Source organism: Silurus aristotelis (genome assembly GCF_946808225.1).
Source record: "Silurus aristotelis genome assembly, chromosome: 15".
In the NCBI taxonomy this organism is placed as follows: Eukaryota; Metazoa; Chordata; class Actinopteri; order Siluriformes; family Siluridae; genus Silurus; species Silurus aristotelis.
Genome location: NC_139588.1, coordinates 4937995 through 4993746, shown reverse-complemented (window position 1 = coordinate 4993746; position 55752 = coordinate 4937995). Strand labels below are relative to the sequence as shown.

Below are 55752 nucleotides of genomic sequence, written 5' to 3'. Positions count from 1 at the left end.
ATTCCAGCCTCACAATTCTCCTAAAAATATGTAATTGAAACTATAAAGTAAAGGTGGATTTATTTTAAATGATAAATATTTTTTTTTAACTGGAAATAGAGCTCCAATTGGGCTAACATGCCCATGTTTCCCAGCTTGTTTTACTGACCACTGTAGATCACACCGATTTGAAGACATTTTAAAAAGTTCATTTAATACATGAGCATATAAACCTGGCTTTTCTATAGTAGTATACCATATTGTGGTTTAGTTTAAATTGTGTTGGAAAGCTCTTCACTGTAAGCACCAGGGTCATTGTTAATCTCATTGTTGATCATTGTTGATCTCATTGTTGATCATTGTCGATCATTGTCGAATCAGACTTGAGCATGGTTTCTAAAAGAAATGACTAAACTATGTAACATAATGTACCGCTGCAGTATGGCATGTACAGAACCTCACAGAAACATGGTAGGGCATTGTCTCCTTAGAGACTAATACAAAACAATATCCGTTTTATAGTCGCATGAGAGGGTACCTAGCACCCTGCTGTTGCTTTACCCTGAGTACAGTCATGTGATACCACAAAGTGCCTCCAGTCCCACACTCCCAACCCTGTCCTAAGTCCACTAATGTTCATACAAACAGATCAATCCAATGGCAAAATGACTGGGTGTAAAAAGGTAGTAACTGTCACGTTGTTTTATGGACCTTATGTTCAATGTAGAAATCCAGATTAGAGAATGGCCATGGGATGGCAAAAACCTGAACAAATCTAATCTACCTTAAATTTGAGGCAGACTTTTTGGAAGTGTCCTGGCACCCTGAGAAAGCGAAGTGAAAATAAAAAGAGACAGTTTAGAAGGAGAAGTGATATTAGCCCTCCCTCCTCTACATGTGGAGGGCTACTAAGAACTCTGTGCTCTGGGTAAATACATTTTGGATCTAGCTCAATAGCTCCAGCCAGAATTACTAGCCAGATGTTGAGTAACAAACTACTCCTGCACTCCACTTCCTCCAACCCCATCAAGTGGAATCATCTGTGTAGCCCATCCTGGGACAAACCGGTCTGCATGAGCGCAGCTCTTCAGACAGCTAGATGATTCGATCTGCCTTTTTCTTGGGTCATCAAAAGCTTGGATCCAGAGCCACAGCTCACACATACATGTCCAAGTTTGTCTTAGCATCATTCGGGGTGCCATCCTGGTGTCATGCAAGCTCACTGGTGAAGGAGTGGGGGAGGAGGAAGGAATCACAAGACTCTTTATAATGACATTATCAGTAGCCCAGTCATAGTCCATGTTCAGCAGTGATAGGCACCATCTGGTGGACAAGAGCACAAAGAGCCAGGAGAAAACCCTCGCATGAAGCTTCTGCTGAGGGAAATCCTTATACAGTAAATAGGTTAGTGTCTCAGTGGTGTACAGTGGCATTTATTTAACTGTTGCCCTGGTGTTTCTGTCACTGGTTAAGAGAATGAACTTTTAAATATTTTTTCAATCTAATAATTGCAGCAGGTTGTTGAAAAAGTTGAGGTTTGAAATTGCCAAATCTGCATGCTAGTGTATTCTATAACTAAATGATTACATCTATTAGCAGGTAGGAGCAGATATAGCTCAAAAATTTATCATAATTATTTAGTAATCAACTCTTCATTAAAGTAAAGAGAAATTCATAGACATTACATTCTAATTCTGTAGTACCATGAGCCATTGTTCTCTAGTCATATTACATCAATATCCTGTGGCTGTACTGTGTTATTATTTGTATGAGGAAGTAGTAGCTATTAATGTTGGACTTCTGACAAGATAAGATAAGATAAGATAAGATAAGATAAGATAAGATAAGATAAGATAAGATAAGATAAGATAAGAAATACCTTTATTTATCCCACAGTGGGGAAATTTCTATGTTACAGCAGCAAAAAAAAAATGTGCAGAAATGTAAAGTAGAGACATAATAGAAATATACATCACAGTGTATAAGAATAAGAAAACGAGACGAACAGTACAGTACAGTAGCACAGTTTATATGCACAGTTTAAAAAGGTGTTATTGCACAGTTGTTATTGCACAAAACTTTAAGTTATTATTTTTGCACAGTTAAAAACACAATAACAGTGTATATTTTGGTGACTGGTTCACTGGGAACAGCTCTGACTGTACAGTCTAATAGCAGCAGACCGAAAATACCTTCGTTATTGCTCTTTTAGACACTTAGGATGTAACAGTCTGTCAATAAAGGAGCTGCTCAGGAGTCGTTCTCCAGTTATAATGATAGTTTAGCTACCATCCTCCTTTCTCCCACCTCCTGTACAGTGTCCAGGGAAATCCCCAGAACTAAGCTGGCCTTCCTGATCAAGGCCAAGGCCTGTAAATGCTCAGTTGTATAATTGTCGCTCTGAATAAGACCATCTTCCAAATGTTATTAATCCAAATGCATTTTTTGTAGTGAAAAATAAGGTTTATTCACGTGACAATAAAATACTTTAAATTAAATACAGACAAGAAGATACAGTGACCTCTGCTGGAAAGTTCTCTTATCTTAATGATCCGCTATTACCATTTCTATTGTAAAAAAATATATATATATATATATATATGTGTGTGTGTGACATTCTTCCTTCGTGAGTGAGCCGGTGGCGACTGTGGCAAAGAAAAACTCCCCGAGATGGCATAAGGAAGAAACCTTGAGAGGAACCAGACTCAAGAGGGAACCTCATCCTCATCTGGGTTGCACCGAATGTCCATTTATTGCCGATATACGATGTTTGCTGGGTACAGTGATGGTGATCAGAAGCAAACTGTAGTTCTGAGGCAGTGTAGCAGACTGTTGACATTAACTACATTTCAAATCCATCCTCAAAGCTCCTGTTCTTACTCCGGAATTTCATGGAACCACACAAGGCGTTAATGAGAAACCGTCCCAAGCTGCACAGAGTGGCCTCCATTCGAAGAGAACACTATCCAGAGGCTGGCCTGGACGTGGGAAGATCCACGGAGGGGAGAGGGGCGGGAACAGTGGTCACTGGAACCTCAAGGGCAGGTTTAACTCGACCGAGAGAGAGAGAGCGAGAGAGAGAGAGAGAGAGAGAGAGAGAGAGAGAGAGAGAGAGAGAGAGAGAGAGAGAGAGAGAAAAAGAAGGTGACAGGAAGAGAAGGATATGGATTATTATGTGTCCTTATTGTTGTATAAAAGTTAAGGACACTGTGCAGTTGGGATACCAGCAAGACTCGCTATGGCAGCATAACTAATAAGGACAACCAGAAGGTAACACAGACATGAGGGATCTCTTGGGATAAGAGACGACCCACCACACCACCGTCAACAAACCTGAGTGAACATGTGAGAGTGAGGGGACGACAGCATACAAGTATCCCAGTTCACCAAACACTCTATATCCATTATCCTCCAGATCTTTTCCTTTACCTAAGAAAAATCTACTGATTAAAAACTTGACTTGAACACTGAGACTGTGTCTGAGTCCCGAACACTGATTGAAAGGCTGTTTCATAACTGTGGGGCTTTATAAGAGAAAGATCTGCCCCCTGCTGTAGTCGTCATTATTTGAGGTACCAACAAATAGCCTGCACCTTTTGATCTAAGTAGGCATGGAGGATCATACTGGTACAAAGGTTCACTCAGACACTGCGGCGTGAGACCGTTAAGTGCTTTATACATCAGTAGTAGTATTTTATAATCAATGCGAGATTTAATTGCCAGCCAGTGTCTTTTTCTTCTTCTTTCGGCTTCTCCCATTAGGGGTCGCCACAGCAGATCACCTGTCTTCATACCCCATGTTCTCTACATCTGCCTCTTTCAACCAAACTACCTGCATGTCTTCCCTTACCACATCCATAAACCTCCTCCCTGGTCTTCCTCTTTTCCTCCTTCCTGGCGGCTCCATCCTGAGCATTCTTCTACCGATATACCCCATGTCTGAACATGTCCAAACCATCTCAATCTCGCCTCCCTCGCTTTGTCTCCAAAATGTCCTACATGCGCTGTCCCTCTAATAAACTTGTTTCTAATCCTGTCCATCATCGTCACTCCAAACGAAAACCTCAACATCTTCAGCTCTGCTACCTCCAGCTCCACTTCCTGTCTTTTACTCAATGCCACTGTCTCTAAACCATACAACATAGCAGGTCTCACCACAGTCCTATAAACTTTCCCTTTTACTCTTGCAGATACTCTTCTATCACATATCACTCCTGCCACTGTTCTCCACCCACTCCACCCTGCCTGCACACTTTTCTTCACTTCTCTAACACACTCTCCATTACTTTGCACTGATGACCCCAGGTACCTGAACTCCTCCACTTTCTCCACCTCTTCTCCCTGCAAATGCACCACTCCACTGCCCTCCCTCTCATTCACACACATGTACTCTGTCTTACTTCTACTGACTTTCATTCCTCTTCTTTCCAGCATGTACCTCCACCTCTCCAGGCTCTTCTCAACCTGGTCCCTACTCTCACCACAAATAACAATATCATCCGCAAACATCATAGTCCATGGAGACTCCTGTCTGACCTCGTCCGTCAACCTGTCCATCACCACTGCAAACAGGAAAGGGCTCAGAGCCGATCCTTGATGTAGTCCAACCTCCACTTTGAACCAGTCTGTCGTTCCTACTGCACACTTCACTGCTGTCACACTGTCCTCATACATGTCCTGCACCACCCTCACATACTTCTCATACAATACCACAACTCCTCTCTTGGCACCCTGTCATACGCTTTCTCTAAATCCACAAACACACAATGCAACTCAGGAAACAGCTATTTTTAGAAAAGGCTACCTGGTGCCCGTGGGCACTACGTTGGTGACCCCTGCTCTAGATGATTTAGCTCCCTTTAAGACCAAAATGATCAGGGAGAAAAAATTAGCACAATGGTATAATGATCATACGCGCACCTTAAAACAGACGACTCGGAAATTAGAACGTAAATGTCGTCAAACAAAATTGACAGTATTTCAAATAGAATGGAAGGAGACCCTCCTAAATTATAGAAAATCTCTTAGTGCTGCTAGGTCAGCATATTTCTCCACCCTCATAGAAAATAAGCATAATCCTAGATTTTTATTGAGCAAAGTTCCAAAATTAACAGGAAATAAAAGCACTGCACCCACATGCACAGCATCAATAGGTACTAATGATTGCATTAACTTTTTTAATAAAAAGTTGAAAACATCAGGCAAGAAATCCAGACGATTAATATAAATTTTTGTAAAAACTATTTTACAAATAATCCTATAGACAGCAGTGTAATTATAAAAGACAATCATTTACAGAGTTTTACTCCTAATAAAGAGAAGGACTTAATTGTATTTATTTCCTCATCAAAATCATCAACCTGCATTCTCAATCCCTCGCCTACAAGTTTCTTCAAACAGATAATTCCAGAGGTAATTGAACCTGTTTTAAAATTGATAAACTCTTCCATTAGCACTGGGTATGTACCTAAATCCTTTAAACTGGCAGTTATTAACCCTCTAATTATGAAACCTGAACCATGTCAGCTGTCCAACTACAGGCCAATATCATCCTCCCCTTTATCTCCAAAATTGTAGAAAAGGTTGTAGCACAGCAGTTCTGCTCACATCTACTTAGAAATAAATTTTTTTAAATGTATCAGTGAGGATTTCAGCCTCATCATAGCACAAAGACGGCACTAGTTAAGGTGGTAATTGACCTGTTATTGGCCTCTGATCAGGGTTTTGTCTCTATACTGCTTGCTAGACTTGAGAACATTGTTGGAATAAAGGGAATAGCTCTCCCCTGGCTTAGATCTTATTTGACTGATCGCTATCAGTTTGTTGATGTAAATGGTTCTACACACTCTCTGAGGTAAAGTTTGGTGTACCGCAAGGATCTGTCTTAGGCCCACTGCTTTTCTCTTTATATATGCTGCCTCTGGGTGAAATTATACATAAACATGGTATTAGCTTCCAGTGCTATGCTGATGATACACAGCTGTATATTTCAGCAAAGCCAGATGAGAGAGATCAGCTTAACAATGTTGAGGAGTGTGTAAAGGACATTAGACAGTAAATGCTTGATAACTTTCTTCAGCGCAACTCAGATAAGACAGAATTACTTTTACTAGGACCACATGCAGCTAGAAGCAAACTTTCCGATTACATAGCATCTTTGGATGGTGTTTCTAGTGACCCTAGTCTTTCCTTTGAGGCTCACGTGAATAATACTACCAGGATTGCCCTCTTTCATCTTAGAAATATTGCTAAAATTAGAAATATGATGGATGTTCAATTAAGTGCATAAATAGGCTTCAGTGAGTTCAGAATGCAGCAGCAAGAGCTCTCGCTAGATCTAGAAAATATTACCACATCACCTAATCAGTCTACACTGCTCCCAATTAAATCTTGCATTGATTATAAAATACTACCACTAACGTATAAAGCACTTAACGGTCTCACAACACAGTGTCTGAGTGAACTTCTGTACCGGTATGATCCTCCATGCCTACTTAGATCAAAAGGTGCAGGCTATTTGTTGGTACCTCAAATAATGAAAACTACAGCAGGGGGCAGATCTTTTTCTTCTAAAGCCCCACAGTTATGGAACAGCCTTCTAATCAGTGTTTGGGACTCAGACACAGTCTCAGTGTTCAAGTTGAGGTTGAAAACGTATTTATTTAGTCAAGTCTTTTATCAGTAGATTTTTCTTAGGTAAAGGAGCAGATCTAGAGGGATCATGGATATTGAGTGTTTGGTGAACTGGGATATTTGTATGCTGTCGTCCCCTCACTCCCACACATTCACTCAGGTTTGATGACGGTCGTGTGGTGGGTCGTCTCTTATCCCAGAGATCCCTCATGTCGGTGTTACCTTCTGGTACTTCCTTCTAGCTATGCTGCCATAGCGAGTCTTGCCGGAGTCCAAACTGCACAGTGACATTAACTTTCATACAACAATAAGTACACATTATAATACATATCCTTCTCTTCCTGTCATCTTCTCTCTCTCTCTCTCTTTCCCTCTCTCTGTCGAGATAATCATGCTCCTGAGGTTCCAGTGACCACTGTTCCTGCCCCTCTTCCCTCCGTGGATCTTCCCACTTCGTCCAGGCCTGCCTCTGGATAGTGTTCTCTTTGATTGGAGGCCACTCTGTGCGGCTGGAGACAGTTTCTCATCAACGCCTTGGGTGGTTCCATGGAATTCCGGAGTAAAAACGGGAGCTTTGAGGATGGATTTAGACTCTAGTTGTCAACAGTCTGCTACATTGACTCAGGACTACAGTTTGCTTTTGATCACCATCACTGTACCCCGCAACATCGTATATCGGAAATAAATGGACATTCAGTGCAACCCAGACGAGGATGGGTTTCCTCTTGAGTCTGGTTCCTCTCAAGGTTTTTTCCTTATGCCATCTCAGGGGAGTTTTTCCTTGCCACAGTCGCCATCAGGGACAAACTTACTTTTAAAAAACATATTAATTTTTTATCACCACATTATCTTTGTAAAGCTGCTTTGAGACAATGTTCATTGTTAAAAGCGCTATACAAATAAAAATTTATTGAATTGAATTGAATTAATTTAGTTTATAATCAGCGCTTTTGACGTGAGAGATCTCATATTTAAAAATCCTATATTGAGATAAGAGGTGCTGGCTGTGCATTCAGTCTTATTTAATTTCATGTTAATTAGGTTACTATATAGACTTTCTGAGAATTACTACATTTTGGTTTCACTCGGGGGACAGACACCCGATTTGGGAGACAGACATTCAGGGGACAGACACAGTCTCAATTTGGTGGATCCTGAGTGACGACTCTGTGCAGCTAGCAGATGGTCGGTTTAGCCGGTCTGTCTGCTCCCTGGCCTTGGCTCTGGAAAGTCACTAGTTAACTAGTGCTGTTCTGAGACTATGACCTAAACTACAAGAAATGAAAGCAGCACCTTACCGAGTGGGATGGATACCGTCCCACCCTAACCGGCCAGCCTTTCCCCTTAAAATTGCTCCAATTATCTATGAAGCCCACATTATTTTTGGAGCACCACTCGGACATCCAGCAGTTCAGTGACCATAACCTGCTGTAGGCTACATCGCATTGGGGTCAGACAGGTTAACATGGGTCAGAGTGAAAGATCTCCTGTTATAGAGCTCTGTCCTCAACCCTAATGTACACCTTCGGGATGAATGTGAACGCTGACTGCACCCCAGGCCTCCTCACCTCACCTACATCAGTACTCAACTTTACTAACACCACTGTAGCTAAAATCTTCCCAAGCACCCTCCAACATCTAGTGGAACATCTTCCCAAAAGAGTGAAGGTTATTATAACAGCGATCTTATCCTCAGGTGTCAACAAACTTTTGTCCATTTAATGTATCTCACCTTCACTGTTGAAGGAGGAAGTCACTCACACCAATCAGATCATGCCCTCTGAATGCCCAAATCAATAAACCGCACAGTTTGTCTATGTAATTAAAGAAAAGCTGTTTTATCACAAAATAAATAAAACAATGTGCTCGAAATATCATTGCAAACTGCTGAAGAATGAGCACAAGTCCTACAACACACTCTGAGTGGAACGATATCGGAATACTGTCCACAGCTTGAAACTCAAATTTCATGCAAAGCAGTTTATCCGCATGAATGGGAGGCGTTTAACATGTCCCTGTGACAATACTGCCATTTCACTCAACACGCTTTATACCGGCTTTAACATGATTACTGATATTCATTCACACAAATACTATCGTCTGTCTGTCTGTCTGTCTGTCTGTCTGTCTGTCTGTCTGTCTGTCTGTCTGTCTGTCTATCTATCTATCTATCTATCTATCTATCTATCTATCTATCTATCTATCTATCTATCTATCTATCTATCTTTCTATGGGCTTGTGTGTGTGTGTGTGTGTGTGTGTGTGTGTGTGTGTGTGTGTGTGTGCGCGTGTGTCTATGACAGTGTCCCTTTATCTCTTTGTCTATCTGTTTGTCTATCTAAGTTATTATTGTAATGTTTTCTACTGTATGATTAACTTGTTAATTAATCATGTTTCAGTGCAAATTTATTACAAATTTATTAATGGGAAATTAGTAAACAATCTTTTAACAATTATTTATATGGTTGCATGCATTTATATAATACCACATATTTTTTTTGTTGTCAATTTTTGTTTTTACAATTCAGCGTGTGTGTGTGTGTGTGTGTGTGTGTGTGTGTGTGTGTCAGTCAGTCTCAGTCTCGCGCGATTCCAAAATATCGCGAAGTTTTCTTGCTGTTGTGGCACACACTCACACTCACACACTCTCTCTCTCAAACACACACACACACACACACACACACACTCACTAGTTTCAGGGAAATCCAAGAAAGGTGGAGACTTCGGGATAACTTCCTGCAACTGTAACACGTAAAGCTGAGAGACGCGGGGACTCGGGCTCGGAAAACCGCCGCCAAGTCGACGTGAAGGCGCACAAACCGAATGGATTTATTGGATGATTAGTACATTATAATAATAGAATAATAAAAATAATTGTAAAAGGTTCACGGCATACAGCTGAGCTAAGACACACAAACCGCTAGCATCCGAGTGACTAGCTAACGTCGGCTAGAGGACGTGAAGGCGCAGTACAGGAGGGCAGCATGGGTGAGTCAGTGAGAGGGGCTCCGAGCTCCAGGCTCGGCCGTGTGTGTGTGTGTGTGTGTGTGTGTGTGTGTGTGTGTGTGTGTGTGTGTGTGTGTGTGTGTGTGTGTGTTACAAGTTTATAGTGACTGAGCTCCTTCACGCTGGATGGAATTTAGATCATTTGTACACGTCACTGTATTTTCCTCCTTTTCCTCCTTTTCCTCCTCTTCCTTTTCCTCCTCAACCTTCTCCTTTTCCTCACCCTCCTTTTCCTCCTCTCCCTTCTTCCTCCTCCTTTTCCATCTCTTCCTTCTTCCTCCAATTTTCTCCTGTTCCTTCTTTACCTCCACCTCTTGCTTTCCCCTCATCTTCCTTATTTCCCTCCTTTTCCACTTTCTTTCCTCCTTTTCTTCCCCCTCCTTTTCTTTATCGTCCCTTTCCTCCTTTTTCTCCTCCTTTTCCCCCTCATTTTTTTATCCTTTCCCCCTCCTATTCCTTCTCCTATACCTCTGCCTCCTTTTCATCCTCCTTTTCCTACACTTCCTCCTCTTCCTGCCTTTCTCCACCTTTTGCTCCTCCTGCGGTTTTTCCTTTTCCTCTGCATCTTTCTCTTCCTCTTTATTTTTTTATTTCTCATCTTCCTGCTCCTACTCTTTCTCTTCTTTTACACATTTAACAAAAAATGATCATTATAATGTTGGACAGTCTCAAAAATATTTCACATCACATGAAGTAGTGACCTCTCTCTCTCTCTCTCTCTCTGGCCACAAATGTCTGTCCTGTGTGTAATTCATGTAGAAATGTAGGCTAGGAGTAAACTGAAAGGCGAGGGGGGAATAAAAACCCTCCTGAGGTGACGTGCGGAGGAGGGCATGACTCACACGGGAACCCACGTGTTTGAATATAAAACTTATCCTAAGTATTTATTTTTTTGCAGTGATTTGTCTTTGTGTCCCTCCGGAAAAGCCAATGTTTGAGTTGATGGCGGTGCTTGGACCCCTAAACGTAACTTTAAATAAAAAAAAATCAAGTGTGGACGTTTTTTATGTTACCTGGTAGACGCCTGTAGTACGCATTGGAGATGATCCTCGGTAGGAAGGGTAAATTTGGGAAGTGCAAATGTTGTGGTGGCTCTGTAGGATGGCAGCGGAGGGAAAGTTTCATGCCGGGACACTGCAGCTTTCTGTTCGGGAAGGTCAGTGTTTGAGATATTAAAAAAAAAAACCCACATAGACAAGAGACCTAAGCTCAAGGTCAAACCAGGAATAGCAATAATGACAAACCAATAAACCGTATTTCTAGATGGGGATGGGTGTTCTGAAGACCCTTAAAGTGCAATTATGGTTCAGTTTTCATTCAGTTCCTGCATCTCGATTCTATACGAGAAGGCTGCCAAATATGCATTAAAACAGCTCAATTCTTTCTTCACGTATCTCAGCTTGTTAGGAAGCTGGAGGACAGGTTTAGCCATGATACATACCTATGGGACAGAGAGGGTTGGCTGTTCTGGGGCTCGAACCTTCCGATCACTAACTCAGAGCTAAAAGCATTGAGTCACCACTATACATGATTGCTTATGCTGTTGCGATAGAACTGCGGTTGATCAAGGATTTGCGTTTCGAAATCCAACTTCAACTCCGCTAGCTAAATTAGATTATGTCTAATATGTAAACTTTTTTTAAGGATGACTTCAAATTGAATTGGTTCTGTGGCTTTTCATTACCAAGAAAGTAGGAAAGGCCCAGTTTTTCTTGTTGCTAAAGTGTTTGCCTCAAATACCTTCTGACTGTACAATGACCAAGCCTGGATCTGAGCCAAACTGTACACGTTAATGGTATCAGTGACGAATACGTGCACATCCTAAAGCTGCTGATCCTAAACAGATCAGGAACCAGGAAGGAGCTGCTGAAGAAACTCAGACATTTGGACATTCCACATTCTCATCAGTTGATCTGCGGGTTGCATGGAAATCCTTTAATTCCCTGACTTGACTTGGTTGTAGGCGAACCTACTTATCTGGTTGAGAGTCAAGAAAAGATCTTCTCTTAATGCCTTCAACCATCACTCAGAGTTTTTACAGTGCGATGTAATTGTGTGAATTTTGTTCTTACGGTCACAGTTGGATAGATCTGTTTTTATTTTCATAGTCAAGGTTGTAGAGCTGCATTTTTTTTTCTCACTGTTGACTGAGAAATGTAAAATGAAGCTCTTTGGAGAAAGGTGTGTACTGCTTGTTGTTTCATTACCATTTCCACCATGCCTCACAAATACCATCCTTTCTTTTCATAGTTAAAAACAAAAGCTTAAACCATCTATCGTGTGCTAAAATTATTACTGCAGTAGCTTTTTTCTTTTTGCGAGAGCCACAAAGTTGTGGAGAAACTTTGAGTGTGGGTATTTTCTGACTTTTCCTCACCATGTGCAAATTATGGCTCATATAAAAAGCCATGCTGATTGGTGTGTGTGTGTGTGTGTGTGTGTGTGTGTTTGTGCACTCACTGAAAAAGGGAGGCCAGGTTTTATGTCTGGTGTAAAATGCTATGATAAGGTGAGGCTCTGAGCGGCCATGTTGATTTGATAGACTTAGACTTGAGGGGGAGGATTTTTTTTTGGTTGGTTTTTCCTCACATGGTCTCATATTAATATTCATCTCTTATACACTATAAGTAAGACCCAAGTATTGGGTCACTTGACCTTTCCTGCTGTATGTGGTTTTTTTCCAAACTGTTGCCACAAATCTGGAGGCACTCAATTCAAAAGCGTCTTTAGATGTGCTTTAATAACATTTTGCATTCACTTAAACTTGGAAACACAAACCTGTTCCAGCATGGCAATGCCCCTGTGCACAAAGTGAGCTGCTTAAAGATCTGGTTTACATGCTTTGGAGAGGAAGATCTTGAGTGGCCTGCTATAGAGCTCTGATCACATCCCTACTGAACACCTTTGGGATGAATTGGAACGCTGACTGCACCCCGGACCTCCTCACCTACATCAGTATCTGCCTTTCATAACACCCTTGTGGCTGATGAACACAAATATCCATAAGCACACTCCAAAATCTCATGGATCATCTTCCCAGAAGAGTGGAGGGAATCATAAGAGCAAATTTGGACAAAATTTGGAATGCAATGCTCACAAATCACATACCGTACTTATGACCAGGTGACCCAATATTTTTGCCAATATAGTGTATTTGTTATGCCTCACTTAAACCACAAACTACCCCTTTACCACCTCATACCACCCCCTCACCTCTACCTCACCTTTACCTTACATTACCACCTCACCTTTACCTTACACTATTCAATTCAAGTCATTTTTATTTGTACATTTATTGCAGATATACCCTGTTGTGGGGTAAAGTGATGGTGATCAGTAGCAAACTGTATTTCTGAGTCAGTGTAGCAGACTGTTGACATTAACTACAGTCCAAATCCATCCTCAAAGCTCCCGTTCTTACTCCGGAATTACATGAAACCACACAAGGCGTTGATGAGAAACCGTCCCAAGCTGCACAGAGTGGCCTTTAAACGAAGAGAACACTATCCAGAGGCTGGCCTGGACGAAGGCCTGGATCCACGGAGGGGAGAGGGGCAGGAACAGTGGTCACTGGAACCTCAGGAGCATGTTTAACAATGTTTAAGAGTTCAATGTTTGAGAGAGAGAGAAAGAGAGAAGAGGGGTGACAGGAAGAGAAGGATATGGATTAATTATGTGTCCTTGTTGTTGTATAAAAGTTAAGGAAACTGTGCAGTTGGTGACTCCGGCAAGACTCGCTATGGCAGCATAACTAAAAGGGAGAACCAGAAGGCAACACAGACATGAGGGATCTCTGGGATAAGAGACGAAACCTGACTGAATGTGTGAGAGTGAGGGGACCACCGCATACAAATTTCCCAGTTCACCAAACACTCTATATCCATGATCCCTCCAGATCTGCACCTTTACCTAAGAAAGAATCTACTGATAAAAGGCTTGACTAAATAAACACATTTTCAGCCTCGACTTGAACACTGAGACTGTGTCTGAGTCCCGAACACTGATTGGAAGGTTGTTCCATAACTGTGGGGTTTATAAGAGAAAGATCTGTCCCCTGCTGTAGTCTTCATTATTTGAGGTACCAACAAATAGCCTGCAACCTTTGATCTAAGTAGGCGTGGAGGATCATACTGGTACAGAAGTTCACTCAGATACTGCGGTGCGAGACCGTTAAGTGCTTTATACGTCAGTAGTAGTATTTTATAATCAATGTGAGATTTGATTGAGAGCAGTGTAGACTGATTAAATCAGGAGTGATTGGTCATATTTCCTAGATCTAGTGAGGACTCTTGCTGCTGCATTCTGAACTAACTGAAGCTTATTTATGCACTTACTCGCACACCCAGACAGTAAAGCGTTACAGTAGTCTAATCCAGATGTAACAAAAGCATGAACTAGAAGTTTTTCTGCATCCTGTAACGACATCGTATTTCCAATTTTAGCAATATTTTTAAGGTAAAAGAAGACGACCCTGGTAATATTATTCATGTGAGCCTCAAAGGAAAGACTAGGGTCTTTCACTACCCCTCACCTCCACCTCACCCCTACTTTACACTACCCCTCACCTCCACCTCACCTCTATCTTACACTACCCCTCACCTCCACCTCACCCCTACTTTACACTACCCCTCACCTCCACCTCACCCCTACTTTACACTACCCTTAACCTCCACCTCACCTCTATCTTACACTACCCCTCACCTCCACCTCACCCCTACTTTACACTACCCTTAACCTCCACCTCACCTCTATCTTACACTACCCCTCACCTCCACTTCACCCCTACTTTACACTACCCCTCACCTCTACTTTACTATACCCCTCACCTCTACCTTACACTACCCCTCACCTCCACATCACCTCTACCTTAAACTACCTCTCACCTTCTTCACCTTCACCTCACCTCTACCTTACACAACCCCTCACCTCCACATCACCTCTACCTTACACTACCCCTCTACCTCAACTCTACCTGACACTACCCCTCACCTCTACCTTACACTCCACCTCACCTCTACCTCACACTACCCCTCTACCTCACACTACCCCTTCACCTCCATTTCAACTTCACCTCATCACCTCCACCTCACGTTCCATTCCTTTTCTCCAAACCACAACCTTACTTTTTTTTGAGTATTCCTTATGTTCTACATCATGTCTGTGACATCATTCAAAAAAGGCAGCATTTTCCGAGGCCTTTGAGCTACTCTGCTCTTAGCTAATTTTCTCTCTCTGTTTTGGTGTTGGTAAAGAAATTCATTCAGGTCCTGCATGTGGTCTTTGCCCTGGCTTGCTTTCTTCATCAGCACTCTCACCTCTGTGTGATCTAATCAGGAGAATTCATCCCCAGAGGAATATTGGCATTAGAGACGTCCGATCACACCTTGTATGCTGGAGTTCAGGAGCACTAGCTAACCTGTAGTTACCCCACTGTTTCCTGCATTAGCTTTAAATATGCTACTCAATACACTCACCTAGGATTTATTTCTAGGAGATGATAATTCTATCATTACAGTGTATTAAAGCTGCTCTGGCAGCTTGTGATGGGCCAAAACCTTAGTAAGACACGTCATGCGACATATAAATCTACAGACATGGCAAAGTAAACCCTCGTAAGCAGAAGCACTCAATTTTAGAAAGGAAAGCAGCCCACATTGAGGCATAATCCACACATAAAGGGGGGGAAAAAACCACTGAAATGTCTGGAAACGTTGGGTTCTCATGTGACGCTAGAATCAGAACGCTACTCAAACCTGCTGTGCGAGATTTCTCACAACAGGTCCCACGAATGAATTGTCTACTGTGGGCCAATCACCTGATCTGAGGAGAAAACTTCTGGTTCCACTTGTACGTTAGGTGGTGACTAAGTTGATACGGTCCCAGTAATTCTCCTTATCTGATTGAACAAATAAAGCCGAGCTCGCCTTCCCCTACACCTGATTTGCATCACAGTAAGCTGTGATCATCTATGAGGCACTTGAATTTGTATTGTTACAGCTGAGGGCAGGAAGTCGACCTATTCAACCCCCCCCTTCTTTACACGTTGATGGAATCTGAAAAATGTTGGCTGCCTCTCCCTGTGTCCTGCGCCTCACCTGTGCATTACCATTGGTAATTTACAGGGCAATTTTGCCACATTCTGTCTCAAACAGCATCCGACTATGCTTCTGGGTTTTTTTTTTTTTTTTTTGGTCTTATTGTCAGGTACTGGTGGTGGTGATAGAATGTCTCCCAGCTGACCACAACAGCGCTCTGGTGGACAAAAAAAGGAGCTTTGCTGCTTAGTGTGTGGCGCAATAGTTTATTTATAGCCAGTCCACAGGTGTGGTTTGGAAGCTACCTTGTGATTAGCCCCACCCTGGGCAGAACTACACTCGACACTTTTTGAATTGCCTCAGACTTTCGACGCTTGTGTGATCATTCCGCGGGATATAGCTGTAGCGCTAACACAGCTCTCTATAGGGTTTTTAGGACGCAGTGACTCGACACTTTTTCCCCAAGTTTCACCCAGTGCTCACTGGTGTGTGTTTCTATGTGTGTGTATATAAACACACACACACACACACACACACACACACACACACACACACACACACACGTGTTGTAGTCATTAGGGGGAACAGGTTTGTGTGTGTGTGTGTGTGTGTGTGTGTGTGTGTGTGTGTGTGTGTGTGTGTGAGACGCCTGTGTGCTCAACCTGCATGCGTATAATACACACAGTATTATGCTGCACCACGTAGTCAGAACTTTCCGGAGGTATGATACAGTGGCGATGAAACTGCACTCGTGTACACTGGATTTGCGCATACATTCTGTACTGTAATGTGAACAAAAAAAGGAATAGCAATATATTTTATCTTCCCAAAAGGTCTCAGTAACACAAATATTTTTGATAATGAATAATAATCCCAAATGACTGCTTCAGGGACAGCAGGACGTACAGTGTATCACCAAGAGTTTGTGGACACCTGGTCATAAGTATGTGCTTTTTGAGCATCCTATTCCACATTTAGTCCCTATTTGCTCTTATAATCCCCTCCACTATTATGGGGAGATGTTCTACTAGATTTTGGTTTTAACCTTAGGTTAGTAAAGTCAGGTACCGATGTAGGTGAGGAGGCCTGTGGTCCGTGTTTACATTCATCCCGAAGGGGTTCAGTATGGTTGAGTTCAGAGCTTCCTAGCAGAACTTCCACTACACCCCATGTAAAGCAGATCTTCATGGAGTTTGCTTTGTGCACAGGGGCATTGTCATTTCGGAACAGGTTTGAGTCTTCTAGTTCAAGTGAAGGAAAAATTTAATGCTACTTCATCCAAAGACACCACAAAGATAAAACTGTGTGCCTTCAGCTTTGCGATAACAGTTTGGGAAAGAACAACATATGGCTGGGAAAGTCAGGTGTCCCAATACTTTTGTCCATATAGTGTAGGTGGTGTTTCTACAGGCCCCTCATTTATATTCGGTTGGCATATTTCTTGCGTCGATATTCTCTCTCTCCCTCCCCCTCTCCCCCCCCCCCCCTCTCTCTCTCTCTCTCTCTCTCTCTCTCTCTACTCAATCTCTCTCTCTCTCTCTACTCAATACGGCTCTCTTTTTCTCTCTCTCTCTTCTCAATACGTCTCTCTCTTCTCAACAATTCTCTCTCTCTTTGTGTGTCTCTCTCCTTATGTCTCTCTCTCTCTCTCTCTCTGATTTGTCTATCTCTGATGTGTCTAACTCTCTCCTCAACACATCTCTCTCTCTGATGTGTCCCTCTTTTCCGGGGTTTTAACTTTCATTAAGTTCCCTCTTTTTGTATTTGTGTGTCTGACACATCTCTCTCTAATAGGTCTCTCCATGATGGTTCCTCTCTGTCTGATCTCTCTCTGCCACCTCTCTCTGAGGCGTCTCTTTGCCCTCCTTTTAATTGCATAAATTTTTTATCCTGTCTCTCTGCCTTCTCTATCTGCTGCTTTTCTCTCCCTTGTATCTCTGTAACATATCTCTCTTTTGTGTCTCTCGACTGTGTCTCTCTGACATGTTTTTCTGCCTCTGCTTTCTGATTCGTCTCTCTGTCAGGCATCAGGTTGCTAGGCTAATCCCAACACTCGTAATAAAAACGCGATAAAAAAGCGGTTTGTGTACTGCAAAAAAAATGCTGGATTGTGAGTGTGTAGAGGAGTGTAAAAGGATTCTGTAGTGTAGTTCCTAATGTTATTTGTTATTTAGTACAAAACTGAGAGCAAAGACACTTTATTCATGGAACAATAAGAGCTAAACTGGGGAAGGACAGCAAGGTAATGTCTGCTAGCAAGCACTCTTCCTCATACATAGAGCTAACTGTAAGATTGCTAGTAAGGTGGCCAACACATTTATATCGCAGTCAGACTGCAGAAATGGTGTAACATGATTCTCTCTCTCTCTCTCTCTCTCTCTCTCTCTCTCTCTCTCTCTCTCTCTCTCTCTCTCTCTCTCTCTCTCTCTGTTATGTGTGAAGAGGGTAAAGATTTGATTGGCTGAAGATGAAGTAGTTTGAATGGCATTTGTGATTCGGAGCTCGAAAGGACAGTCTAACAAACCACACACAAATACAAGGGTCCAGCATATGCAGGCACAGCTGTGTGTGTGTCTGTGTGTCTGCATGCGCGCATATGTGTATTGGTTATTAAATTTTCAGCTGATAACAGCAGTCAGTATTCTGTAAATGCACTAATAAATGTTTAAATGTGAGTTTGAAGCTTGTATGATAATGCAAATAACTGCTCTTTACAACCATGGTGAGCTGAATTTCACACATTAGCCCCTTGAAGTAGTATTATAAAAAAAGAGGGATTGATCTGTATCAAATGAGGAGAGTGATCTGTACGGAGGAGAGTGATCTGTACGGAGGAGAGTGAGCTGTACGGAGGAGAGTGAGCTGTACGGAGGAGAGTGAGCTGTACGGAGGAGAGTGAGCTGTACGGAGGAGAGTGAGCTGTACGGAGGAGAGTGAGCTGTACGGAGGAGAGTGAGCTGTACGGAGGAGAGTGAGCTGTACGGAGGAGAGTGAGCGAGGAGAGTGAGCTGTACGGAGGAAAGTGATCTATATGGAGGAGATTGTTATGGGGGAGAGTGATCTGTACGGAGGAGAGTGATCTGTACGGAGGAGAGTGATCTATATGGAGATAAGTGATCTATATGGAGGAGATTGGTATGGGGGAGAGTGATCTGTATGGAGGAGAGTGATCTATATGGAGGAGATTGGTATGGGGGAGAGTGATCTGTATGGATGAGAGTGATCTATATGGAGATAAGTGATCTATATGGAGGAGATTGGTATGGGGGAGAGTGATCTGTATGGAGGAAAGTGATCTATATGGAGATAAGTGATCTATATGGAGGAGATTGGCATGGGGGAGAGTGATCTGTATGGAGGAAAGTGATCTATATGGAGATAAGTGATCTATATGGAGGAGATTGGCATGGGGGAGAGTGATCTGTATGGAGGAAAGTGATCTATATGGAGATAAGTGATCTATATGGAGGAGATTGGCATGGGGGAGAGTGATCTGTATGGAGGAAAGTGATTTATATGGAGATAAGTGATCTATATGGAGGAGATTGGTATGGGGGAGAGTGATCTGTATGGAGGAAAGTGATCTATATGGAGATAAGTGATCTATATGGAGGAGATTGGCATGGGGGAGAGTGATCTGTATGGAGGAAAGTGATCTATATGGAGATAAGTGATCTATATGGAGGAGATTGGCATGGGGGAGAGTGATCTGTATGGAGGAAAGTGATCTATATGGAGATAAGTGATCTATATGGAGGAGATTGGTATGGGGGAGAGTGATCTGTATGGAGGAAAGTGATCTATATGGAGATAAGTGATCTATATGGAGGAGATTGGTATGGGGAGAGTGATCTGTATGGAGGAAAGTGATCTATATGGAGATAAGTGATCTATATGGAGGAGATTGGTATGGGGGAGAGTGATCTGTATGGAGGAAAGTGATCTATATGGAGATAAGTGATCTATATGGAGGAGATTGGTATGGGGGAGAGTGATCTATATGGAGATAAGTGATCTATATGGAGGAGATTGGCATGGGGGAGAGTGATCTGTATGGAGGAAAGTGATCTATATGGAGGAGATTGGTATGGGGGAGAGTGATCTGTATGGAGGAAAGTGATCTATATGGAGATAAGTGATCTATATGGAGGAGATTGGTATGGGGGAGAGTGATCTGTATGGAGGAAAGTGATCTATATGGAGATAAGTGATCTATATGGAGGAGATTGGCATGGGGGAGAGTGATCTGTATGGAGGAAAGTGATCTATATGGAGATAAGTGATCTATATGGAGGAGATTGGTATGGGGGAGAGTGATCTGTATGGAGGAAAGTGATCTATATGGAGATAAGTGATCTATATGGAGGAGATTGGTATGGGGGAGAGTGATCTGTATGGAGATAAGTGATCTATATGGAGATAAGTGATCTATATGGAGGAGATTGGTATGGGGGAGAGTGATCTGTATGGAGGAAAGTGATCTATATGGAGATAAGTGATCTATATGGAGGAGATTGGCATGGGGGAGAGTGATCTGTATGGAGGAAAGTGATCTATATGGAGATAAGTGATCTATATGGAGGAGATTGGTGTGGGGGAGAGTGATCTGTATAGAGGAAAGTGATCTATATGGAGATAAGTGATCTATATGGAGGAGATTGGTATGGGGGAGAGTGATCTGTATGGAGGAAAGTGATCTATATGGAGATAAGTGATCTATATGGAGGAGATTGGTATGGGGGAGAGTGATCTGTATGGAGGAAAGTGATCTATATGGAGGAGATTGGCATGGGGGAGAGTGATCTGTATGGAGGAAAGTGATCTATATGGAGATAAGTGATCTATATGGAGGAGATTGGTATGGGGGAGAGTGATCTGTATGGAGGAAAGTGATCTATATGGAGATAAGTGATCTATATGGAGGAGATTGGTATGGGGGAGAGTGATCTGTATGGAGGAAAGTGATCTATATGGAGATAAGTGATCTATATGGAGGAGATTGGTGTGGGGGAGAGTGATCTGTATAGAGGAAAGTGATCTATATGGAGATAAGTGATCTATATGGAGGAGATTGGTATGGGGGAGAGTGATCTGTATGGAGGAAAGTGATCTATATGGAGATAAGTGATCTATATGGAGGAGATTGGTATGGGGGAGAGTGATCTGTATGGAGGAAAGTGATCTATATGGAGGAGATTGGCATGGGGGAGAGTGATCTGTATGGAGGAAAGTGATCTATATGGAGATAAGTGATCTATATGGAGGAGATTGGTATGGGGGAGAGTGATCTGTATGGAGGAAAGTGATCTATATGGAGATAAGTGATCTATATGGAGGAGATTGGTATGGGGGAGAGTGATCTGTATGGAGATAAGTGATCTATATGGAGATAAGTGATCTATATGGAGGAGATTGGTATGGGGGAGAGTGATCTGTATGGAGGAAAGTGATCTATATGGAGATAAGTGATCTATATGGAGGAGATTGGCATGGGGGAGAGTGATCTGTATGGAGGAAAGTGATCTATATGGAGATAAGTGATCTATATGGAGGAGATTGGTATGGGGGAGAGTGATCTGTATGGAGGAAAGTGATCTATATGGAGGAGATTGGTATGGGGGAGAGTGATCTGTATGGAGGAAAGTGATCTATATGGAGATAAGTGATCTATATGGAGGAGATTGGTATGGGGGAGAGTGATCTGTATGGAGGAAAGTGATCTATATGGAGATAAGTGATCTATATGGAGGAGATTGGTGTGGGGGAGAGTGATCTGTATGGAGGAAAGTGATCTATATGGAGATAAGTGATCTATATGGAGGAGATTGGTATGGGGGAGAGTGATCTGTATGGAGGAAAGTGATCTATATGGAGATAAGTGATCTATATGGAGGAGATTGGTATGGGGGAGAGTGATCTGTATGGAGGAAAGTGATCTAGTACGTTCTAGTAAGTTATGCTTTAAAAAAAAAAAAAAAAAAAAAACTTACTTTAGTAGTAAGTACATAGTTAATCACTAAAGTTTCCAGTGAGGTTGAAGCTACAGCAGGTTGCAGGTGGACAGAGACGGCCCGGACTAAAACAGAAACATGACTCACATATCTACCTCTTCCTCATTCCTTCTTTCTTTACTTAGCAGATAAGACTTCCATGAGAGTTTAAAAAAGGCGGCTCCAGCTAAGAGTTTGTGTTTACATTAATAGCACAGTGTGTCATGCAGAGTACCACGCTAACAGGTTTTCAGTTCACTGTATGCTCTACCTTATTGTTTGTTTTGACTGAAAATAAAAAAAAATAAAAAGTACCAAAAGGTTGATCATATTGATGGACAAGGACTTGAAAGGAAACTAAGTCTTTTCTCTTGCACAACAGATTCCTGAATCCAGTTTAGAAGGAACCTTTTTTTTTAACATGAAACCAACATGTAGCTAAACAAAGTCTTTGTCTCTCTCTCTCTCTCTCTCTCTCTCTCTCTCTCTCTCTCTCTCTCTCTCTCTCCATTCTCTGTAGTTGAAGTGGTGGTGGAGTTCGAGTATGAAGCAGTACACCAAGATGAACTGACCCTTCGACTAGGCGATGTAATCAAGAACGTGCGGCGAATAGAGGAAGAAGGATGGATGGAAGGTGACCTAAATGGACGAAGAGGCCTTTTCCCAGACAACTTCGTCAAGGTGAGGAGTGTAGCAAAATCTGCTTCATTGAGTTTCCAGGGCCGGACAGTAATTTCTTCATATCACCTTCCCAATCCTAAAAAAGAAATCCTGATACAGTGTTATACCAGAGCCTGGGAAAACTGAAATGCTAGCATGCTAATTAGCAAGCTATGCACCAGAAAGATGTAATTCATCCTCAGGTTCTTTTTGCATTCTGTCTTTTGGTAATAGAACCGTGATGCAGTGTTCCAGAGATGTTCTAACTTAAGCAAACCGCTTTTCTTTTAAACGCTGTATACTTTGTTTCGTTCCCTTCTGCCTTTACTGTATTTGTAGTGGTCCGTTGATGTGTTACAATGTTGATGTATTTTTTTTTTTTAGAAAAATTGTTACAGAGCTTAAACTCAGAGTTTTATCTCTATTGTCTGACCCTGATGACAGATTTTCGCAGTCCTTGGTCGCTTATCTCCAGACCACTCATCTCCGTATCTAGTATCATGTCATATTCAGTACAAAACAGCACGATTATGAGTACATGATTTGCATTGTATACATAAATTACACAGTATAACACAACACACAGCTATAACACCTCTACTGGCACTGCTAGAATGTTCAAAATGTTATCACACACAAGTCACAACGTTTAGGGAAAAAAGGTTAACTACCACAAACAGCCTGTCAATAGGTACATTTGAGTGCAAACTTTGTTAGATCGCGAGATATAAACTAAAAGATAGCTATATAAATATATAGAAACATGAATGGTTCTCCACGGACCATTATTACTGACGCACCACCCGCTAAAACCCCGGTGCGCTCTGGACATGTAACTACAGAAGACGCTGCAGAATGAAAAAAACGAGAACGGAATGGAGAAAACAGGGATGGGTAAGGAGAACATTCAGGCCAAAGAAAACAGCAGAAAGTTTCCAAAGTTTGGGATCATTTCAAATTAAAACATGAAGAAAACACCGTACTGGTCACCGTTTTTGGAGTAATCTGAAATAGATAAAAAAAAATGGTATTTGTTTTTTTAAATGTATATATTTGTATTTACATTTTGATGTAACGGCAATTAAATGCAAAACTGAATTTAGTTTTCACACTTTTGTGCAATTTCAGCAATAAGCATACGGACTGAAATCTTTGTTCTGTATTGTTTATAGATTTATAATAAACTTGAAATCTGGAGCAGTAGAAAATGCTCATGTGGCCTGGTTAAACCATGTTTACCCTGTTCTAGAATGATGGGCACATCAGGGTAAGAAGAGAGGCAGATAAAGTGATGCACCATTCATTCCTAGTGCCCAAAATACATCATGTGGGGACAGTGTTATGATCTGGGGCTGCTTCAGTTGGTCAGGTCTAGAATCAACAATGTTACGTGCTCGGTAAATGAGGTCAACTGAAAGTACAAACTGAAGGATATTGCCGTCTTCCTTTACACTTTGTTTTTCTTTGAATCTTTCTGGTTTGGGTTTATTTGGTCAGGCCATGCTATCAGGATCGAAGATGGAACAATGTTTATTGGTTGGAGAGGTTAAAAAAAAAAAAAGCATTGCCTGAACATGTTTCACAGGCGGTGAGATGTGTAGCTTCCTGTTTGTGTAATGAGTGTCATTTTATTTATCTTTTTTCGTAAGTTTATTCGTAATGCAATGTTCTGTTATTACCATAATTTATGCAGATATGGAAAGTGCCCGTGCACTTGAGTGTCGCTTATTGTCCTACAATTCTGCCTAACACACCATTCAGGACATTTAGATGCCCTTCAGAGAAAGCCATATTGTTGTGTTCTACATGTGCTGCATGGGCAGCAGGGCAAATATTTGAATATTACTGGATTAATGATTTGAAAAATAGATTCTCTATGGGGTTCAGGTCTGGGGAGTTTTCTGGCCAGTCACCACACCAACACCATGGTCATTTAACCAACTTGCTTTTGGCAGTGTGGGCAGGTGCCAAATCCTGCTGGAAAATGAAATCAGCATCTCCATAAAGCTGATCAGCAGAGGGAAGCATGAAGTGCTCTAAAACTTCCTGGTAGACAGTAAGACCAACACCAGCAGCTGACATGACTCCCCAAACCACCACTGACTGTGCAAACTTTACACTAGACTTCAAGCACCTTGGATTCAGTGCCTCTCCTCTCTTCTTCCAGACTCTGGGACCTTGATTTCCAAATGAAATGCAAAATTTACTTCTCTTTCATCTGAAAAGACAACTTTGGCCCACTGAGCAACAGTCCAGTCCTTTTTGTCCTTTGCCCAGGTAAGACACCTCTAATGTTGTCTCTGGTTCAGGAGTTGCTCGACAAAAGGAATGCGTCAGTTGTAACCCATGGATACGTCTGTGTGTGGAGGCTTATGAAGCACTGACTCCAGCTGCAGTCCCCTCTTTCTGAATCTCCCCATATTCTTTTTCTACCACATTATTTCCAATAATGTGCTTGGATACAGCACTCTGTGAACAGCAGCTTCTTTAGCGATGACCTTTTGTGTCTCACCCTCCATGTGCAGGGTGTCAATGATCATCTTCTGGACAACTGTCAGTAGAGCAGTAGTAGAGGATAGAGGGGTCAGTAGAGCAGTAGTAAAGGATGGAGGGGTCAGTAGTCCAGCAGTAGTAGAGGATGGAAAGATCTTTGGTGCAGTGCTAGGAGATGGCAGGATCAGTGGACCAGAAGAGCAGTGGTATAGGATGAAGAGATTAGAAGAGCAGTGGTAGAGGATGGAGGGATCAGAAAAGCAGTGGTAGAGGATGGAGGCATCAGTGGAGCAGTGATGGAGGATGGAAAGATCAATGGAACAGTGATTAAGAATGGAGGGCTCACTGGAGCAGTGGTAGAGGATGGAGGGATCAGTAGAGAAACGAGGGAATAAAGTCACTGTTACATAAGTTTGTTGCAGATAAACAAAAGGAACATGCATGTGTCTCTCAAAAAAACATCTATGACCAGGTGTTTCTTTCCTTTGGACATGTTTGAGGATCATTCAATCACATGGCAAGTTTCTGTTTTCTCTGAGTGATTGGACTGTCCGCCATCCAAACCCCCGTGCATGAGCTATGATTATAGCAACATTATAGCAGTGAGCTCAGTAAACTAACCCTGCTGTTGATGTTCAAGCTGGGGCTGTTGTTCACACTGTGATAATCATGCACACCGTCTGCACTAATTTACTTTACAGAAACAGCCCTGTATTTGTTTGGGTTTTGGCTGAAAGAGCGTGTGTAGAACTGTTAACAAATTAGTTTGCACATTTTTGTGTAAGTGTGCTAAAGTTTGCATATGTGTTTTACGAATGCAAAAACTCTAGTAAACAAGGGCAGGTAGTGTTTGTAGTGCTGTTTGCATCCAAAGTACATTTAAGGTTCTTGGATATACACTAGGGAATATGCACATCCATAACTGAGGCTGATGCGATTTGCATCTCGATGCATAACCGATACGATACTTTAAAGATACATATGAAGCGGCTACCGATGTGATGCGATACGATTCACACCTATTACAATGCAGTGTGATCCGATTTCAAGTCGATTTGACACAATGCTATTCATTGCAATATGATGCTCTGCAATTCAATATGGTGCCTATGTAGTGTGTAAAAATATCCAATAAAACCAGACGTTCTTTTCCTGTTGTGTCTCCAGGAAGATGCAGCTCTACCTCTGCCATGTTAATCTGTATTCTATGTGACTCTCAGGACACGCCTCGGTCTCTGTAGTGTTGTGATACGTCATATTCACGTAGCAGCAGCGGTGCTGAGAGAACGTGCTCAAAAAACAGATTAGTGACGAGAACTCCATCTACATGTCATAATATTGGTCACTTTCTGTATAATAAATGTATAGTGCATCCACTAATAATTATATCGAAATAAGTTGGATTCACCGATGTGAATCGATAAATCATACCATCCCTACTATTTACTCTGTGTGGGCGGGTGGGGGGAGTATTGGAACACTTGACTTTTCCACTTATAAATATTCTTCCCCAAACTGTTACCACAAAGTTTGAGGAACACAAAATACATTTTATATATTTTATATATTTTATATATATATATTTTAATTTATATATAGGTAGTCGTTGACTTATGACCACAATTGGGACCGACAAATCGGTCGTAACACGATTTGGTTTTAAGTAGAGTACGCTATATGTACAGTACTGTGAAATGATGCCGGAAGCTGGTAAAAAAAAATTACGTACGCCGTGGCTAGCTATTGTGGTCGTAAAGTCAAATGGTCGTAAGTTGCATAGGTTGTAAGTCGACGACTACCTGTGTGTGTGTGTGTGTGTGTGTGTGTGTGTGTGTGTATATATGTGTATATATATATATATATATATATATATATATATATATATATATATATATATATATATATATATATATATATATATATATATATATATATAATGTGTGTGTGTGTGTGTGTGTGTATATATATATATATGTATATATATATATGTATATATATATATATATATATATATATATATATATATATATATATATATATATATATATATATATATATATATATATATAATGTGTGTGTATGTATATATATATATATATATATATATATATAAAATATATAAAAACACAATTCATGGTTTGATGAGTACTTAAGTTTTTGAGTCATGTTTCGGTTCAATTTTGGTACATTACAGGTGCATCTCAATAAATTAGAATATAATTAAAAAAATTGGTTTATTTTAGTAATTCAATACAAAAAGTGAAACTCATTATATAGATTCATCACACACAGAATGATATATTTCAAGTGTTTTCTTTTTTTTCATTTTGATTATTTTTGTTCCCATTTAATAAAAACCCACAAATTTACTCTCTCAATACATTAAAATACTTCATAAGACCAATAAAAAAAAAACAATTAGTGAATTGTTGGCCTTCTGGAAAGTATGTTAATTTACTGTGTATGTACTCAATACTTGGTCGGGGCTCCTTTTGCTTGAATTCATTCCCCCATATCGGTGTGGCATGGAGGTGATCAGTCTGTGGCACTGCTGAGGTGGTATGAAAGCCCAGGTTTCTTTGACAGTGGCCTTCAGCTCATTTGCATTTTTTTGGTCTCTTGTTTCTCATTTCCTCTTGACAATAAGCCGTAGATTCTCAATGGGGTTCAGGTTTGGGGAGTTTTCTGGCCAGTCTCCACACCAACACCATGGTCATTTAACCAACTTTTGGTGCTTTTGGCAGTGTGGGCAGGTGCCAAATCCTGCTGGAAAATGAAATCAGCATCTCCATAAAGCTGGTCAGCAGAGGGAAGCATGAAGTGCTCTAAAACTTCCTGGTAGATGGCTGTGCTGACCTTAAACTTGATAAAACACAGTGGACCAACACCAGCAGCTGACACGACCTCCCAAACCACCACTGACTGTGCAAACTTTACACTAGACTTCAAGCACCTTGGATTCAGTGCCTCTCCTCTCTTCTTCCAGACTCTGGGACCTTGATTTCCAAATGAAATGCAAAATTTACTTCTCTTTCATCTGAAAAGATGACTTTGGCCCACTGAGCAACAGTCCAGTCCTTTTTGTCCTTTGCCCAGGTAAGACACCTCTGACATTGTCTCTGGTTCAGGAGTGGACACAAGGAATTCGTCAGTTGTAGCCCATGGATACGTCTGTGTGTGGAGGCTTATGAAGCACTGACTCCAGATCCCAAAATTCTTGAATGGGCTTCGTTTCTTTTTCTTCCACATTCTTTTCATCAATGTGCTTGGATACAGCATTTTGTGAACAGCAGCTTCTTTAGCGAAGACCTTTTGTGCCTCACCCTCCATGTGCAAGGTGTCAATGATCATCTTCTGTACAACTGTCAAGTCAGTAGTCTTCCCCCATGATTGTGTAGCTTGAACCAGATTGAGACACCATTTAAAGGCTCAGGAAACCTTTGCATGTGTTTGGATTTAAATAGCTGATTATAGTGTGACACCACGAGTCTCCAATATTGAACTTTTTTTTTTACAATATTCTCATTTTCTGAGATACTCAATTTTGGGTTTTCATTAGCTGTAAGCCAAAATTAAAAGAAATAAACACTTGAAATATATCAGTCTGTGTGTGATAAATCTATGTAATATTAGTTTCACTTTTTGTATTGAATTACTAAAATAAATAAACTTTTAATGATATTCTAATTTATTGAGATGCACCTGTATGTGGAAAGAAATACAAAACACAAAATTGCTTGTCTTTTTTTTATTTTTTTTATTTTTTTTGTTTTATTTATTTAGGTTGTTTATCAACATTCATTGTTCTACTTATTTCAGTGTACCATATTTCCGGGACTATTAAGCGCACCCAAATATAAGCGCACCCAATTAATTTGACAAAGATTTTTATTTTGAACATAAATAAGCCGCACATGTCTACATTGAAACTAATGAACTTAGGCTTTAACGAAAGACAGTGTCTGTTACACGGCTTGTATCTAAACAGTAGCCTACCAAGAAAGTCATCGTTTAATGTCTTCCTCCTTCCTTTCACAACTACTTCTCTTGGTGAAGCTTTTCTCCGTGAAGTTTGTGAAACCGGGAAAAACCCGGAAAAATCCATAAATTAGCCGCTTCGTTGTTTAAGCCGCGGGATTTAAAGTGTGGGGAAAAAAGTTGCGGCTTATAGTCCGGAAAATACGGTACTTTAACAAATGTCTGCAATTAACAAATACGCAAGAAAGTGATCTATTTATTAATTCATTCCCTTCATCCTTCATTCATTCACTCACCTACTTGATATGTGGAATGGTAAGTAATTTCTCATTTTAAGATAAATTCTTGGAACTTGTACATAAAACGCGAGATTATTTTTATCACTAGACTGTCATAAAAACGTTGGCAAACAACAGGAAGTCATTGATTTTACGCGTGCGCAGAACAAAATCTGACTTAGCGGGAGGCGGAGACTAAACAAACTTGCGGTCCAACACTTTATATTTTCGTGAGGGAACTCAAATTTTAAATATTTTCCACATGTAAAACAAGAATTACATTCAGTACACATGTACACTGTACCAGAAGTCCTGTACTGAAACTGTTCGGAACAATATAAAAATTACAAACATGGTGTCTGAACACTTGATCTTGTCTGATCTTTTCTGCACGTACAGCATTTAAATGCATTTTAGTATATTGTTGTTTTCTGTGCCAAGTGCACACCTGCCTGAATTTTACTTTTTCTCTCATCATATCTACATCACTGTTTCTCTACTCTGAGTGTAAGATAATCGGTTGTTTTTCGACCAATTTAAAAGATACAGAGTGAAAGACAGTATCATGGCATATCGCTTGTGTACTGTTTTTAGGTCACAGGTGAGCGAGTTGATAAGCTGAGGTTTTTTTCCACAGTAAATGATTGTCTGCGCCGCCTCATGAACACTTCCTTTCGGTGCACCAGAGTGCCCTTTGCTCCCGGATGAAACCTGTGATTTTGGTCAACAGCTCCGAGTCAGGGTTTCGCACAGGATTGATGAACGCCAAGGCAAGATTTCATATTAGCAAGTAAAGAATGGGGCCTGTTGGAAAGACGTCAGATTTTAATGCTTTTTTTCAAATGGTTTGTTGAATGAATGTCTCTTATTCCCACACTTTCTGATTAGTCGGAGACACATGTTCATGTTCATGAGTCATAAGCAGATTCCAGTGTCATTATGCTGTTAACATGTGTCTGAACCATGTGTCTGAAAGACAGTGTCTTTCTCTGTGTGTTTAGGAGCTGAGAAAAGAACCGAAAGAGGAGGTGAAGGAAGCAAAGGAGGCGAAGGAAACGAAAGATGCGAAGGAAACGAAGGAGGTGAAGGAGAACGCACAGCCAATGAGAAGATCCTCAGGGAACGTGGCCAGTCTGGTGCAGAGAATCAGCACTTATGGCATTCCAGCAGGAGGTCTGGGCTACCAGCCTCGAGCATCCAAAAAGAGTGAGTCTTTCTTGCCATCTCTCTCGCTACGACTTCTCACTGTACATAGTCTGCATTCTGAAACAGAAAAGACACTTGCTTACACCTTTTTATTTATCAGTAAACGACACAGTTGCAGAAGTGCAGATTTCCTGAAACTGGACTTTCAACTGAGCTTGTTTTTATTTTTCCAGTATTTAGCTGCCCAGTTTCAGTGTGTCTGTATCCAGTGTCAACTCAGATTCTTAATCTGCGTTTGTTTTATTTCCTGACTTTCTCGCTCACAGTCTTCTTGTGACCAGTAGAGGACGTCCTCAGCTTACTGATTGAATCAGATTTTCTTTCAGACATATTCTGTAATAATCAGGTCATTGTTTGTGCACTAGCCCAGTTCTCTGTAACATCTGCTATAAAGCTACAGAACACACACCACACTCGCCTCATCAGGCAGTGCTCCCTGTGTTCACCATGTGTTCACCCTGCTCCCTGTGTTCACCATGTGTTCACCCTGCTCCCTGTGTTCACCATGTGTTCACCCTGCTCCCTGTGTTCACCATGTGTTCACTCTGCTCCCCGTGTTCACCATGTGTTCACCCTGCTCCATGTGTTTACCATGTGTTCACTCTGCTCCATGTGCTCACCATGTGTTCACCCTGCGCCCCCTGTGTTCACCCTGCGCCCCCTGTGTTTACCATGCTCCTCCTGTGTTTACCATGCTCCCTGTGTTCACCATGCTCCCTGTGTTCACCATGTGTTCACCCTGCTCCCTGTGTTCACCATGTGTTCACCCTGCTCCCTGTGTTCACCATGTGTTCACCCTGCTCCCTGTGTTCACCATGTGTTCACCCTGCTCCCTGTGTTCACCATGTGTTCACCCTGCTCCCTGTGTTCACCATGTGTTCACTCTGCTCCCCGTGTTCACCATGTGTTCACCCTGCTCCATGTGTTTACCATGTGTTCACTCTGCTCCATGTGCTCACCATGTGTTCACCCTGCGCCCCCTGTGTTCACCCTGCGCCCCCTGTGTTTACCATGCTCCTCCTGTGTTTACCATGCTCCCTGTGTTCACCATGTGTTCACCCTGCTCCCTGTGTTCACCCTGCTCCCTGTGTTCACCCTGCTCCCTGTGTTCACCCTGCTCCCTGTGTTCACCCTGCTCCCTGTGTTCACCATGTGTTCACCCTGCTCCCTGTGTTCACCATGTGTTCACCCTGCTCCCTGTGTTCACCCTGCTCCCTGTGTTCACCCTGCTCCCTGTGTTCACCCTGCTCCCTGTGTTCACCCTGCTCCCTGTGTTCACCCTGCTCCCTGTGTTCACCCTGCTCCCTGTGTTCACCCTGCTCCCTGTGTTCACCCTGCTCCCTGTGTTCACCCTGCTCCCTGTGTTCACCCTGCTCCCTGTGTTCACCCTGCTCCCTGTGTTCACCCTGCTCCCTGTGTTCACCCTGCTCCCTGTGTTCACCCTGCTCCCTGTGTTCACCATGTGTTCAAACTGCTCCCTGTGTTTACCCTGCTCCCTGTGTTCACCCTGCTCCCTGTGTTCACCATGTGTTCACCCTGCTCCCTGTGTTCACCCTGCTCCCTGTGTTCACCCTGCTCCCTGTGTTCACCCTGCTCCCTGTGTTTACCCTGCTCCCTGTGTTCACCCTGCTCCCTGTGTTCACCCTGCTCCCTGTGTTCACCCTGCTCCCTGTGTTCACCCTGCTCCCTGTGTTCACCCTGCTCCCTGTGTTCACCATGCTCCCTGTGTTCACCATGCTCCCTGTGTTCACCATGTGTTCACCCTGCTCCCTGTGTTCACCATGTGTTCACCATGTGTTCACCCTGCTCCCTGTGTTCACCATGTGTTCACCCCGCTCCCTGTGTTCACCCCGCTCCCTGTGTTCACCCCGCTCCCTGTGTTCACCCCGCTCCCTGTGTTCACCCTGTGTTCACCCCGCTCCCTGTGTTCACCCCGCTCCCTGTGTTCACCCCGCTCCCTGTGTTCACCCCGCTCCCTGTGTTCACCCCGCTCCCTGTGTTCACCATGTGTTCACCCTGCTCCCTGTGTTCACCCTGCTCCCTGTGTTCACCCTGCTCCCTGTGTTCACCCTGCTCCCTGTGTTCACCCTGCTCCCTGTGTTCACCATGCTCCCTGTGTTCACCATGTGTTCACCATGTGTTCACCCTGCTCCCTGTGTTCACCATGTGTTCACCATGTGTTCACCCTGCTCCCTGTGTTCACCATGTGTTCACCCTGCTCCCTGTGTTCACCCCACTCCCTGTGTTCACCATGCTCCCTGTGTTCACCATGTGTTCACCATGTGTTTACCCTGCTCCCTGTGTTCACCATGTGTTTACCCTGCTCCCTGTTTACCATGCTCCCTGTGTTCACCATGTGTTCACCCTGCTCCCTGTGTTCACCCTGCTCCCTGTGTTCACCATGTGTTCACCCTGCTCCCTGTGTTCACCCTGCTCCCTGTGTTCACCCTGCTCCCTGTGTTCACCCTGCTCCCTGTGTTCACCATGTGTTCACCCTGCTCCCTGTGTTCACCATGTGTTCACCCTGCTCCCTGTGTTCACCATGTGTTCACCCTGCTCCCTGTGTTCACCATGTGTTCACCCTGCTCCCTGTGTTCACCATGTGTTCACCCTGCTCCCTGTGTTCACCATGTGTTCACCCTGCTCCCTGTGTTCACCATGTGTTCACCCTGCTCCCTGTGTTCACCATGTGTTCACCCTGCTCCCTGTGTTCACCATGTGTTCACCCTGCTCCCTGTGTTCACCATGTGTTCACCCTGCTCCCTGTGTTCACCATGTGTTCACCCTGCTCCCTGTGTTCACCATGTGTTCACCCTGCTCCCTGTGTTCACCATGTGTTCACCCTGCTCCCTGTGTTCACCCTGCTCCCTGTGTTCACCCTGCTCCCTGTGTTCACCATGTGTTCACCCTGCTCCCTGTGTTCACCATGTATTCACCATGTGTTCACCCTGTGTTCACCCTGCTCCCTGTGTTCACCATGTGTTCACCCTGCTCCCTGTGTTCACCATGTGTTCACCCTGCTCCCTGTGTTCACCATGTGTTCACCCGGCTCCCTGTGTTCACCATGTGTTCACCCTGCTCCCTGTGTTCACCATGTGTTCACCCGGCTCCCTGTGTTTACTCGGCTCGGAGTGGCGGGTATTTTAAGAGCAAATAGGGACCAAAATATGAAATCTGATGTTCACAAATGTCTTTTTTTAATATAGAAATATACATTTAAAAAATATATGTATAGTATGGTGTAGTTTACTGTAAAAACAGAATTAAAAAAGTGGTTTCTGTAGATATAGATAAAGTATTTAGATTTTATTAATTGCATTTTAGATTAGATTAGATTCAACTTTATTGTTATTACTTGCACAAAATTTGAAAAGAAGAAGTGTAGTATGAATCCTACAATGGTGTTGCACCCCCTAAAAGTGGTTTAGGGTGTGCATCCGCTGCCTCGAAAATGTGTTTTGTGTAAACACTGTATCTGTTGTACTTTGACTGTGATAAAAGAGTGTATGTTTGCTGACAAAATCTGTAAGATGTGAGTGAGAAGAGGAAAGTCACGCTGCATTTAACTGCTTTGTTTCCAGGCACTGTGAATCAAATGAAAAAATGTGCCCTGACTGGTTGTGGGGATGGGTGTGTGTGTGTGTGTGTGTGTGTGTGTGTGTGTGTGTGTGTGCGTGCGTGCATGTGCGTGCGTGCATGTGCGTGCGTGCATGTGCGTGCGTGCATGTGTGTGTTTGTGTATGTGTGCACGTGTGTGTGTGTGTGTGTGTGTGTGTGTGTGTGTGTGTGTGTGTGTGTGTTTTAAAAACTAGCTGTATAAGCAGAAGTCAAGGAGGATCGATCCCCAGACATACTTTATAACAGGTTGGTCAAAGCTGCACCAGCTAACTTGTGTGTGTGTGTGTGTGTGTGTGCTGCAGAAATGAAAAAACGTCAGTGCAAAGTCCTGTTTGAATATGTGCCGCAAAACGAGGACGAGCTGGAGCTGAAGGTTGGCGATATCATCAACATTGTGGAGGAGGTAATGGACACCTCAGTTTTTAATCCAGTGTTTCCAATCATGCACGAGCTCGTTCACGTGTCAGACTCCGTTAAATCAGAGATTATGTAACTGTTCTACATAGCATCTTGTTAATGAATGCAGACAAGATTTCCTCCGCTCGGGAGGAAATGTTTGTTTTTCTTTAATAGAATCCATGTATGTAGTAATGCAGTGTGTGTGTTTTAGGTGGAAGAAGGTTGGTGGAGTGGCACCATGAACGGGAAGACTGGTCTCTTCCCCTCGAACTTTGTGAAAGAAATCGAAGTGAGCGAGGACGGCGAGAGCAACGATGTTCCCGACGAGCCAGGTAATGCCCGCGCCTCCATTAGGGCATGTTCTAACAGGCCTTCAAGGAGGCTGTTGTTGTTCCCTGGGTGTGTTAGTGTGCGTTTCAGAGCTACAACTACAGCAAGTGGAATCTAAGTGAACCGTTTCAACAGCACCTGAAAATCTCGAGAATTTTAGAGTAGGTGCATTCGGTGTGAAAACAGAGGAGAAGGAAATAAAATAAAAAATCTGTTGATGTTGGACACATGAAACCAGCATAGTTTAAGACCTGTTTATTGTGGGCTTTGTGTTGGCAGAAACTTTTTGCGCTTTTTTTATCTTTAAAACATTCTAAGGTCAGACTAAGGTCAGCTTTAAAGGCCTACGCTGTTCCTTGGGCCTCCAATGTGCTCCCACATCCTCAGGGAGTGGTTGGACATTACTACCCCTTCTTGTGGTTTGGTTTTCAAAATTTCTAACTCAGTCCTTCTAATGCAGTATACATATATTCCAACTAGGATGTAGTATGGGCCAGATATTTTACTGCTTCTAAGAATCTCGCACATCAGATGATACATTATAAATGTATCAATAGGGCCTGTTTCACTATACAAGAATGAAGGATAGATCTGATCCTTTCTGTCATTTATGTCATAAATCTACAGTAGGCTCTTACCTGCACATGTTTCAGGAATGGCAAGTTGTGGTTCCTTTTTGGAACTTTGTATGTTCCGTTCTTTCGGATTTCCTGGATTTAGATATACCTCAAGATCCCCTGCTTTTTCTGCAAGTTGGACGATTCTATTCTCCAGTTCAATGATTATTAAAAAAGGACCATATCAGGTGCAAGTACTGCTGCCAAGTTGAAGTTATGGACAGAACCATCAACTCCCACAACTTTTCCTTGGCTTTCATAATTTAGAGACATTGTATTGTTAGAAAGTACCACTGCCAGGCTCAAACGCACAAAGCACAACACTATTCGGAGTTGGAGAAAAATAATGCTGTTATGTTGCTAGATAGGATGAAAAGTACTACTATACCTATCTGACTTTTATTTCTTTAATTTTTCTTTCTTTATACAAGTGGTTGGCTTCATGGCATCTGTTTGTACATAGTTCTTTTGATCTGTGATATGTTTCTGCAGTGAAACAAAGTTTGAATAAAAATGTTGATCACAAAAATGTTTTCCTGCTATCTGGTGCTTAGTATCTACCCAAATTTGTGCAAGGAAGGACAACTGGTGAACCAGTGACTGAGTCATGAGCTCCTGAGGTTAATTGGGTGTGAGGCATTAAGGCTAGTCCATTTGGTCAGAATTCTGCTGAGGAACACAGATCAGACTTTGCCACCAACATTGTGAATCCATGGACCAAACCTAGTAATGTGCTGTGGGGCATTTTTTTAATGACACTACAGATTGTTAATCCCAATCACTCGTCAGCTTTTACTCCACAGACTATCAGAGTATTCCCATCCCTTCATGACCACAGTTTACCACCTTCTGCAGCATGTTACGAAGCAAAAGTCTAAATCCACTAGCTCACATTTGGGAGATGAAAGATTTTAGAGACTCACGGCATAAACATGCTCATGAAAAGTCTACAGGAATCGATTATGATCATGATCTCGGAAAGTTCCCAAGCTTTTAAGGGATTCAGGCTGTAAAAGAGCAAAAGGAAGAACTCCCCAGTTTTATTGTCGTGTTCCTAATAAAGTGTCCAGTGTGACTTTATACTGATCTTGTGACTATTTTTAAAACTGCTGCTACTCCACATTACTTATGTCACTGTACTCATGTATATGTCTGTCTGTAAATGGAGTACTAATAAGGTCGTGTTTGTGTGTGTGTGTGTGTGTGTTTACGTAAAAGATGACGTCACCAGTCCAACTTCCCCATACCCTGGAAATGGGGTCATCGCACAGCCAAAAAAGATCAAAGGGGTTGGGTTCGGCAACATTTTCCGCGAAGGCTCGGTGAAGCTTAAACCTCGCCTGTCGTCCGATTCAGAGGAGAAGAAAGAAAAAGTAAGCCTGCTGGTAACAATCTCAGTTACAGATAATGTCTAGATTGACTGATTTAATATTAAATAAAATATAAAAATTATTAATATATAATTCAGCCAAAAGTATGTCTACCACAAGTATAGAGGCTTTTACCTTAAGGCCCTTGTTCCTACAAAGTTTTAATCCCACGGATGTATGAAGCGACTCTGTATGTTGTAGTGTTACAATGGGAGGTCGACCGATACTGGTTGGATCATCCTTGCTGATCAACTGGTATTTTTTAAAATGGACACTAGATTAAAAAAAAAAAAATAAATAAATAACAGACCACGTAAAGATAGTACTGAACTTTATATAAAAAAAAAACAAAAAACAATAAAAAAATTACAGTACTAAATCATGAAAATGTTCTAAATAAAAAATATGTATATTTACATTCAATTAATAAATACAGATGAAACACATGCATTCAAACTTAAACAAAAAGTAACTAAAAATATTTGCATCCAAAATGAATTGAAAGAAAAAAGACTCCTTACATTAACAGCACGTGGTGTCAGTGATTCGCCTCTAGAGGCCACTCTTGTACTGTATAATGCAACCCGGAACAACTATTGATGCGGAGTGAAATCCCCTGGGTCTCCTCTTCCATTGAACTGGACCCTTTTCCTCGTCTTTTTATATATGATTTTCTTACTGCTCGATGGTAATGCACATGGAATATTTAGCAACCACATACATGTGAAATGGTCAGATGTACACATTTTACATCCCTCGGATGGAAAGTGCCCAATGTTGAATAGTGTGAATAGCGTAGTTGCTTTGGAGCATTTCTAAAATCATTATTACCGTAATTTCCGGACTATTAAGCGCACCCACTGAATATAAGCCGCACCCACTGAATTTTACAAAGATTTTTACTTTGAACATAAATAAGCCTACATTGAAACTAATGAACTTTACACAGGCTTTAACGAAAGACAGTGTCTGTTACACGGCTTGTATCTAAACAGTAGCCTACCAAGAAAGTCATTGTTCACTGTCTTCCTCCTTCCTTCCACAACAAAAAAAAGTTTATCTTTTGGCATCGTCGTGCGTTTAAAAATCACCATCGGTGAATCTTTTCTCCCGATGCCGTGCAGCTCAGAACACAGGTGAAGTGTTTTTTCATGCCCGGTTGTTTTCAGCGTGACGAATGATTCACATTTCCTGTTGACAGTCCGAGTGAGCGGCAGGTCAAACGCCAGAGGAACCTCATCCATATTTATGATGTGGTGCAGCCCGATTCAGTGGGAGCGCATCTGATTTAATATAAAGAATTTAATTAGTTCACCTGAACCTGTTCCGCAATTTCATTGGTCTAATGTTATGGGGCTCAGATTTTTGGCTTGAAGTTTGTGAAACCCGGAAAAATCCATAAATTAGCCGCTTCATTGTTTAAGCCGCGGGGTTGAAAGCTTAGGGAAAAAAGTAGCGGCTTATAGTCCGGAAAATACGGTAATATTTGTGAACCAGTGTGTGTGCATTTCTGAAAACCATTTGTACCAACAGCACCATGCAATGGATTTCTTGCTAAAGCCTGTACTTTTCTCAAAATCCTCAGTTTATCTCCCAAAAGTAAGTATTTGTGTCAATGAACATCTCATTCCCATCAGAATAACAAGATCTTTTGTCATTCAGTGCACTGTTTTATGACCCATTACAGTGCACAGTTTCAGTGTTTGCTGATGTAAACTACGTTTTGGATCACAATGACTGAAAATGCAAAACGGCTGAATTTCTTCTGTGGAAATTCAGGACAGGACAGGATTCACATTTTTACTGTACTGTACCTAGTGTTCGTTTGTTTCCTAGTTGTTCCTCCATTTACAGAAGTTGTAATTCTATGTTTCGCTCTGTCTGTATACGTTTGCCAATTGAAGATTCACTGGATTCACCTTTGACCTATTTTAGAGAACTAGTTGATCATTGGTTGATCTGATGGCGTACACTCCCCTTCATTAGTGACATTCGAGATTCTGCACAGTTCATCAATTAAACCCACACACAAAAAAAGTTTTTTTTACACACAAAAAAGTTTAATAGAAATGTAAAGAAGATAAGCTTGACAGATTATGGCAACTGGTTTAACCATTTTGCATGCAAAATGCAAACATTCACAGTTTGTTCAAGTTGTGTTTATGAAGTGCACAAGTGACACCAAGCTGTGGCGGTTGAATGAGTCTTTTTGAGAATCTGAGAAAAGCTCCAAAGCAACTGATGAAAAAAACGAATATTAAAAGAGCAAATCGTGTCTGAACAAAGGTGCCGTCTCAATACGTCTTCCTTTTACTCTTGTGCAGAATGCTGCTCACGTCTCATAGCCACAGGCACTGGATCATGGAGCGGTAATTACAGGTTACTGGACCTTCACTGAAGCGCTGCCAATGATTGCTTAAGTCTTGGGTGCTGTTCTTTTGTTTTGGCAGAGGATTTTTATTTTAGTATTTTTTGCAGCCTCTGGATCATGAGTCACTTTTTAAATTTCTGTTGTTCTGTTTATTTTAATTTAAGCACCAAGCAGACATTAAACTGTTGTGAGGTTTTGTCTCATTAAAGTGGGTCTGCATTTGATGACTGAGGTCATCGCTTATAAGTGGCGAGTCTACGAAGTGAAAGAAACATTTAGCTTGTTTGTCGTTCTCAAAGATAAACTATTGGCCTACTTACTTTATTGTGGTCAAATCAAACCAAAGGGGGTGGCTCTTTTTATCTATACTCTAGGCTTGTACATCTCCATAACTGAGGCTGATGCGATTTGCATCTCAAAGCATAGCCAGCGATATGATACATTAATAATACAGTACATATAAATCAGCTCTCAACGCGATTCATCCCTATTCTGATGCAGTGCGATCGATTACCATTTGATTCAATTCAATATTGTACTAATACGCTTTTTCTTTGACTCAGACAGACAGCAAATCATTAATTTACTGACTTCTAACACATGGCCCTTTTACAGGCAGGCCTGTTGCACGTCCTTAGACATAGAATACTTATGTATGTCCAACAATTGTGTGAAGAAGCACAAAAGGCTGCAAAAATCAGGGTTCCCAATAGTTTTGTCCGTAAAGTGCACATGTCTTTGTGATTAAGCGTGTTTTCACCCCAGTAAATTAATCTGTGCTTCTGGTTTATTCCAGCCTGTGCCGTCAGTACCGTCAGCCACTAAGCCCAGGTCCTCACACACAGCAGATGCTCACAAAATGGAGAAAGATGGAGAGGGTAAAGGTGAGTATCTGGCCTTGGGCCAATCTGCAGCTCAGACTACAAAGAATTTATAGATTGCATACAGAACACAATGTGGATTTCTCTCACATATGAGACGGGGCTGTGGCCCAGACTGAGTAGTACTGACACTCGGTAATGGAGAAGCGGTAGAACAGACTGCGCTGCATCACAGACAGGAATCTAATGTAGCGAGAATGAATGCCACTACTAAAGCAATAATCCCCAGTTGAACACAAGTCTCCTTTCACTGCAGCCACAGCTGCACTGCCTACATACATCATCTCTCGCAGAAGCGTCAGTTTTATCCTCATAACATGACCCCGGGTTTTCCCTGCATTTTTGTGCATTTTTCCATTGGGGGGGGGTTAAATGTGTTTTGGAGCAAAATCCACAGGGGAAAAAACTTAAAAGTATAAATGGTTCATGAAAAACCTTTATGAGCAAAAATTATGAACTGATTTGGTCGACCTTTCCTCACAATGTCAAAGTTTATTTGTGACCAAATTGATTTCTTCTCCTCAGCCATTTTGTGGAATGAAAAAAAAAAAAAGCTATTAAATCCACAAAAATGTATTTGATCTTGTAAATTTTGTGACTGATGCTCTGACCATCCAATGGGAGGAGGAGAAAATGGCGACGTGATCGTACAGACAGCAGTGCAAATGGACTATTGCAGATAATTTAATGCGTATCTGCGGACCAAAAAATTTGACACCATAAATACACTACACTAAAGATCCTTACAGACTGATATTATGTATGTGTTCACAGTAAAGGAATACTGCAAGGCCACGTATAATTATGAAGCTACAAACCAAGATGAGCTCGACATAAAGGAAGGTGAACTTATTCACCTACTAAGCAAGGTGAGTTTGTATTTGAGTTTTTGGTAGAATGTCTGATAACTGAATTACAATAACCAGAAATCTGTTGATTTGGTGGCTTTATTGTAAGAAAAAGCTACAAGCAGCACTGTTTCAGACCCCACAGATTCGCTTCTTGTGAATACTAATAATAATCATATCTAATATTCTTACAGTATCATAAATTTAGAACTACCTTTAACAACTTTCTGCGGCCTCTGCGTGCGCTGTGTTGTAGGACACAGGGGAGACAGGCTGGTGGCGAGGAGAGCTGAATGGCAAAGAGGGAGTCTTTCCTGACAACTTTGTGGTGCTGATTTCAGAGTCAGAAAAAGAGGTACTGATCTTTATTTATAACCTTGATTTTCTAGTATACAGTAGGTTGCGGCCTTCCAGCGTGATCCGAGCCGCCCTCATTAGCCACCGTGGTTTCCTTTTTTATGCTGATGTACACTGTTTTGCCACATTTGCGTGGCCATCTGACCAGACACATCCATATGCACTATTGTGAAAAGGGTTCAGAAAATGTTAAAAATAAGAAATATTGCAAGGAACAGCATTAACATTAAGCTTTGTTATTATTAGAAGACAGACACATGTACTAGGTGAGGGCAGGGAAAGGGCTTCTGATTTGAAGTTTGTAAGTGGCACTACTGAGCTCCCACTACTGGGCCCTTCAATGTGGCCCTTAACTGCTCAAATGTATAAATAATGTTTAATGCTCAAGCAGCAACCTGAGTGAAGGAGATTAAGCATGTGATGTTTGAGTAAAGAGCTCTACATCGACTGTCCTTTCTGTAGTTTGTGAATGTCATAATTGGTGTCTGTGATGAAGGTGATGATAGATTGTTATGATGGCAACCTGAGTCAGGAGGTAGATCCTGTGCTTGGCTAGCTTCTTGTTAGTGAAGATCGTTCTGACCTTATTGTCTTACATGTCTGCATCCTTTCTCACACATAAGTAAATAAATCCTTGGTGTTTTCTGCTAATCGAATAGTCATGTTCACCCCAAACGGTCTGTTTCACACGTACATCTTCGCTTCATTTAGGTTTTAAACGACATTTTTTCTTTAATGTTGTGTTTTTTTTTAGACTCTTTTATCCAAAGGCTCCATTAAGCAGACTTCCAAACAAGAACCAGAAGAGGTAAGGATACTTCTATATAAAGTGGAATATCTGTTTTCTAATTCTCCTGTTGTCATGGTAACAGACCTGACAACGGTTTACAAAAACTAATCCTGTCAAACAACAAAATATTAGATAACTGAGTGATTCAGGTACGTTTGGTTCCAAATTTGTGGACACCTGACCATAAGATTTTTATTTTTTTATTTTTTTTAACCATCCCATCCCACCCCACATTTAGTTCCCCAATTTGCTCTTGTAAGAACCTCCACGTGACGATGTTCCACTAGATTTTGGAGCGTGCATCAGCCACGTGGCACTGATGTAGGGTGAGGTAAGGAGGCCTGGGGTGCAGTCAGCATTCCAATTCGTCCAAAATAAGATTGAGGTCAGAACTTCATGGTAGTTTACTCAAGATCTTCTACTCCAAGCCATGTAAAGTGTGTCTTCATAAATATCTTCAGGGATCTGGCTTTGTGCACAGGGGTATCGTCACACTGGAACAGGTTTGGGCCCCATAGTTCAAGTGAAAATTTCATGCCACTGAATCCAAACGCATCCTGTACCCAGCCTGTGTGTCTCCAACTTTGCGGAAACTGTTTGGGAGGGAAAAACATTTCTGGAAATGTCAGGTGTCTATGTACTGAATAGTGTAAAGTACATAGTATTAAAAATAATTAATATAAATAAATGAAGGGGGGAGTGGTGGCTCCAGTGGTTAAGGCGCTGGGTTGCCGATCGGAAGGTCTGGGGTTCGAGCCCCGGTATTGCCAGGCTGCCACTCTTGGGCCCTTGAGCAAGGCCCTTAACCCTCTATGCTCTGGGGGTCCCTTACGAGGGAAATATCAAGGTCCGTGACGTCGGAGTGACGTGGGGCCGCCTTCCCGTGGGCTCACCACCTGCAGGAGGGACCGTAAGGGACGGTGCTTTGAGGATTGGGCAGTAGTCGAAGGCAGGGGCCTGCTTAGACTTCTGCCCCCGCGACCCGAATTACGGATAAGCGGGAGAAAATGAATGAATGAATAAATAAATGAAGATGTGAAGGTGAGATGAGTCGAATGCATCACTCTGAAACCCAGTGCTGTTTTTTTCTCTCTACAGAAGCCAAAGAAGCCGCCACCACCATCCAAAACTGCAGGTATTACACAGTATAGCTCTTTGACCTCTGACTCTTCTTTCAGTGGGTAAAAGAACAAAGTATTTGCACTTTCACCTCCTATTGTGCTCTGTGAGACTGACAAACTGCTTTCATAGCTTTCTTCTATGTACTGTATGCGCTCCTGTACATCTTTTCATCCTGTGCATTTATCCAGTCATCGGGCGACAGAGGCTCGCTGCAGAAAATCGTACAGATGCTGGTAGTAGGTTTGAGCTGAAACAGTGCTACAGTAATATCTGAGGCGGCTTGTGACCAATAGTGGTCAAGTACCAGATTTTCCGCACACTACATATTCAGGCCCGAATTCTTAGTTCATATGTATGACTGCTCTCTGATCACCCCAGAAGGTTGGAAACGAAGCATCCCAAACAGTATGACTAGTTACTGAACCGCCTATCAAGGTCTCTGGGTTTCTGACAGGGTCTGTGATCGCGATGTGCATGATCCAGTGCTGACGGCCATAGGTAAAAACTCAGAGGCGGCAAAATGATGTTTCCATTGTAGTCGTTCCCTAGAATGTGCTTTTCCGATGTCTTTTGTGTCGACCTGTTAGATTGAGTGATGAATGCGAGTATATGAATAGGTGTGGAGATGTATGACTGTATGAACAAAAGTGTGTGGACACCTGAGCATATGTGCTTTTTAAATGTCCCATTTTACAAATCAGTTTATATTGTTTTTAACAATGGATATTGTCCCAAATCAGCGCTACAGAATAAAATAAGAACATAAGAGAATACAACTTTTAAGTGTATAAATCAGTCGATATAATACATTTTTCCTCTTTGCAAGTTTCACTTCAATACATTTTTATTTGTAGAGCACACTTAAGAAAAATCATTGTCTCAAATCAGCTTCACACAGATGAAGTGGGTACAAAGTTGTATAAAATAGTGTCTATAGTTTAGTGCCTATAAGTTTGTTCTTTATAATTGTAAGTTCATCCCTAATGAACGAACCAGTGGCGACTGTCAAGGAAGAAACCTTGAGAAGAACCAGACCAGAAGTTAACCCATTCTCATCTGTGTGGCACCGAAATTCATACATCCATACATCCACTCATTACAGTGCCATCATTGTTGAGGACATTGTTTTCTTTGTTTAGTAAGATTGAGTTCAGAGTTCTGTAATAGGCCAGTCAAGACCTTCCACTTCAGTCCATGGATCTTCATGGAACTGGTTTGGGTCTTGTAGTTCAGATGAAGGGAAAATGTAATTCTATTGCACCTGAAGACACAATTGTGTGCCTATATGTTTTGTAGAAACAGTTTGTGGAAGAACCAATGCTTTTGGCCATACAGTGTATAATAAATACTTTCGACCTGTTCTTATGCTGCCTTCCAAACTTTCTGATCAAAACAAATGTTTTCCCAGAAGCTCTGCTCAGCCACAGAGTCTCCTTTTGAGAGAGTGACTATTTTTCTCTTAAACATCAGCGTTCATGTTCTTTTCTTTCATTTCCTGTACTGTACTCTCACTTATTTGGCTTAGTTTTAGGGTTTTTTGGGGTCTACATTGTTCTGAAAGCATCATCCCAGGCTCCATCACTCAGTCAGGATAAAAACGTTGTAACAAACACACAGGCATTTGTTATATTTGAAATGTTTTGTGACATGATTTCAGCTGTAAAACCTATCAAAGGCGCTCAAATTGATTTTCTAGCTCGTCTTCTCTTCCCCCACAGGAAACCAAATCAGCGCTGCATTTGCAGCTTATCTGCTTCATGCATGTGGTTTTGCTCTTTTTGTTTGTTGTATGTCTGCACTGTGTGTAGTGTAAAACGGGAGATAGGGAGAGGCAGAGATCCAGCTAATGCGCCATGTTTCGTTTTTTAGCACTGAAGCCAGAGGTCCCGAGTGCTGACAAGAAACCCACACAGCTACGGGCTGAGGATAAAGGTAAGCAACATCAGCCATTACCTTCAGAAACTTTACAAATGCAAAACAACGGCAGGGGGAAAAAAACGTGTCAGCAGTTCATATCAATATTCTTCAGACAATAAGTATAGCATACAAAAATAGTAATTTTACTGTTGAAATGTTTTCAATAATATGACTTTTTTTTATTTGATTAATGATAGGGATAATTGGAAAGAATTAAACATATCACAGTAAATAAGCCCTAGATGTTCCACTAGATACATATTTTGAAGGTTATATTACAACTTAAGGAATTCCCCCACTATTTACTTCCAATTTCCCTTCACACCTTCTTCAGTTGTGCATTCTTTGCATTTTCTCTGAGATTAATGTAGATAACAAGTGATGGAGGCTACAGCCTGCACTTTATCGTACACTTGCCTCGATTGGCTGCATTATTATATGTTATTATAAATCAGAAGTATATCTTCATGTCAATTCTACTGATTATGAAAAAACACTAATTTAGTTATTTATTTTATATGTGACTTAATATTTATAGTATACAATAGCTGTATAATAAATAAATAACGTTCTACACTGGTAACTGAAGCTCCTTAGTACAAATGTTAGATGAAATTAAATGTACAGTTTTGTGGAACATGTGCCCTTGTGGTTATGCCTTGGCATCCTACAATGAAATGTGTGTATGCAGTTGCAGGGTGGAATGACCTTTGTGAATCTGAATGATTGGCTTCAACTTACCCCTTTACTGCCTGCCGTTGACATATGGCAACAATTCATTTACCTCCTTTTTCAGGTGTTAATTAAAAACCCGATTTGGATATACCGAAACACAAACACCATGCCACATGACAAGAAAATCATAAGATTATCATGGACAAGCTTTCAAATACTGAATATTTGTTCAATAGTTAAGCAAAACTACTCTATCGGTGAATCTCCATCTGTCTTGTCTGTCATTTGAACAAGTTTGTGTTTTGAGTATTCTGTAAAAATGGTAAAGTGTAATCGTTGCCAAATGCCTATAACATGCAGTGAAATGTGATGAAATAAAAAAAATATATATATATTTTTTAATGAAAATTTCAATCATTTTATATATATATATATACAGTGGAACCTCGAGTTATGAACACCCCGGCATACGTATAATTCAGGTTACGAATCGCAGTTCATCCAAATTTTTGCCCCTGGTTACGAACAAAATTTCGGGATACGAACGTCGCGCACCAAAAAATCGCAGGCAAGTGGGTTCTTTTCGTATCGCCACCCACGCTCTCCCACGCAGCTCGTCGCATCAGTTAGCGTCCTGTGTACCTAGCGAGAGCATTGTCTCAGCGTTCATGTTAACACTGTCTTTATTTTGTTAATATTCATTAATATTCTATAATATAATATATAATAATATATAAATAATATAATATAATATAATAAGATTCTCCTTCCAAACAATAACTCTCCCTCCTCCCCCTTTTACGAATGTCGTCTCCATCATGCCAGCAGCGAGTCTTCTTAAAGGTAAAGTACCCAGTTGAGATAATGATTTCTTCTTTTATATGTTTTTATATGGTATGATTTCAATATAACATGTTAAAAGTAAATAATATTAGTGAATATTGGCTTTATTTTTATTTTTATATACCAACTTTTCAGGTTACGAATAAAGTACCGGAACGAATTAAATTCGTAACCCGAGGTTCCACTATATATATATATATTTTTTTTTTTTTTTTTTTTTTTTTTTTTTCATTTGAACTAATACAAATAATTAACCTACATTAAGCATTTTTGGTTTTACCTATTTTTATTTTATACCTAAAATAAGAAAGGGGAAAATAAATAAATAAATATATATATATATATATATATATATATATATATATATATATATATATATATATATATACACACACACACACACACCGTAATTTCCGGACTATAAAGCGCACCCAAATATAAGCCGCACCCACTAAATTTTACAAAGATAAAAAAAATAAAAATAATAATAACCTGTCTATAAGCCGCAGGTGTCTACACTGAAACTAATTAACTTTACACAGGCTTTAACGAAAGACAGTGTCTGTAACACGGTGTAACGGGTGAAATATGTTGTGGCTCGCCTGAGGATTATGTCCTTATTATTTTCTGATGCTCATTTCTTAGTTTCTTTGACTAACCCGTAACGCTGTTGGCAAGAAAAATAAAAAAGCACGAGTTTTGGAAACCTGTCTGTGCTTATATGATTTCTGTTGCAACTGGAGTTAGCGAGCTCTTCCTTCACCCAGACTCAACGTGCTTTTTTTTTTTTTTTTTCTTTATCAGTATTTTATTCAAACAACAATGATGGCCCTCATTACCCCTCATTACTTATTGATTATTGCTGCATTAACCGTTTCAACCTGGAAAAGTTTTGTGCCATGCACATGGTTGATCCTGGTTTTCTTCACCTGAGTCAGAACTTCCCAATAAAATGTTTCATCTATATGCTGCGAGATGTTGTACTGTCATCTAAATCCTCTTGTGAAAATTCGACAATCCACCTTATAACCTTTGGTCCTTCTTGGAGATCTGTGAGCATGTTGTGTCTGGGATATGGGAGAAGTGTTAGCTCAGTGGTAAAGATGTTTGACATTTGATTGGACGGTTCTTAGTTCATAACCCAGCACCACCAAGCTGCCACTGTTGGGCCCTTGAGCAAGGCCCTTAACTGCTTAGGTGTATAAATAAAATAATTCTGTGCAAAATGACCTAAATGTAAATGGGACATACACTCAGGCACATTGATATTTTAACACAATTGCATGTGGCATGCACAGAGCGATCATGCCAATCTAAGATGATCCCATTTTAACAAAATGTATCTGTGTGCAGCTAGATTGACTGAGGCAGAAAAACCACCCTGTTACCCCGTTGTGGGGTTGCTGGAGCAAAGAACTGTTCCTGAAATGGGTTATAAGCCCATGAATGGACCTCATGATCTTAGGAGATGCCCTATTTTAGACCCCATTTAAAAGAGAGAAAACCACGGAAAGCCACATTGTCTGAGGATCAGAGTGCACCCAAACAACCCTGACCAACTCTGGGTTATTGGTTAGGAAATTGAGGGTTCATCCCCAGCACCACTGCTGGGGATAAGCAATGCCCTCAACCCTCTCTGCTTCAGGGTTGCTGTCTCTTGGCTGACTTTGAGCTCTGATCCCTACCTCCTAACAAGCTGGTATATGCAAAGAAAAGTATTTCTCTGTGCTGTGAATTGCAATATGACCCTGTACCATGACAAAGTCTTGATCCAGTTAAGGGCAGAGAGAAAGGTACACGTTACATGTACTGATGGCATTTTTTAAATGCGTAAAAAGCCAATAGCTATAGATCTGTTCTCTGTACAATTTTTTTTAGTGGGAGGTGATATCTCCAGGGGGCGCTGTATCATGGCTGACCCTGCGCTCTGACTCCACATTCCTACATTGCTAGGATATCTGAAGAAATAACAATTTAACAATAATAAAGTATCCAGAATTGTAAAAAAAAAAAATGCCACTTGTTTATTAATAAATGTAATAATTTATTAATAAATTATAATAAATTATGTACACTATATGAACAAAACATTGTGGACAACTGAGCATAAGATTGTGTGATTAGTATTTTTTAACATCCCATTTCATATTTAGTTGCTATTTGCTGTTATAATATGTTCCACTCTTCTAAATGAAGAATCTAAAACTAGATTCTGTGGAGATTTGTACTTTTTTTTTTTTATTTAATCACAAGGGAATTAGTTAAGTTGGGTACTGATGTAGGTGAGGAGGTCTGGGTTAGTCAGCGCTCACATTCATCCCAGAGATGTCCAGTAGGGTTGAGGTCTGAGCTCCATACCACTTAACCATTAAAGCATATTTTCATGGAACTGACTTTCGTGCACTGGTGAAACAGGTTTTATGTAAAAAAAAAAATGTTATGCTATTTCTTTATCACCGTATCTGTTGTGTGTGTCAAACTCATATTTACTGGTCTTCTGAACTGGAAGTTGACAAGGCTCTGCCAGACAAACCTGCCAAGCCAGCTCCAATTGTGCCGCCGAAAAAGCCTGTTCCTCCTGGAAAAGGCCTGCTGCGTCCAGTAGCACTGCAGCCGAAACGACCTGAAAAACCTCTTGCTCCATCACCAGTAGCTAAGTGAGTAATTCTCAACATATTACAGATATAGTCCTTCTATAAGAAAGTAAGATAATCGGTTCCACACTGTTCATTGTTTCTCCACAGGCATAATGGGGAGGTGCCACAAACACGACCAAAGTCAGACTACGAGCCATCAGTACCCCTCAAAACAAAAAACATGTCTGGGGACTGGACTGAGAAAACCGCCAACGTGGGTGTGTACCTGCTTTTAAAAAGAAATAAGAATTTTTAGGAAGTATAATCCATTTCTTTTGAATTCACCTTTTAAGGACCCCTCTTTTTCAATCAGTCTCTTGAGTGGCTCAAAATATAAAGCTGTCGTTTAAAGAATCCCGATGATGCCGTAGTCACGCGTGACCTTGTTCTCGATGATTGGTGGTACTCTCTCCCCTGTCAATCACAGTGACATTCAACCAATCATGAGTGTCTGTAAGCTCCCGTGGTCGGGTTTGATACGCTGCACCCTGACCTGAGCAGTAGCTTGTAAAGATGCTCAGAGGAAGCGCATTATATCTTTCACCCCTCTGATTGGAAGCTGATAAGGATAATCCCTTAATGGCTGTTCAGTAGGTGTTCTAAAGATCGAGCAGCCTCAATATTTGACACAAACAATATCCCATATGTCTAATATAATATGATATACATGAAAGTCATAACAAGGTGGAACATGTCAAAAGCAACGGTCGGCGTAAAGGCTGTGTCTCAAACCTTGTACTAATGTACTAGTGATCTGATATGTAATTTGGGATTTAGTCAAGGACAGGAAATGAAACTACGATTAAAACATTATACAAAGGCATTCATTTATAAGTGCTACTGCTGTTTATACAAACGAGGTTTGTTTGTTTGTGCTGGACTCGTTTTGTGTTCTAGCTCTTTTTGATTCTCTTGCTTACACTTTAGAGCTTATAAGTTTTGATGATGTGTCATCTACCTCGGAAAAGTTGTCTCACCCGACTGCAAACAGACCAAAGATGCCTGGCAGGCGACTTCCAGCCCACTTCAGCGCTGGCCCGTCTGTGAGTGAAACTTTGTCTTTCTATTGTAATGCATGTAAGCCAGAAAGAGAAATGAGGTCAAAGCCCTGTTCCATCATACTACAGGTCATACTGAAAAACACTGATGTATTCAGTGATTTCTCAACTATTAAAAACGACAGAGAAAAATGTACATGTTAGTGAAACGCTCTGTTTGTTTGTATGTCTTTGTTGTTTTGCAGCCAAATAAAGAAACCGGCGAGAAAGCTCCAAAAGCAGAGGAAGAAGAAGCTCCGAGACCAAAGTCTTCTGAAGTTTGCAAGGTAAGCTAGAATTTGACTGAAATCCTGAAGTGACTGATATTCCCCAATAGTTGACATTCTATGCACGTCCTGACCTGCTGGCTGCATTATCAACTCAGCCATGTGAAGCCTCCAAAGCGAGTTCTTTTCAATGGCAAGAGTTTTACAGAAATACACACACTTAATATCCAACAAGGACTGATTAACAACAAACAACTGATTAAAAAAAAAGTATCGAGTAACATAATGCCGAGGTGGACTTAGCAGTTCGTTTGGCCAGGTTGAAGCTAGCCAGCTTTAGCACAGTCAAAAAGGTGCATACTGTAGTTTTGTGGGCAAAGCTTCTTTACTAGATGAATAATTGACATGAAAGAACACTTTTCCTGTTGGTTTTGTGTCTTCCATCGTGTCCTATAGAGTTGGAATTAATTGCCTTGTCCTATTTTTAAGTTTGGACTGTACTGCTTGAGGACTGGTAGGGACATAAACACACACACACACACACACACACACACTTATGTTATTTTTTTTTCTACTTAACTTTTGTACAGGCTTCGCTCTCAGCACCATCCCCCACTGTACACAAGGTGGCGAATGTCTCCACTCCCGAGTCGAAAGTGAAAACAGACATTGAGGAGGACAAAGGCAACGAAGTGGAAGAGCTCAAGGCTCAGATTAAGGAGCTGCTGCTCTCTGTAGAGTTACTGAAGACCCAGCAGATGTAAGATGAGCCACGATGTCTCTTTATTTCTCTCACTAATTTTTGAGCATTTGTCCTTCAGGGCCCTGAAGCGCACCACTGTTCCATAACCTTCATTTCTATCAGTGCAACTGTAGCAGCATTTAACACTTCCTCCAGTGTCCCAGTTTCAGAATTTTCACCCTCGTCTACCCCCCTCCACTAACAAAGAGTCTAGAGTCTTTTTTTTTTTTTTTTCTTACTAAATTTAACTGAAAGCCACAGGCTGCATATTCAAATCTCTGTGTGCTCCTGTTTGGCAGCTTAATGAAGGTATAACGTGTTTTTCATATCTGCAGGAGAGAGCTATCTGACTTCAGAACTGAGCTGGATGAAGAGCGGTTGAAACGGGTAGCTTTGCAGGTACAAAATGAATGATTCAGTTTATATAAATGCATTTAAAATTATAACAATATTAAAGATTCAGCAGCAGAAAAATTGTACATTCAATACTTCTAGTTCATTAATATCAGTTTTTTTTCCTGCCAAAATCAGCATGATTACAAATGTGATATTGATTTTGTAAAACAAACTAGAAGTTTATATTAAAATACTTTTCTTTTAGACATTGCCTGTTTTTGCTCAATTTCACTATCAGAAATTATTCCAAAGCCACAGTTTTGTATCTCTGTGAGTGAGTGAGTGAGTGAGTCTGTCAGTCTGTCAGTCAGTCTGTCAGTCAGTCTGTCAGTCTGTCAGTCAGTCTGTCAGTCAGTCTGTCAGTCAGTCTGTCAGTCTGTCAGTCAGTCAGTCTGTCAGTCAGTCAGTCAGTCTGTCAGTCAGTCAGTCAGTCTGTCAGTCTGTCAGTCTGTCAGTCAGTCTGTCAGTCAGTCTGTCAGTCAGTCTGTCAGTCAGTCTGTCAGTCAGTCTGTCTGTCAGTCAGTCTGTCAGTCAGTCTGTCAGTCAGTCTGTCAGTCAGTCTGTCAGTCAGTCAGTCTGTCAGTCAGTCTGTCAGTCAGTCTGTCAGTCAGTCTGTCAGTCAGTCTGTCAGTCAGTCAGTCTGTCAGTCAGTGCGATTAAACCGAATCATTTAAACGGGTGATTCATTCAATCTCAGTGACTCACTTATTAACACTGACTTACTGGAGGTTTTAATTTCATCTAAAAAATAAATACATTTAAATGCACTTCACATGCAGCTTCTGTTTCCTCTGAATTGCAAATATCTTCGTTAAATAATTATCGTTATTCATACAATAAAAAAAAAATATCGAGATATCTCTTTTTCTCAATATCGCACACCCCTAGATTGCTGATGTGGATTTGAGGGCTGCTTTTTTATTTTTATTTTTTTCTTTTCCCCATCTGAAGAATCATTATTAACACACTTTTCTCATTTTTCAGCTGGAGATAGAGAAATTAAAAAAGCAGGTACAATCAACATAAGGTGGGACTCGCGTGCTGATGAAACGAAGCCGTGACGACTCGGTGCACGTCCGGGTGCGGCAGATATCATTCCCTCGATCCTCAGAGTCTCCGACCTTTTCCAAAAATTGTAAGATTGACATTTGCACATAATGACCTTTTTTTTTTTTTTTTTTTTTTTTTTTTTTTTTTTTTTTTTTTTTTTTTTTAAATGGTTATAGAATGGTGTAATTAAGACTGATGTAAATGGTTTTTTTGTTAGTCTTTTTCCTTTGCTGTCTATTTCTCTTTTTCTTTTTTGTTTTGACAACAAATTGAGGCCTTATTCTATACTACTGTGCTGGATATATGCAGGCTCCACTTTCACGTGGGCAGATTTGCAATTTAATACTACTGAAGCTGTATAAAGTCATGGACGGGATTCGTTTGTTTTCGTCTTATGTCATGGGGTGGATCATGTTCTATCACGAATAGCAGCAATAATCTTTCCATGTTAGCTTGTTTGGATTACTCCGGAATATATAACCGACTTGGCTGCTGTAGTTCTCGTTGCTTTCTTTTCATCTCTTAGCGTTTATTTTTTTTATTATTATTATTATTTTAGTTTTTTCCTCCAGGGTGACACTATTGTGCCTGTTTTACAAGTGTTAATATGGGAAACTCGTTTAATTCTTAGCTTTGCAGCAAAATATAAATATATATATATATATTTTTATCAGCCGTCGTAAAGAATGGGAATATACGTACGTGCGTATACACAGGTAGGGAACGGAAGAAAAAAAAAATAGAAGACATTTTTCCTGTTTCTAAATCCCCAAACGCTGCGCATGTCCCTGCGTCTGCCTCTCTGTGAGGATGTACGGATGAAAAAAGGTCGGCGAGATTTACATATACGGATATATTTCTGTAACGAATCCTATATTTGTCACAAGATTGAATGTTGTCCTTTGTTGGAGTACACTAGAAGTGTACCCTTCAGGCTTTTTTTTCCTCCTGGGAGAAAGGGTTGGAAGTATTCCACATCAGGGAGTGTGTGTGTGTGTGTGTGTGTGTGATTTTAATCCCTATAGCAATAAATAAATCTATACAATGTCTTAAAAAATTTCTTTACAATGTTCAGTTAAATGAAAAATATTTTGCTGTAAATTTTTTCCCCCAATTAAAATTCTCTGAAATGTAATCAACATTCCATTTCTATTTAAAACACCCGAGGCAGGATGTTGTGCAGACATGCAGCACAACATCTCCAAGTGAACCTGTTTACATGATTTTTGTACCAGAATTAGCATGAACTGTTTTGTTTTTTTTCACCCCTCAAGCTAAATAAATGTCTTTATGTATAGAAGTTATTAAATGAGTATGATCTTGTTTTCCACTCATGCAACAGCCTGTGAGGTTCAGCATTAAAATTCATTTCTGTTCATCGATAAAACACTTACCACTGTGTCTTAAAGACAGCAATCGCGCTTGAGGTGAAGGCTCAGGTTTGACCTTAGAGTCAATATCATCTGCATCTCCTTTCTTTTTCTCTCCTCGTGGACCACTGGTGCACCATATGGAACACTCTTCTGAACAGCTTGTTACTAATCTCTGAGCTACTGGTGTCCTGGCCTCCCAGCTGGGGATCAACTCTTCTCCTCTCATTCTTTTTTCCCCCCAGTGTCTTCCTCAGTTCAGCCTTCCCTCATTGCTACACCACTTCCCACCATGTTCGTAATGTTCTATATTGTTTTTTAACTCTCCGGCTGTGAAAACGTCTACACCCAGCAGCTAATAAGATACACACACAAACTGTGTTTTAAAAGTATTAGGACTCCTGACTTTTTTAGCCACTGCTCTACACATTGTCTCAAAACAGCTTTACAAAATGTAAGAAATATTGAAAAAAAATTCACTAATGTTTAAATGTATTTATATTTTTTCCTGATGAACAAGCCTGGGGTGACTGTGGCAAGGAAAAACTTCCTGAGATGAAAGAAGAAACCTTGAGAGGAACCAGACTCAAAAAGGGAACCTCATCCTCATCTAGACACTAAGAGTGTGATTCCAAATTCTACAGTCTATGACAGTCAGTTCTTCAGAACTTATTAGTTCAACATCTGAGATCGTTATAGATTCAAAACCAACTCCTTTACGCCAGAGCCTTTTTTTTTTTAAAGTAACATTTAACGTCTTTAAATGTTGCTTTTATTAACACCCTCTAGTGGCTGAATAAATCTCCACAAATCTCCAGAAGCACCATCCAAAATCTTAACAGAACATCTGAACAGAATGAGTGGAGGTTATTAGAACAGCAAATATGGACTGAATGTGGAATGGGATGTTCAAAAAGAACACAAGCTCAAGTGTCCACAAACTTATATGAATTTAAAGTATATACATATTATCCAATTCACTCAAAAAAAAAAACCACTCCCCATCATGACCTGCCTCTGCCTCTTCAAGAAAGTTATATCTGCTAATGAATGTGCAAGTCGAGATCTCACAACGGTTGACATGATGGTCACGTGCAGTGCATATAAATGCTCGATATTTTGCCTCCATCACATACACAAGTTATTTCCATTTCTATTCAGGGGAAATCTCTTGACTGAGAGTTTGAGGACTGAGGCTTTTGCGTAAGGCAGTTCTGGGATTTGAGCTCATAACCTTCTGACCGGAAGTTCAACATCTTAAACGTTACGCTACCACGTCCACATTTAGCGCTGAGGATTTATAGATTCTCCAGATTCTGACCCACATCATTCCGAAGAAGATGTAACATGGGAGAGTTTGTTGAGCATATGGAGGAATTTGTGTAGGACAGAAAGATCACGGGTGGTCCGTCTGCCTTGTGCTAGCAGCGGAGGCACTTTCCTTAATCAAGCACTAATGCATACGGATGAACAATTAGATAATGGACCACCACTTAGTGGTTTTTTTTTTTTAAGAAAAAAAAAAGGGCTAGGGGTGGTGGGGGTCTGTGAAATCTGCTGAGTCAGACTCTGATTGATCAAGGCACTAAATTCCCTGCATAGACTGAAATGTCTTCTATCAAGATTTCCCATCATGAGGCTGAATCAAATCGTCGACCAAATGATGATAACATGGGCTAGAAATAATATAAAAGTCCTGCTGGTTTGCAACTTCTACAGAACTTTTACTTTTGGTTTTGAAGGTGAACAATGCGTGACGGTCTCAGAATGTCACAGTGAAACCTCTCTAGGGCTGGGAGTACACAGTGGCTTTTCACCAGTCCCAGGAGCCTGTAAGCAGCCCCATGGTGCTTGTCCCCAAATAGATGACAAATGATACGACTCTTCCTGGTGGCTGA

General features: G+C 41.1%; 1 protein-coding gene across 1 annotated transcript; it reads left to right on the top strand.

The window, feature by feature from the left end:
* The first annotated feature begins 9271 nt into the window (after window positions 1-9271).
* Window positions 9272-53788, top strand: cd2ap (CD2-associated protein). Its single transcript, XM_083563053.1, has 19 exons — window positions 9272-9600; window positions 22164-22324; window positions 30054-30258; window positions 34179-34279; window positions 34487-34607; window positions 36441-36595; window positions 39760-39847; window positions 40619-40713; window positions 40949-41047; window positions 41804-41857; window positions 42938-42974; window positions 44831-44893; window positions 48906-49053; window positions 49141-49250; window positions 49960-50075; window positions 50276-50356; window positions 50887-51056; window positions 51374-51437; window positions 52419-53788. The coding sequence occupies exons 1-19, from the start codon at window positions 9597-9599 to the stop codon at window positions 52458-52460; spliced, it is 1914 nt and encodes a 637-aa protein (XP_083419179.1). The 5' UTR covers window positions 9272-9596; the 3' UTR covers window positions 52461-53788.
* Window positions 53789-55752: the final 1964 nt, after the last annotated feature.

Coding starts and splice junctions, on each gene's coding strand:
- cd2ap (XM_083563053.1), top strand. Junction 30,259..34,178: donor GCCTCGAGCATCCAAAAAGA/GTGAGTCTTTCT, acceptor TGTGTGCTGCAG/AAATGAAAAAACGTCAGTGC. Junction 49,054..49,140: donor GCTCCATCACCAGTAGCTAA/GTGAGTAATTCT, acceptor GTTTCTCCACAG/GCATAATGGGGAGGTGCCAC.